The sequence below is a fragment of the Pelodiscus sinensis genome, chromosome 2 (assembly GCF_049634645.1).
Source record: "Pelodiscus sinensis isolate JC-2024 chromosome 2, ASM4963464v1, whole genome shotgun sequence".
Classification (NCBI taxonomy): domain Eukaryota; kingdom Metazoa; phylum Chordata; order Testudines; family Trionychidae; genus Pelodiscus; species Pelodiscus sinensis.
In genome coordinates, this window is record NC_134712.1 from 111,548,998 (window position 1) to 111,621,086 (window position 72,089).

General features: G+C 41.2%; 1 long non-coding RNA gene across 2 annotated transcripts; it reads left to right on the forward strand.

The window, feature by feature from the left end:
- Nucleotides 1-22,018: 22,018 nt before the first annotated feature.
- On the forward strand, nt 22,019-46,809 carry LOC112543996 (uncharacterized). 2 transcript variants are annotated; one of them, XR_003087295.2, is made up of 4 exons: nt 22,019-23,429; nt 24,080-24,219; nt 30,929-31,029; nt 44,028-46,809. It is a non-coding gene; the product is annotated as an uncharacterized LOC112543996 (long non-coding RNA). The 2 variants fall into 2 exon arrangements; XR_012901654.1 differs by lacking the exon at nt 44,028-46,809 and having other exon boundaries at nt 22,024-23,429; nt 30,929-31,753.
- Nucleotides 46,810-72,089: the final 25,280 nt, after the last annotated feature.

Below are 72,089 nucleotides of genomic sequence, written 5' to 3' on the forward strand. Positions count from 1 at the left end.
CTCCAAAAACTATGATCTCATGATGAGCCTTCCCTTCCCCATGTTCCTTCTGCTGCTGCCGCCAACTTGCATCAGGATATCAGTGATGGACATCGGAAGGCATCACAAGTAACTGCTGCATCAGCAGCAGTTTGGTGCTTCTAAGCCACAGAGGGACAAGCCCTGTCTCAGGACATGGAGATGAGGTGGTTTCTGCTCCATCCCAGCCCTCCTTCTGGAAAAACATTTGGTTATTATACTATAGCGTCATGCTCCTCTTCCTACTCATGGGCTTTGTGGCAGTATGGTGACCTTCTTCCAGAAGCACGGCTTCAGAAGAAATCTCCAAATATGACAGCTTCATAGTGTCGTCCTATTTGTGGACCACCTGTGCCATACCCTCTGGATTTACCAGCACATCTGAGAACGATTGTTCCTTATTTAGAATCAGCTATCTGAGATCTTCAAGCAGAACTGAAAGGTCAGCTCTTAAACATTGCACATATATTGTGGATCCCTGTGTCCAACTACAACCACTGGATAATGGTGGCAATTGGGAGAAATGCCTTCTCTTACCTGGATATAGGACTGTTTCTGCTACTGCATTGCAGCTGTTTCTGACCTCTTCATTTGTCAGGAAACAGTCAGAAGCCACAGCAGTACAGAAGCAAGCTTACTCAGAGCAAATTACATACCCCTTTCAGCATAAACTAGCAATAATATATGGGAGGTTTAGATAAAGGAGCAAATACTGGAAAAAAAAGAAGTCAGCTCCCAGGTTATATAAGAAAGGAGATTAAGTAGGGCCATAGTCAAACAGAACCACGATACATCAGAACAAAGTCTCAAGAAGCTACTCCCCTTGCAAAATATGAGGGTACATCTACCCTGCAGCATTTAACCAACTGTTTTTTCAGAAAAATGATACTTGCATCCACACTGCTATTGAGTTATTTTGACAAAAAGTCAAAAGAACGGAGGGATTTTTCTGATGGTGGTAAACCTTTTTCTACGAGAAAGAAGCCTTTTTCCGAAAAAGCTTTTTCTGAAAAAGGCAAATGTGGACATGGAAGAGGGAGTTCTGTCAAAAAAAAGAGGTTTCCAGCAAATAACACAGGTACCCTGGTGGCTGCTCCCTCCAAACTAATCAGAACTCTATAGTTCCTGTCTCCTGCCAGCTCTTAAAGCTGCAGGCACCCAGGACAAGCCTTGTAGCAGGAAACCGGCCCATAGAGCTGCACCTAACCGCGTGTCTCTGACTGCCACCTGAATTTGGACCTATGGCCCAACCACAAGCCCTCCCTAGACGCTCATGACCAACACAGGGAGCATGACCAGGGCTCCCAGGACCCAGGCAGAGGCACAAAAAGGCATGTTTTGTCATGGTCCAGGGTGGAGAGCCTGTCCCTCCAGGAGGTGTGGGGTGAGGAGGAGACCCTGCAGGGTTTCTGCTCCTGGAGGTGCAAATGCTGATATCTATGGCCAGATGGCCGAGGCTCTGGCCGCAAAAGGCCACCACCCTGGACCTTGAAACAAGTGAGGAGCATGGTCAAAGAGCTCCACCAGGGCTACATCAGGGCAAGGGAACACAGCTCTTTCTCCGGGGCAGGACCCCACTCCTTCCCCTACAACCACGAGCTCCACTGAATCCTGGGGGTTGATGCAGCCCCTTCACCAGCCGTGGTGGCGGACACAGGGCTAGACACACCCGTTATCACCCACCCAGGGCCCCCTGGGGAAGGGGAGGAGGAGGAAGATGGGGACAAGCTGCAGGAGGAGAAGGAGATGGCCAGTACAGTCACCCTCACCCTGTAACTGGTACCCCCGGTCCTAGATATCTCCCAGGCATCCTCGGAGGGCCGGGAGGGATCATCAGGTGAGTGCACAGTTTTCCACACATGTAGGGTGGGGGAGGCAGAAGCAGAGGGAATGGGGTACTGTAGCTGGCCGGAGTAAGGTCCAACACTGGGTTTCCAAGGTACAAAATACACCACACAGGTATCTGTCAAACACAAGTAGTTTATTTACCTGACAGCTAACAGCTGTACCCCATAACTGGAAGAACAACATAACAAAGAAGCAGCAAATCTTACATCCCTTCCTGAAAGCCTGGAACCCCGGGTAGGCTGCGGACGAAGTGGGAGGTTGTCTCAGCTTCCCAGGCGCTGGTACCCAAAGCCCGTTGGTGAGGTCCGATTTGCTAGGCTCTGAGGCAGTCTTAAATACAGTTTTCCTGCCTTGTTTGTCAATTTGGAAATTTCCAGGGGTTACTCATTACGTGCTGATGTAGGGCTTAGCTGTTAGTTATTGATCTGGTTCTGTTCTGGATCTACTTGTTCTTTGGCCCTGTTTACGTGATCAGGACGTTAGGGTAAACAGAATTGTTTATGCGTTCTTGCCCTTATCTACAATTCGTTCTTGCTACAATAGCATATGTTCCTAGAGGCTTGCTTCTGGCTCATCAGATATAGGGAAAAGGGGAATGGTAAAGGGGGAAAAGAATGCAGGCCTCATCACCCCTAAACTAGCGCGTACAAACTTCTTCCACAATTGACCAATACAGGTACGATCGTCACTCGGCCTGGACGTCGTGCTGCACTCCGTGCACATGGAAGCACGTGCAGCACCAGTCTGTGCCATGCGGCCTCAGGAAGCAGCCCCAAAGGACCCCTGGGCTCCTGCTCATAGGCTCTGGGGAGGCCACACACATGTCTGCCCCGTAAGGGTATGCCCTCACCACCAGCCACCGCTGGTAGCAGGCTGGGCACAGGGCACATGCGCAGTCCCACACAGACTGAGGAGTGCCACACATGGCACATTGACATGTCTGCATGTGCGAGGCACCATCCACTCCCATGGACAGCACTGCCAAGCGCAGGCCCCATGAAAGGCAAGCTGCTCCAGGCTCCTCTCCCACACACGGGATTCCAGTGGGGCCGGATACTTCCCTTGCCTGTTTGTCCGTGAGACAGTGAGAGGGGGGACAAGGTGGGAAGCATGATCTCCTGGGCACTTTGGGGCCCCTCTGAGGCAGGACCCACTGTGCACGTCACACATGGCCTTGCTCCTGGAACATCCCCGTCCTCTGGCCCAAGTACTGTTGCTCGTAGCTCACAGAGGAGGTCACGGCCTCAGGGACAGTGACTGCATGGGTGACTGACCACCCCTCCATTTTTATTCTCCACAGCTGGACCAGCCGTCTCTGAGAGGCCAGTCAAGTCAGCTCCCACAACCCCGGGGGAGCCACAAGTACAGGAGGATCCAGAAAGACCTCATGGGACAGCATGTGGCTGTCCTCCACAACATGCAGCAAACCCTGGCCCAGAAGGACCAGGATAATGCCCAGTGGCCAACCCAAATGTGGGTGCAACTTGTGCAGCAGGGCAAAAACATGTGTGCCACCACCCATGAAATGATGGCACACCTGGCTCCTGTCCCTGTTCCTGCCCCCCTGCTCCTCCTCTCCCTACCCCCTGCCATGCCTATGCCCCCTCCACCTGCCAAGCCTGCCCCTACTCCAATCCCCCCTCCTAACCACCTCCCTGTTGTCCCAGGCCCCGCCCACCCCCGAAGTCACTGAGGTCCCTGGACCCGAGGTGGTACTTCCAGCCTCTCCATGCATCACTCCCAGTCCTGAGCCTGACTCCTCCCTAACTCTGTCAAGGTTGTGAGCTCCCCTCCTCCCCAATCACTTTTAGTTTGGAAAAAATACAAAGTTCTTGGTTTTCATCTCAAAACTGGTGTCTTTATTAACTCTACAGGGAAGGGGGGGAAGAAAGGGGTTGTTGTGGGAAACGCACAAGGGGGTAAGTCACACATCCCTAGTGGGGAGGCCCTAAAGACAGTTACTGGGGTCCTTCCCTTGGGCCTCCCGGATGTGCACTCCCACTTGACGGGCCTGGCGGATTGCAGCTGTGCATGGCTGCTCAAAGGACCTTCCCTTTCAGCTGGCCTCTGCAATCCACCCTGGTGGGAAGGCCTCCCACTTCCTCTCCACAATGTTGTGGAGAACAAAACAGGCAGAGACCACCTCAGGGATGTTGTACTTCCCCACATCCAGGGAAGGAGGCACCTGAACCATGCCTTAAGGTGCCTGAAGGTGCATTCCACCTGCATTCAGGCCCAGCTGAAGTGGGGCCCGGATGGCCGGTGTACAGCTTCATAAGCTATGGAATGCAGGAGTAGGCCACGTCCCCCATGATGCACTGTGGCATCTGTACGTCCCCAACCGAAAAGTCATGCTGGGGGAAGAATGTGCCAGTCTCCAGCTGCTGGTAGAGGCTAGAATTTCTGCAAATGTGGGCATTGTGCACCCTGCCCAACCACCCGACAAAAATATCCATGAACTGTCCACAGGTCGACCAAAGCCTGCAGCAGCATCAAGAAATAGCCCATGTTGTTTCTGTATTGGGTGGCTCGATGAGGTGGTGTGCCGATGGAAATGTGGGTTCCATTGATGGCCCTTCCACAGTTGGGGAAGCCCAGGGCAGCAAATCTGGTGACAATGGGGTCCAGGTCTCCCAGGCAGATGACCCTGTGCAGCAGGACAGAGTTGATGGCCCTCACCACCTACAGAAACACACAAAACAGATAATCAGAAGAAGCACCTGAGCCCTTGGGAGATGCCCGCCCCCTCCCATTGTCCCCTCAAACAACCCAGGAGCCATCCCCTATGAGTCCCCGCACCCACAGGGATGTGTGAGGGTGGGACGGCAGAACCCCCAGGCTCCCCCACCTCCTTTCTCTTGGGTCCCCCTTTCCAGAACTCCCCCCCCTCCAGGGACTGTAGCCCAAGAGTGCCTTATCTCCATGAGGAGGGCCCCAACGGTGGACTTCCCCACTCCAAACTAGTTGCCCACCAACCAGTAGCTGTCTGGGGTGGTGAGCTTCCAGATAGCGATTGCGACCTGCTTCTCCAGAGGGATGGCGGGCCGCAGGTGGGTGTCGTGTCTCCAGAGGGCAGGGGCGAGCCAGGCACACAGCTCCAAAAAGGTGGCCTTCCGCATGCAGAAGTTTTGGCGCCACTGCTGGTCGCCTCACCGCTCCATGACCAGCCGGTTCTTCCAGTCTGAACTGGTGTCTAGCCTCCAAAACACCTCTCCACTGTGGGTTGCGGTTGCCAGAGTGTAGTTCCTGTATCCGGGGAGAGGGTCCCAAGAATGAGCTTGGGGTTGAGCTCGTGCAGGACCAGGAAGGCAGCTGGCACAAAGTGCTGCAAAAACTGCAGCATGGCCATGTGGGGCCAACCCATGCCCAGGGGCAGCTCCGGCTGCATGGCACCAAGAGAAAAGCTGTGGCATCCAAGAAAGCAGGGCAACTACAGCAGGCACTGTGAGAGCTTCGCTGTCCCTCGAAGGGGTAGGCAAGCACGCAGCAGAAGCAGAGAAATTGCTGTTCGGGGTGTAGTCCTTTAAGTGTGTGTCTCTGCAAGGCTCTGGCACCAGCACTCGGTGACCTAAAGCCCTGTCTGAAGTGGTTCCAGGTGGCCTTTTATGCGGGAGAGCGTCCGATCAGTCTGGATGCTCTCTTTTGAAAAAGCAGTACGGACGCGCTCTTTCACAAGAAGTTTTTTGGGAAGATCTCTTCCGAAAAAAGCTTCTTCCAAAAGAAGCTTGCAGTCTTGACATAGCCTATGTGAAAAAAGGACAAATAAATAGAAAACTTGCTCAGGAACATGAGAAAACCAGAATCCAGCACAGGCTGGGGTTTCAGCAGATACAGAGACATTAATGTTTTCTTGCATCTGGTAAAGTTTGCTTGTATGCGTAATTAAAAAACTGCATTAGTTAAATGCCTACATCTCTAAAGAGTTATGCATCATGCATCAGTAATACTGCATTTTCTTCATTTATAAATTCTTTGTTTTTCAGGTAATCATTTTTCATCTTAGCAAAACGCATAAACCTCACTGGGGACTAATTACATGCTGAACTGATGTAATTTAAAATCCAAATTTTCATTTATAAGAGTGAACAAAATGTAAGAACAGTATGTTTATTTAGAAACCATGTTCTTCGGGCTTCAATAGTTCAAAATGTTTGCATGGCTCTCTGCTTAACTTTAAGGGAGACCACTTATAGGTTGAGAACAATTATGATACATTTCAACCTAAAATATAACTTTGGGGGAAAGTTATGAGCCCCTATATAGAATGAATGTGCCTCTTCATTCATAGCTATAATATTTCACTCTGATCAGATCTGTATGGTTGTGTAATGTGGCTCACCTACTACACATTAATTATGTAGGGGTAAGCCATAGTTAGCAGTAATTGACTTTGAACCACTTACTGTATATTTCATTTCCATAGCCGACAGTTTCATGTTCTATTTTAGATGCACTGTCTCAGACCTGAGGCTTGTTCCTTCTTACAAGTAGTAAATCTATTCAAGGAAGAAAAAAACCCCTGCCCTTAAAAACTAGAACCATTGCACAAGAGTTTGACAAGTATTAAAAAAATGGATAATGCAAACAGGCTGCTCTTTCAGACCAATCCACATCAATCTGAGGTAATGGTTTAAATGTTGTAAATATTCATTTGATACCTTTGCCATAGTATAAACAATTTCTAACCACTCTCTTACACTTCTGAGGTTTCAAAAATACCATAAGGATTTATTTATTTCCTGTAAAACAACAGGAATTCTTAATCCTGTCAACAGATTACAGAACTGTGTTCTCTTTGAAGAAAAAAAAGTAAGTAGAAAGAAAAAAAAAAAACCCTTGTCTTTCAAGTTCTTTGTGAAATGCTGCCATCTATAGTGGTTCACAGGGTAGTGCTTTGCCTGCCAATGTCAAAGAAAACCACAGGACTGATCACTTCACAATGTGGCTAGTTCAGTAAATGAAGCAGTTCTTGGTCAATAAACAGGAATATAAATTATAACCTTGGCTGGAACTGAAATGTTAAAAACATGGGCTTGGCACCAAGTTTCCACCACAAGTATTTCTTAGAAGGTAATGAACAGCACTGTCAATTATCTCCTGCATCATTTGACCAAGCTTTTACTTCTTTGGTGTTCTTTTTTACATGTGCTCCCCTTCCCCCCAAATTTCAGTGCCCTGAGCACAGTCAGTAATTTCCCCCACACACACACATTCTAGGCACATTATTTTCTGTATCTTTTGAATGAGCAAATAAATACAGGAGTAATCAACATTATCTCATTTATAATCACTTCTGTTTTTTGGTTCTCCTTAAAAAATGACAAGCCCTAAAATATGCATGCATTTTCCCAGCTTTCTCTAATCATATTGTAAATATCACAGTTTATTCAACATTTCTGCTCAGAATAATACAGTCAGGTGCTCCCTACAATATAGAATGATGCTAGACACACACTTTCCCTGAGGACCTATACTATGTCATCTTTCAGTGATAATTTTTGATGCAGAATAATTATTTCAAAAGATGCTACTTGGAAGCTTTCCAAACTTTGTTCAGATGCAGGAATGAGACAAAGCCAGTATCACAGTTCTAAATATCCCCATTGCTATTTGACCAAGTGGGCCAGATCTATCCAAGTGATAAATAGAGAGCTATTTTAATAATGAATTATAATGAATAAATAGCAATACTAGCAATTAAAATACAAAGCTAAACAGTTAATTTAGAACAAAAATCCCATCTTGTATCTAGAAACATGGAACAACAGGAGAAATACTGTAGGTAGCATTAAGGAAAGATCTATACTCTTCATAGGAAACACAGCTGCTCAAATCTGCCCTCATGGGCTCTCCCTCTTTTACCTCTAGAGAGAGCAGTTCCCTGTATTGAAATGTCACCTACAGATTTAAAGAAAAAATGCAAAAATATACTCTGCTTTGAGAAACATAGGCCCAATTCTGCTGTTTTTTTACTTGAGTAAATTATGTCAATGGAACTTGCTGATAAGCAAAAAAAAAAAAAAAAAAAAAAAAAAAAAAATGCAAAGTGTATAGCAAAATGCTTACTCCTCTTTCTCATCTTCCACCAAAATGTCTCAGTACCTGTTGATCCTTATTCTAACAGCTAAAAGAACTCTGGGCATTGTAAGGAGGACACTGTAAACTTCTGCTTTCTCAATCTTTAATCAAGAAATCTTACTTTTATGAAAAATTCTCATCCTCACCTACCATATTATCCGTGGATAATAGCATGTGTGTAGCAATAAAGGACAGCAGATAACCTCTTATAACTAATCATAACAGAACCATGTTGCTAAATACTTCCCCTTCTATGTTATGTGCACTGTAGTTTTAGCAATGTCTACAGAAGTTGGTCCAATAAAAGATATTAACTCGTTCACCTTGTTCCCCTCTGTCTGTAGCTTGACAGGAGACTGTTTAATCAGCAGAGTTCCATTAAGAGTGTGAATTATAATAGAAGAAGAAGAGGAAGTTAAACTCCTACAAAGGCATCCATGAAAGGTCAAAGGTTGTGACATTTCTGAAGAATGCCCAAAGGCAGAAGTTGTAATTAAAAATGCAAATATTCCCCTCTATCCACCCTTCTTTTCCCACAGAGAATGAAGGTGACCTAAGGTTTATTAGGGGCAGTAACAAACATTCAAATGTTTTCTTCATTATGCAGCTGGTGAGCCAGCCAGATTTACCTATAGTGCTTAATAAGAAATAGCAGCACAGTTCTACTTGTTTGGCTTTTGGTGATAGAAATTTAAAAAGATGGGCCTTCTGGGTTTTATTTGCCAGTTCACAACAAAATGATGTACAATAATCCTTTATTGCTTTTGGGATGACCATGATTGTGTTTAATTCAAACTCATCTGAACAATGTCTGCTCAGATAACGTTGCTGGAGTTGCAATCAATGCTACATCCGAAAGTTTGGCTGAGGCCCAGGGTGTTGCACATCGCTAAGGAACAGCTTTCTCATTATATTTCAGTGTGGTGGTAATACTAGCGTGTAAGGCTAAGAACTTCATACATGATGAGATTCTGTCAGCCAAACAGCTAGGAATGTAGAAAGAAAGCCTGCTTTCTGAGAATGTTTCTGGGAATGGTACAGGCCCTGAAGATCTGCAATCATCAGAACCTTAGGCCATAGCAAGCTGGAGATTTTGAATACTCTCCAATTGCTATCTGATCTAGTGTTTGCTGAAATGACAGCAAATAGGCTGACCGCGCAAGCCAAAAAAACTGGAAAAAGAAAGAGAGAATAACACAATGCTCTCTTTTATTGGAGACATAATATCAATTTAAAATTAAAGGCAGGTTCATAAGCACAGCTGGTCAAACGCTGCAGAATCAGTACTCACAAATGTTTGATTCAGCCATGACCATGCTATTCATTATTCACTGTTTGAGTAAAATGAAACCCAGTGCAAAGGGCTTTGTGGCATGTAAGTTTCAGAGAGTTAAAGTGGGAATCAGGTGATGCAGACCGTATACTGACCTTCTGCAGGAGGCAGTAAGGTCACTCTTTGTGACCATTCCTATCAATGTACTGTGTTTTGTACAAATGTTGGGAAGGGGCTAGCTGTTTTTTGTGTGAATATTGTATTCACATGTGAATAAAGATATTCCTATATGAACAAGAGCATTCCGCATATATTGTGCACAGTTCATTATCTGTTATTTACCATTCATTATTCTTCTTTTAAAAGATTTTCAGCCACCCGAGCAGGTAGCACAAAAAAAATAAAAAATAAAAATAAAAATAAAAAAACCAAAAATGTGACACAGAAAAATCAATCACATGCAACAAATAATGAATAGCAAACAGTCAAATAAAACAGATGATCAAGAGCACAATAGTAATACAAATAATAATAATAATACTGGTCTAGAAATTGCTCATCCAAAGTATGTGATGAATACTTAAATATAGTGAATCAGAATCATCTCACACGGTGAAAAAAACCCACATTTGTCAGGTAATTAAGTGACAACAGATGATTTGACCAGCTGTCCTCATGACTGTATGCAATGCAGTAAATGCTTCTTTAATTAACTTTATTCTTTGAAACAGCCTACCTTCCCCATATACTATAAAAATCGTACCATGGAACTTTCCAATTTCACTGGAGAAATTTGCATGTACACTTCTACAGGAGTATTTATAACTAACAGTTCAGTTACTGAAGAGATATTTTATTTCCAGACAGAACAAGTAAAGGTCATTGTAGTGTCCACTGTAAACAATGGCTCTAACTCTAGAATTCAGATGTCATATACCTGCCTGCCATTTGACTGCACAATGCACACCTTTTTGTAGTTAGCACAGGTGCCTGAAAGGCTGAACAAGAGATGAATAACCCTTTTCTAACCCATTTTATTGGGCTGTGACCTTTCTACATTGCAGAGGTGCTTCACGTGGTAGAACAGAATAACTAAGAAGAGACAGTATATACTATCACGACGTAGTGTTATTAAGTGTAGAGCACATGAATAAAAAGTGATTACAGTGAGTCAAATAAATTAATATTTTGTCTTGATAGGATTCTTTTTCTTTGGTAACCATAGCTTGGTGCTGATGATATAACACATGCTGACACCAAATATCAATTCTAGGTAAATCCAATTAAGCCCAGAAGCAAAACAGCTGGATTAGCAGTTCACTGCATAAATTATTTGTCTTCCATTTACTTTGTCTTTTTGCAAATGAGCCTTTTAACATGAAAAAATTTAGTTAGCCACTTTCCCATTATTAATCTCAGAAGCCTAAAATGAAGCAAATACATTGAAATACTTTCTCTTTTATGCTAAAAATGTATTTCATATGATTGAGCTTCATTTTTTTATCTACTAAAATTCTAGATGGTTTTCCCTTTTTTGTTTACTGTTCTTAAGGAGTGTATTTATTATACTGTCCTATCAAGTTGCTTACTTTCTTCAAGATAGTGTAATGTTGCATAATTGTGTTAAATTTTTCATGTTTATTCACCTTTTGCAATAGTAAATAAAATAGGCTATAATGTTGTCAAGACAGTAGAGTTAATATTACATTAATCACCACTTGTATTAGGTCAAAACAGCATAAACATACAGGAAACATTTAATTTTATTTGCTTTTTTGGCTATTGCTTTCATTTATTATATGGCTGTTGACATAAAGGGCAATGTAGATCTTGAGAATCAATACATGCTACTCTTGTAAATATTCAGATAATTACAAATTTTAATGATTAATTGATTTATGTTGTTCTGTTAATGACACATTGAATATAAGGGTTTCTAATCTTTGTTACACTAGTATAAACCTAGGAGAGAGATACACTGCCAGAATTTTAATAAAGGAGTCCCTTAAAAATTTTCCATCTCAGTCGATGAAGCATATAACATTATATGGGTGCTCCTGAACAAAAAAAAAATCCATCAATGCCACACTCTTTTCTTCCTCCCTCCACCCCCCCCAAATCAATCCATTCCAGATTCTCTTTCCCCAAAGTCCACATATTCAACCTTCACAAATCTAAAAATTACATACTCTTGGGCCTTAAATCCTTCATTCTCCCATACATAGGTTAAGTTCAGCTCAGCTCCCACTACAGGTCCCAGTGGCTTTCAACCTTGGCAACCGGTTTATATTGTTTTTTCATTTTCAAAGCAATCTCTGCAATTTCTGAGTTTCTCCTTCCCAGAGCCCAGGGGCCATCTCGAACAGTAAAGGGGTCATACTCTTGTACCTGCAAGCCCCCTCCATCTCTAGGAACCAGAGTCATTCAATTCAAATTAAAGGAGGAGTACACACACAGGCAATCAATAGCACAATCTGGACCAAGGAGTGCTAATGAATTCTGTCACATGCAATGAGTACATTTAAATGATTTAATTGTAAACATTTCTGACATCTCTTTATGAGCATTAGGTGTCTTTTAAAATGGTTAAAAATTAAATCATTTTTGTCTGACTTTGGAGGTTAGGACAAAAGGGGTTAATTTCATGTTATCTCTTTACTGTGGATGCAATAATAAGAGGTGTCAAAAGTCTGGATTTTAGAGATAAGGATATATTCTCTATAGGAACAACTGGAGACAGATCTCTTATATTGGTATATTCTCTTTGCTATATCTGTCTATAACCAAATGTTTCCTCTACAAGGTCTAATTCTGCTCCAAGTCTACAAAAATTTTGCTGTTGTAACACTCACAGACTCTGGTTGGTCAGGGAGTAGGATCAAACCAGGGACTTCTGAAGCTTAGTTCATGAGCCTCTACTGCATGAACTAACAGTCACATCATTCTTAGCTATCATTGTGACAAACTCATTAATCTCTAAAGGTCTTGCCACTCAAGATCATCTTATCTAAGGAAGTGGGTTTTTCCCCACGAAAGTTCATGATACTGATAGATAGATAGATAGATAGATAGATAGATAGATAGATAGATAGATAGATAGATAGATAGATGTGCCACAGGACTACTTATTGTTTTTAAAGGTACAGACTAATATAACTACCCCTCTGATACTCAATTTCTAGGGGTATGTCTACACTACAGTGTTATTTCAAAATATCTTATTTCGAAATAGTTAATTCAAAATAACTTATTTCGCAATAACACATCTACACACAAAATTCATTTCAAAATAGCATTCTGCTATTTCGAAATAGCACATCCACACTGAGTGGACGCTGAATCGCATTGAAGGCCAGCAGGAACCAGGTCCGGCAGGGCATCAGGTCAATAGTTTATTTGTGTGGCTGCTGCCTGAGGCTATCTGAGGCTTGTGCTTAAAAGGACTCCCTCTACCACTCCCCAGGGAGCTGGTTCTCAGGTTTCCCTGCTTGCTTGCCTACTTCGATAAGGGACAGCAAAGCATTTGTGTCTCAGCGTGCTCTGGTTGCCCTCACTCAGGACACCACAGCACTCTGCAACATGGAGCTGGAGCTGCCCTTGGGCACTCTGGTGCTTCTCATGATCATGTTGCTGCAAGCCTGGCTGCACTGTCTACAGGCTGCCATCCAGGAGGGCCATCGGGGGGCTGTCAGTATCCAGGAGGCCCTGTGGGAGAGCGTCAACCCTGAGGAGCACTAAGAGTCTCCCTGGTCTGCCCCACTGGGGCCTTGTGCCTCATTCCTCCCTCACGTCCTTCCACTTACCCCACTCCCAATCCCATGTTCCTCATTCTTCATTCCACGAGGAGTAACGGTAGTTCAAATTAGGATCTTTAATTCAAACTACCTACTCCATGCCACGTGTAGCCGCGGGCATGGAGTTTGGACTAAGGGGAATTTAAAATTGGCAGTGCCCGGGAACATGCAAATGAAGCCCGGGATGTTTAAATCCCAGGCTTCATTTGCAACTTCGGTTGCCCTCATTTGCCTACCTAGCTCGAACTAACGAAAGAAAGTGGTGGAGTGTCCTGGTTTCCCTTGGATCTAAAATAAATCGAACCACATGACAATCTTTAAGAAAAATTTCAAGTGACAGTAGAGAACATCCAATGTGGATGATGGTGGCACACAAAGTACTCATGTAGCATGGAATGGAAATTAATTTGATACGCCTTAATTATTGTGCTAGCCCAAGACAAAGGAAAAGCCTCACCTTCAGTCACAAAAATGCTATACATACCAACTTCCACATCTGATTAATCTAAATCAGCCAATAAAAGAGATTGGCATGGGAGAAAAACCATCTCATTAGAAATCATACTGGCAAAAGGTCACTGGTTCTGCACACACACACAAAACGGCATGAAATATTTTTTTAAAGAAAAGAAAAATATTAGGTATTTTTGAAAGTGGAAAACTATTTTAAAATGTGACAATGAGCAATTTCTGCTTGGGGTATATTCTTATCCAGTGCATGATTTTTCCCATAGGGGAAAAATTTCACCTTTGTCACTGTAAAGGACTATTCTTCTTTATGAAAAATGAAATTTCACCCTGGATCAAATATGAATAGTTACAAAAATGTGAGCTGTCAAGCTAAACCAAATTAAATTTACTAGAAAGGAAAGGTAAATTTTCTATTTCCTTGATTAGTAATATAATATTACGTGGGTCCCAAATCCTGTTATCCTACTTCCCCCTCCTTATAAGGGTTGAAGGCCCTAAATGTAGCAGAACCAATGTGCTCCTTCTGCACACGATAGATGATAGAAAGACCACACTATTGTGTCCAGCCCCTGACTCTACAGCTGACTGCATGTGGCTAGGCATGTAGAGTCTTTTGCAGAACCAGGGTCACAGACATATACTCTATTTCCCCTATAGACCAGACAAGTTATCTCTGCATGACAGCTCTCTTGACAGCAGCATGAAAGAGGATTTACTGTGTTTCATGTTTTGTTTTTCTAATGTCCAACTTACCAGAGTTGTTTATTATTGATTCAGATTTCTACTGGAAGAAATTTTGTTTCCATCAAGTCTAATTTCATTAGAACTTTCCTCCAAAAAAGGAATATTAAGATTCCCACATCAAGACAGAGATTTATGAAAATCAGGACTGAGAAATTGGGTCTATAAGCAGGAAGGAGTGGGACAGCACAATTTAACACTTTCATGAAACAGCACATTCTGAATTTCCATGATATAGTCATTATTTAAGCCAGGCACCATCAGAGAAAATAGCATTGTCCATGAAACAGAAGCTTTGATGGTAAAAATGTCAGTTTTCAATATTCCATGATAACAATGTTGACAACTCTTCTACTCTGGTCCCCGTATTCTACAAGATCTTTTTAAATCTCGCTTCATTCTATCAGCTATCCCAAATACTACATCTAATCCATCAGCAAATAATAATTTTTTTTTCCTTTATAGCACAATCTGATGTGTATTCATGCTCAGCTACAGATCTGAAAGTGGACTCTTCAATAAGCACAGTAATAAACCTAGATTTTTTTCATCCATTTTCAAGCCACTTCCCTATGAAATTTTGCTATTGTCTCTATAAAGTGAAACAAAAAACAGGACTATGTAGCACTTTAAAGACTAACAAGATGGCTTATTAGGTGATGAGCTTTTGTGGGCCAGACCCACTTCCTCAGATCAAATGTAGAATAAAATTGGCATGACAATATATATCAAAGGGATACAATCAAAAAAAGTGAACAGATATAAAAAGGACAAATCAAATTTCAGAACAGAGGGTGGATGAGAGGGTGAGCTAATGATATTAGAGGTGATAATTGGGGAAGCTATCTTTGTAATGGGTAAGGTAATTAGCATCTTTGTTGAGACCCAGGCGAAAAGTGTCAAATTTAAGCATGAATGACAGTTCAGAAGTTTCTCTTTCAAGTCTGGTGTTAAAATGTCTTTGAAGCAGGATGCAGGTAATCAAGTCATTGAGACAAAGCCCTTTCTGGTTGAAATGGCAAGAAACTGTTTTTTCTTTGTGATACTGCCTGATATCTGTTTTGTGTACATTGATTCTTTGGTGAAGTGTCTGAGACGTTTGTCCAATGTACATAGCAGACGGACACTGTTGGCACATGATGGCATAAATTATATTTCTAGATGAGCAGGAATATGTGTTCTTGATCTTATAACTGAATTGGTTAGGTCCAATAATGGTGTCAGCAGAGTAAATATGTGGACAAAGCTGGCAACAGGTTTTGTTGCAAGGGAAAGTTCCAGGGTTGGTATTAGTGTGGTATATCCTGAGGTTGTTGGTAGGAATCATCTTGAGGTTAGGTGGTGGTCTATAGGAGACTATGGGTCTGTCTCCCAGAGCCATAAATCCAATGAGGCCACTCAATTTTCTGGCAATAGAATTTACCTTTCAACAGAAAGAAATGCAACCAGAAACAGTAACTAATGACACTCTGTATTACATATTCATAACTTTCAAAATCAGATGGAAAAAGGAGAAACATCACATTTCAACAATTATGCTAAAACCTCTAATTTTCCATTCTTTCTTCCAAGACCAAGTTCGCTTTGCACCCTTAGGTTCCTTCTGCTATAATCAGTAAAGGAATGAAAATAACCCTAGTCAGACTTTTCCCATCTCAAGCCACTGCCTTGTCTATCCACAGCCTTTTAGCTTGGAATGATGCATTCCAAACTCCTCTCCTGTATTAAGTTCCACTTGACTTCACGTCATATTGAATAGCTGCCAGGAATGTCAGAGTTGATAACAACTCTTTAGGTTTCTATGATAGCACTATCAGCCAGCAAAGAAACTGCCATGTTTACTGGGTTCCTCTGATACTATGATCACCCATTGTGACTAACTCATTAACTAGGTGAAGTTACATCTCAACCTTCACTGCAGTCCAGACCATTATATACTCTATAAGGTATGTTGGGACTATATATATCAAATTGCTTCTAATAAAAAGGATAGGAGCCTACTTAGCATGGATGATTGTGAATTGCAGCAACTCCAATCCTTCAGCAAATTTCTTCGTTTATATTTATTAATCATGCTACATATTTTCCCCAGATAATGGTAAGAAAGAGATTAAATACTACCTATTGTGAATAAACAGAAATGAGAAGGTTTTTGACACATTAGGTGAAATACCTAAAAAATGACCAGTAAATATAGGTGATACTTATGTAACTTCATTTTTACAATATTTGTAAGCCTTAGTTTATCTTTATGTGTTTTTATGTGTGAATGTTAATGAACAACCTTAGTGATAATTTTACACTATTTCTTTAAACAGAGAAATATGGAATTAAGTTGAACCTCCTGATTTTTTAGTGTGTTAAAGTGCAGTTGTAATGCTCACAAAATAACCTCTGAGCTCAATAATTCCCCTGCAAAGATTTAATAGCTGAATACAGTAGTGAAAACTTATATCAATGAGTCATCATACAAAACATATTATAGGATATTTACTAATGTACAATGATGTATTCTCACAAATAATTTAAACAAACCCTAATCTAAGGCACCTGTAAATGCCAGCACTGTGGCATCTTAAGAATAAACTTGTAAAAATGAATGACAAATAAATGTTAGGTTTGTAACACTTATCTTGCATATGAATAAAGTTTTTGAGTCCTCCATCAACTACGTGAATTAGTGAGGATCTACTCTATGAATTGAGTCATGTTATATGTTATTCATAGCACAAATATTGAAAAATTAAGAATTAATAACATTTAATGTTTGTTAATATTCTAAAATGGGTGTACAATGAATAGAAATAAATAGAAACATTAGAAGAGCCAGAGTCTCTCACTCCTAAGTCACACAGCAATATCTTTCTTCGTGAATGGTCCCTTTTGCCTATTGATTTCAGTGGGATACTGAAGAAAGATAATGTTCGGTATAAGTAGAGGTATCAGAATCTTGATGTGGCTTAAAAAGGTCAAAAGAATCTATTTGTCTCCTTTGACAAATGTTTCTGTTTTCCTGGAAATTAGTTGCCTACATTATACAACTGCCTGACTGTCCTTCAAAAAACTTCATGATAAATGCAACCAGAAGAAATGACTTAACTAAAACCAGGTTTGGGTTTCTCTAAGAACTTTTCAAACACAATGTATAAGAAAGTTCTTTATGGAAAAATCAAAACTTCATGTCTTTTTTTTATTAATAATAATATAGTAATAATAAAATAATAACAATATTATTATATTAATAATAATAATCTGGACTCGATGTCTAAGATTTCACTGCTTCATTTAAAACTTTTATTTATCAATACATATATTATTTTTCAAGTCTCAATGCCAAGAAATCTGGTTAGTAAAAATGCCAGATTCTTTTATTTGATTTCATTAGGGACCATCAGCCTAGCTGCTTAAGTGCCCAACTACTGTTTGCAGTTAAACATTCATTAGGGAATCCCCAGTGGGTTCATTTGTTTCACTGAGGTCCAATTACAATGCCACAAAAGCAGTTTTTTCAGCAATTAGCTGATTTTTCCTGTTTATGTTCTGTCTCTTTAGGAAGAGGACTATTTTGTGGAGGTCAGATTTTTAATTAGGTACAATTTAGGGCCAATAAGAAAACTGATAATTGAGTAAATGGCTGTGGTGGACTTAACTGCTCAGAGCAGAGGTAAATAACACAACAGGGACACCAGGAATATGCTCTCCCAGTGTGCATAGCTCAGAGCCCTTTAATGTACGGAATAGATTATGTGTTAAATGGCTGTCATGGGCTACACTGTGTTGCATAGAGCACCAACAAGATGATCTCAAGGGACATATTATTTACATAGAGAGATTCCATTTTGATTTTGCACCTTGAAACAAGTGGATGCAAATTGGTGATAAGATTATCATTCGTAAAGATTTTTAGTTAACTTTCTTCTCATGCTGCTACATATTAAGCTAATATCAAAGTGTTTCTTGTGATGTACTGACACCTATTGTATGTTAGTACAATGATAAGACTGCTTCATGTGTCCTCCTATTGCTTTGTGGGCCTATGTTTTTCACAATTAAACTAGAAATTGCATTTTCCGAACCATAAATTGAACTGTCATGTGGGTAAGTGGCTACATATCTTGGGGACCCAAGTGGAACTGTAGTAGAAATCAAAGAGTCAACATCTATTCTAGAGGAAGTAGCTTTTCAGTCTTACAATTTTCAAATATATCCTTGGAGGGTAAGCAGAATTGTTACCTTCGAATTTTCTCATTTGAAGCCTGATTCTGGAGTTACCGACATGAAATCACAACAAACATTTCTGAAGAGACCCGCAGCTGGATGAAATGTTGTTCTCTTACAGGAAATGGATAAGAAAGGCCAGAAGGTCACTGCATTTTTTCTGCCAACCTTTGACCCAGAACTCAATTGCAGAGTCATAGCCAGACATAGTAAAGAAATAGGATCAGCTGGCAGCATAACATATGAACCCTTCAGTTCTGCTGCCAGTTTCCATTTTTGGAGGGATGTATAGGGACATGCTATGGAAAAAACTCTTCTACACACTAGTGCGAAGTCCTACTTAAGTCATATGCTTACACAGAGGGCAGCCACTGCATCTGAGGACATGCTCAAGGAACACGGGAGCAACTAGTTGCTTGTTTTAAAAAAACATCTTGAGCAGAACACATTGGATGGAGTGAGAAAGCAAAAGTCCTGGAGCTAATATCTGAATTTAAAATAATTTAGTTAAAATGTAAAATTTCAGATATATTTAAAAGTTTTGCTGGGAAATATTCATAATATGAAATTCAATTGGACACTCTGCTTAGAGATCCAGACCAACTGTGCCAAATATAGATTAACTAGATTTGATTGTATATACAAACAGAGTGAAAAGAAGTTTAGGCAAATGACTCAGTTTGCAGTGTTGCCGTAGCTGCGTTGACCTCAGGACTAGCAAGACAAGCTTGGTGAAATAATATCTTTTACCAAACTAACTTCTGTTGGTGAAAGAGATAAGCTTTCCAGCTACACATGCTCTTCTTCAGATCTGTATATCTGAAAAGGGTGTTTCTTTCATCAACAGTAGCTGGTCCAATAAAAGCAATCATCTCACCCACCTTGTCTCTGAGTTTCCTAGAAAAGTCAACTAGACCAAGAAGAGATCAAGATAGATTACAGAAATCAGTTTTTGAAATACCTGGAAATTGCAGATTTTGGGCACCTACGGTTGGTGAACTGAGTGTCTCTTTTTTACCAATTGTAGAAGGAAACTGTTTTGCAGGTTGGTGTAAAGTTTATAGTTTCTCTGTTCTAAATTATCTTTTACAATGTAAAATGTATTCTTACAATGCAAATTCTGCTCAGACTTGCAGCTTATTTACTGTCTGAGACCTTCTGTCAAATAAAGTCATGGTCTGAAGAGAGTCTCATTACAGTTTGTTGCTTTTATTCTCTTAATCTAATCAAGAATATGTGACCATTGCTCTGGTTTTTAAATCTAAATTATGATTTCCAAACAATTTCCACAATGTCCGAGGAAATTATTAAGCAAATGAGCAACACTGTCAGGGTGCAGCTGCCTTTGCACAAAAACTTGCCAGCTGTCTACACTGACCGCTTGAATTTGCGCAAGAGCACTGACTTTGTAATGTACAAAATCAGTGCTTCTTGCACAAATACTTTCTCACTCCTGCTCAGGAAAAAGCCCTCTTGCTCAAGAATACTTGTGCAAGAGAGCCAGTGTAGACAGGGAAGAACTGTTTTGCACAAAAAAGCCCCAATGGCTAAAATGGCGATCGGGGCTTTCTTGCGCAAAATCGCGTCTAGACTGGCCACGGATGCTTTTGTGCAAAAGCACTTTTTGCGCAAAAGCATCCATACCAATCTAGACGTGCTTTTGCAGAAATACTTTTAACAGAAAAACTTTTCCGTTAAAAGTATTTCCTCAAAAACATGCCAGTCTAGACACAGCCTCTGTGTTGATGTAACAACAAGAGAAATAGCCACAGTACAAAGAGCAACATCTATAGTATCATTAACTACTAATTGCTTTGGAAACTAAATTTCATTTGGAGTCTACCGTGACTTGCAATGTATTCAGGATGGTAATTAATAATCATCCTTGATATAACTCTATATAATGTTCAGTAGCAAGTTTTCAAAAGGGCCAACAAAAACATTGTTTAGAATGCACTTAGTCAATAACAAATAAAATAAAAAATATAAAGCTACTTAAAGTGAATTTTCTGCTTTTTTTTTTTTTTTTTTTTCTTAATTCTTCACCTTAACTAGATGACCCTCCTTTAACCCAAAGACTCAGGTTATGGTCTCTTGTATAATCATAAATAACTTGTCTATGCATAAATTCACTTAAATAACAAGGTGATGTGCAGGGCTCCTTGGCACAGTGTGGGAGGATGCCTCTGTGCTCCCAGAAGGGTGGAACAAATAGGGCTGGGAATAACCAGCCCTCAGCACTGCCCAGAGTGTGCCTCACCATGCTCCCCCCTTCCCCCCCGGAAATGCTCAGAGCCACCCAGAGCATGCTGCACAGTGCTCCAGTGGCAATTTAAAGTGTCCAAGGCTCCAGCCACCACTGCTACAATCATGGTTGCCAAAAGCCCCAGCCCATTTGAATTCCCACCTTTGTTTCCCCCCTCCCCCCAAACCAACTCCATTGGTGGGCCTGGTGATGTGGCAATAGGTATATATAGAGCAGATAGATAGATAGATAGATAGATAGATCTGAACCTTTTAGGGCAGTTGGGGACATTGCAGTGTTTTTAAGAGGGCCAGCAGGACTTCAGAAAAATGTGAAAGAATACGACGGATATAGCCATCCAGTGGAATTTCAGAGTGTTTTCAGATTGTATTTTCTTCATCTGAAAGAATACTTTTAAGTTCCCCACACTCTGTAATGTCCTCCATTTACTAATGGAGGTGTCCAGATGACTTGTTTAGTATGAACTAAATTCAAACATAAGGCCTGATCCTTTAAGTTTGAAGCATCAATTTCAACAGGAGTTGATGGTGCCAGCATGTCAGTGGAGATGTTCTGACAAACCATTTGGTGTCTAATCTCAAATTCAACTGCCTGGGTTGGATGATTTCATGTTCATGAGAATTAGAGCTAAAATAGACTTGTTTGACCATTTACTACATCAACCTATTATAAGCTAAAGGGTGAACCAATTCAGATAAAATAAAACTAATATCCAAACTCCATCTGAACCTCTTTCACAACTCAAGATATTTTATTAATTTGTTTAGACACCTCTCTCCTTCTCAGTTCCCAATCAAAAACACAAATACAGAGGTTCAACAACAGCAAAAAATCCACACAACGTGTTTGTTTTAACCAGAAGCACGAGATACTGGCTCTCTCACAGGAGAAGCTGCTGTTAGGATATTTGTAGCCTCAAAATGTTAGAATGGTCCAATCAATACTTATGGAAGTGCTTCCCTGGATTTCAACTCTTTTTTGTCTCCTCCCACTTTCATCTCTTAACAAACATTAATCAGAATGAATTGACAAGAAGCTTATGAAAACTGCCCAAATAAAAATGCATAAGCATTTCTGCTTCCAATTCTCCTTCTACTGAAGCCACTAGAAAACTGCCATTGATTTCAGCTAGAGCAGGGACTAGTCCTGGAAAGCATAACTGAAATAATAACATGAACAAATAATTAATACTGAGAATTTTTTGCAAGTATCTTTTGTAAGTTCTCAAAATCAGCATGAGAACCCCAAACTATAAGGATGCTGCTGATGCCTCCTGCAATTTTGGTCTAGCCAGTATTTTTCCTGGGACAGAATTTTAGTCCTAGAAATTTTATCTCTGAGTAGATAACATTATAGTCTGTAGTCTTATAACAAATTCTTTAGACAAATAGTTAAGCAAACTTAAAATTATACTTGGCAGGCTATTAGACTAGAATACTGGCCACGGTCATTTGATATATAAAAACCAAATAAAAAAAGGCACACTATTCACAGTTGTTTCAAAACTGATTGCTTAGCATATGCACACAGCTGTTTTTCCCCCCACAAGAGAGTATTTCAATGCATATCTGTTTTAAAACCTTAACATCCTCTTACAGAAATAAAAAAGGAAACAAATACAAAACCACTGTTAAAATGCAAGTCTTTAAGTTTCTTATGACAGAGCTAAGACTGAAAAATCTGACCACATGCCAACCTATTATGTTGAGTTAATAGTAATATATTATAGAAAAAGTGTGTGTCTTGTAGTATTTGTGGGTGGGTGGGTATGTCCACACTGTAGTGATTTTTGGAAAAACAGGCATTTTTCCAGAAAATTTCACTTACGTTCACACTGCTATTGCGTTCTTTCAACAGAAAGTCGAAAGAATGGTGGGGTTTTTCCGATGGTGATAAACCTCTTTCTACAAGGAAGAAGACTTTTTCCGAAAGAGCTCTTTCAGAAAATGGGACGTGTGGACGCGGAAGAGGGTTTTTGGGGGGGGAGGGGTTCGAAACAAGAGGCTTCCAGGAAATAGCACAGGTGCCCCAGTGGCCACTCAGTCCCAAGTAATCAGAACTCTATAGTTCCTGTCTCCTGCCAGCTCTTAAAGCTGCAGACACCCTGGGCAAACTTTGTGGCAGGAAGCCGGCCCTGTAAGCAGCACCTTACTGCATGGCTCTCCCTGCCACAGCCATTCATACCCATGGCACAGCCACAAGCCCCCCGAGACCCTCCTGGCCCTCGCAGGGAGCACCACCAGGGTTTACAGGACCCTGCCAGGGGTAGCAAGTGGCGTGCACCCTTCTGGTCTGGAACAGAGATCCTGTCCCTCCTCTAGCTATGAGGGGAGGAGGCAACCCTGGAGGATCTATAGGCACACAGCCAAGGCCCTGGAAAAGCAGGGACACTCAGTCCGGACCAGTTCTTAGTAAAGGAGCTCTGCCAGGGCTACGCCTGGGCCAGGGAGCACAGCTTGCGCTCTGGAGTAAGATCCCACTCCTGCCCCTACTACCAGGAGCTCCATCAGATCATGGGGAATGGGGAAGCCCTTTCCCCACTTGTGGTGGTGGACTCGGGGCTCAAAACACCCGTTGTCACCCGCCCAGAGCTCTCTGAGGACGAGGAGGAGGAGGGACAGTGGAGGCAGAATGAGGAAGACACGGCCAGTATAGTGATGCTGACCCTGGAGCCGGTACCCCTGGGCCTGGACATCCTCTAATGGTGGGGAGGGATTATCAGGTGAGTGCTCTCAGTTTTCCACACACACACAGGGTAAGGGAGGCGGGTGCAGAGGGGATGGGGTGCAATCATTGCTCGGTCATCTTGGCCTGGACATCGTGCTGCAGTCAGTGCACATGGAAGCACGTGTAGTGCCAGTCTGCGCCACACGGCCTCAGGAGGCAGCCCTGGAGCACCCCTGGGATCCTGCTCACAGGCTCAGAGGAGGCCCCACACATGTCTGACCCCCATGGGGGACACCCTCCCACTACCAGCCACTGCTGGAGGCAGGCTGGGTACACGGGCACACACATGACTCCATACACACTGAGGAGTGCTGCACACAGCACACGGGCATGCCTGCCAGCACGAGGCATAACCTGTTCCCATGGACAGCGCAGCCAGGTGCAGGTGTGTGTGCAGGTCCCATGGAGGGCCAGGCTGCTCCAGTCCCCTCTCCATGGGAGGAAGAAGCAGGCATCATGGTCCCCTGGGCACCGCGGGGCCCCTGTGAGGCAAGGCTTGTGTGCAGGCCACACATGGCCTTGTTCCCAGGACTTCCCCGTTCTCTGGCCCAAAGACTGTTGCTCGCTGCTCACAGAGGAGGGCATGGCCTCAGGGACAGTATCTGCATGGATGACTGAACAACTTTTCCTCTTTGTTCTCCACAGTCGGACCAGCCGTGGCTGAAGGGTGATCCATGCCACCCAAGGTAGCCACGCTGACCTCTATGTCAGAGAAAAATCCTGTGGCGTCCAAAAGCTGGGCAACTAGAACACACATTGCTAAAGCTTTGCTGCCCCTCAAAGAGGTAAGCAAGCATGCAGCAGAAGCAGAGGAACGGCTGTCCAGGGGGGTCCTTTTAAGCACCTCTCTCAGCTAGGCTTAGGCAACAGCACTCAGAAGTAACTGATGACATAATGCCCTTCCTGAACTAGCTCCAGGTGGACTTTTATGCGAGATAGCGTTCACTTTTGCTGCGTGGACACTCTTTTTCAAAAGAAGTTTTTCCAGAAGATCTCTTCTGGAAAAGCTTCTTTCGACAGGAGCTTGCAGTCTAGATGTAGCCTGTGTGTCTGTGTACACGCACATGCATACTGCACTGGTAGATTTATGGCTAATATTTTCAAATTTGTGTGCCTAAATTTAGAAACCTAAATTCACAGACTCCTAAATAAGTAGATTGCTTTTTATTGAGCTGAGTGGCTGCAGCTCCCATTTACTGCCAAGGTGTTTGTTGGATTCCTGCAAAACCAAATCATTTACCTGTTTTACACGGTTTCTGCTGCAGTTTTTTTTTTAAGGCAAAACAATCAACTTCTTCCCTCTGCCTCCCTCCAATTCTGATATGTATGGAAACCATCAAGCTCTTAATACTACTATGTACCTGTAAAAAATTATGTGCAAAATATCTGTGTATGCTCTAGTGGGTGTGTCTACACAGCAAAGTTATTTCAGAATAATGGCCATTATTCCAAAATAAATAAGCGAGTGTCTACACAACAATTCCGTTATTTTGAAATAATTTCAAAATAATGGACGGCTTATTCCAACTTCTGTAAACCTCATTCTACAAAGAATGGTGCCTATTCAAAAATACAGTAGACTTCCGATAATCTGGAACCTACGGGACCTAGGTGATGCCGGATTATCAAATATGCCGGACTATCAGGAGGTACTATAACCTGGTTATATATATACTGTATACATTATATACTGTATATAAAGTGTTCTTAACCCTTTTTATTGTACATACTGTATACAGAATACTGTAATGTTTTAGTTTTTTTAAGCCTTTTTTACCCTTTTTGCTCAGTTCAGCTGCTGCTGCTGTTACCTTGTGACTTATTTTTTGCCAAAGCTCACTCACTAGGCTCTTGCCATTTTGATGCCGGACTCTCAGGAGTGCCGGAGTATTGGATGCCGGACTATTGGAGTTTTACTGTAGCTATTTCAAAATAAAGCATGTGTAGATGCTCCACTTCTGCTGTTTTGAAATAGCCTCTCACCAGGGCCATTCTAAGTTATTCTTCCTTGGGCTCTAAATCGAGATAGCACATCTACGTTAGGAAAGCCTACCGCGGACTAATTTTGAGGCTTCCCTGCAGTGTAGATGTGCTATTTCGAAATAAGCTTTTCCAGAATAACTATTCTGGAATAGCTTATTCTGAAATAACTGTGCAGAATAGATGTAACCTTTGTAAATGATTCATTTGTCTATTCCAATTTTAAAAATTCTCAAATGACCTTAGCCATCACTGACTAAGAGTGTGTAAAAATCCATTTTCTGTAAGATGACAAACTAATGAAGGTATAGCTACACTTGGAGCTCGGGGTGTGATTCCCAGCTCTCATCAAGCTAGCTTGCTAAGACTAGAGTACAACTATGAGTGGCAGGATGGACTACTCACCCAGAAAATATGTCTGTTAGACACTTTTAGCCATGAACTCAGAGCAACTAGCCCCTTGCATTGCTGCAACTGCACTCTATTTTAGCACTCTAGTTCGGTCAGAGCTAAAACGGGTTTTTCTCTTCAATCTAGGAGCCCACAGACACACCCACAAACAAATCTTTAAGAAAATTAACAGCTAAACTGATTTGCTAAATTTAGAAACAGAGTAAAATATAAAGAACATGTGTGCTAAATTGCAATCCAGAGTAATAGTGTTACCCCTAAATCATAAAACCCAAGCTCTGAAAACTACATTCTGTGTCAAGCTACATGCCATGGAACCATGCTGAAGTTATTCTGACTGCATAACTAAAATTTTGTTTATGAGATGGAAGCAAGTAGGTCCATAACCACAACAAGTGATAGTTTCTCAAGTTGATAGTCAGTCATTTAACAGAAATGATAGCACGTGACGTAGGTGAATAATCACACACTTTGACTATGGCAAATTCTGAAGGTGTGAAAGAATATTCACAGTGACTGGGGTTACCAGTTTTGAACTTTCAAAAAAGAGGACCCATTTGAGAGGGAGTGTATCTGTATCAGTTTCTCCCAACTCATGTTGTATTAATGTGTATTCCATCTGCTAAGCAAACACCCTTGTGCAATATTCAGCAAACTTTTGTGCTACAGCTCCACTATAGACATTGTGGCTGGTAAGGGAGGTTCCAAATTGACCCATTTTTGAATGCAGGACATATTTCAAGTGGGTTTTAGATTCAATGCAAATTTCACACACCTTAACTTAATGCTATAGCAGCTGCCTTTCTGCAAAGCTACTGAGACCCAGTACAGACCAAAAGTTTTTTAAACAAACAAAAATCAGCCATTGTGAATAGTTCATGAACAATCCAAAAGGATGCAAAATGCAATCTTTGTAATTGTTTGTCCTGACAGTCTACAAGCAGCATTTCCAAACACCACCTTCTATTCAGGTTATACTCAGCGAGTGCTGTTGAAAATGGTCTCGAAATAGTGCCACAGCACCTGACAAGGCAAACTGCTTCAATGCTTTATTATTTCAATACAAGATATTTGTTTTTCCTGGAACAACCATATGGATTTATCATGAGAGCTACTAGCTACATCTTTATTTTATTTATTTAAAACAAATCTCAATGACATCCCTATACTCCATAATCCATATCCTCCCTCACGTGTTCCAGATTGAGTTTTCAGACTATTTCTGGGACAGTTGCCAAAAAGCACTAAGGCAAATAAACCAGGGAAGGGGAATTTGATTTTATCTTTCCTGGAAAATCCTTAGATAATGCTGAGAACAACATGGCTGTCAGAGAGGAACTAGTTTTTACTACACTGTCTACTACTATATAAATATTCTAGAAATGCGGGATGCCATGCCACTTGAGAATGCAACGGAGGCCTCTGCTGGTCTGTATTGGGTCTCAGTAGCTTTGCAGAAAGGCAGCTGCTATAACATTAAGTCAAGCTGTGTGAAATATCTCTATTGAACCTAAAGCCCACTTGAAATGTGTCCTGCATTCAAAAATGGGTAAGTTTGGAACCTTCCCCCACCACACACAATAAAGTGTACACCAGACACAATGGCTACGTCAAAGTTTTTCCGTTAAAAGCATTTGCTGAAAAGAGCATCTAGATTGGCATGGAAGCTTTTGCGCAAAAGCACTTTTTGTGGAAAAGTGTCCGTTCCAATCTCGATGTGGTTTTGCGCAAGAAAGCCCCGATCGCCGTTTTCGCCATTGGGGCTTTTTTGCGCAAAACAGTTTTTAGCTGTCTACACTGGCCCTCTTGCGCAAAAGCATTTGCGCAAGAGGGCTTTTTCCTGAGCGGGAGCAGCATAGTATTTGTGGAAGAACACTGACAATCTTACATTAGATCGTCAGTGTTCTTGTGCAAATTCAAGCGGCCAGTGTAGACAGCTGGCAAGTTTTTCCGCAAAAGCAGCCACTTTGTGGAAAAACTTGCCAGTCTAGACAGAGCCGTGATGTTTCCCACAAAGATTAATTAAAAAGTAAAGGGACATACATTTTCCTTTTACTGGATTATTAGTGCAAATCTTTGTATCCGGTAAAGCATTAAGCATGCTGCCAGCTAGTATACAAAATTTACAAAGTCACAGAAGGTCCAGGAAAAGGGAGCAACCATACTATTTCTCCACCTTCCAAAAAGTCAGCTTTCTTCTCTACAAACAGTTTGTGCTTCTTATGTGCTGCATACACAGGCTTATCTTAGAACAGGTTATTTAGATAGGAAAATAACAATGTTTAGATGAACATGAAGCAATAGCAATTTCAACATTTCATGTATATGGCGATACTTCCATTCTTGCTCCTCAGATCGTGTATTTCATTAGAATGCTCTGTTCAGCCACTAGTGTGAGGAGTGCCTCAATGACCTTTCATTGCCAGTAAATATCATTTCAGGAAAGGACAAGTCTTGGATCAGAGGACAAATGGTTAACAATGAAAAACATTTCACAAGTGTGTTACAATACATTCTAAAAACTGAAATTATTTCAGTTTGAAAGGGCCTTTAGAATGGTTAGGAGATCATGGATCAGTATCATTGAGGTAGTTGCATTTATTAATAAGTTGTTCATTGGAAAAACCCTCCATGGGGAGAATGAACACTGGATCAGCTGTCAGATGGAAAGAATTCTTGGAACCAGAGTGGCTGAAGGCTTGTGAGTATTTGTGTGTATGCATCTGCGCGTACGTGCAGCTTTTGGCTGGAGTCCAAGGAGGCAGCCTGGGGAACGGGGAGTGCTTGCAGGTACCTTCTTCTGAAGTGTTTGTTTTTCTTTCTCCCTGGTTTCAAATATGCCTCACATATCAGTGAAGGAAGAAGTAAACACTGCGCTGTCTCAGATTACATCTGTTCCCCAGGCCATCTCCAAAGCAAACATTGGTCACCCAATGAAAAATACAAGCATTACCCATTATTGGACATTCTCTGCCCCTGCGTGACCACTACATACAGTTAATGAATCTGCTCATTTCTAATAAAAATAAACCAGATAGAGGAAGTGGTCAACAAAAGCTGAACTTGAAGACAAGAAGAAAAGGGGATTTAATAAAAAAATACTCAGGGCTGACATTTCCTTTTTATTTGAAACATGCTTTTCTTGGGAATGACACGGCCGTGTAGATACTATTAGTAATTCACATGCTGGTACCGGGTTTTAAGATTCTTACCCATATGACTTAATTTGGGAAGCAATAAAAAGCACAAGGGAAATTCCTATAATCTAAAGCTGTACATACAGAAAAAGGCATAGTTGTGGTCTGAATGGCTTTTATGTAAATTAAAGAAAGCCAAAGAAAAAAGAACAAACGTAAAATATCTGAGAAGGCACAGTGCCTACAATCTACTCTGTAGTAGCAGGCATCTTGATCTGAAATTTATCTCCAAATCAGAGGACTTCAGACAAGCCCCTGATAAATGTAAAGATGCAACACATAAAAGTAAGATTCATAATAATAATATATTTAAATATGCCAGTATGTTTGAGCATACACCTTTTTACACTTATGTTCCTGAGGGCGTAGGTCAGGGGTGGGCAATAAGATGGTGGAGATCTGCCAGAGTTAGCTCTGGAGGGCTGCCTCCACTATATTTGCCTGCACTGCCACAGGTACTCGTAGCTCCCATTGACTGCAGATTGCCATTCCTGGACAATGGTAGCTGTAGAAAGTGGCGTGGACTAGGACACGGCTTCCCACAGTTCCCATTGGCTAGGAAAGATGATCTATGGCCAATGGAAGCTGCAACTGTCCCTACCGGGGGAGGGGCAGATAAATACAGTGGCAGCAACCCACCAGAGATTAACCCTGGTAAACCTTTGAAAAGTGCAGACATTTAATTCGGTTTGAATAAAACAGTTGCATGTCTGGATGATTGTTATATTTCTTCTCTTAAGACTGAAAAATTGGGCCAAATCCATACTACTGTCTTATTCTGAAAAAATGTCAATTGAAATCAGTGGACATTTGCCTTAATAAGCATGTGATTATTTGGACAGTGGGCTGGAAATCTCACTAATGGGCTTTCAGGATTTCCTGAACTTTCCTGCTTTTGTTCAGCCAAGAAATATGGAAAAGCAAGCATCTCTTGTGATATTTTAGTACTGCTGAACAGAACCCAAAAGTTCACAATAACAAAAAGAATTAACTAAGCTCTTTTGCAACCTTTCTGGTCTGAGTTTTAAGCAAAGGATTATGGGGATGATTTGCCACATTTTAGCCAAACTATTTTGACAGTTGCTACTATTTCTTTCTACAGTTTCCAACTGATTTATTTGAAAAATTCTCCTGGTGCCTCATCACTGTGTAGCCAAATGCTGTTACATACTGTTGATCAGTTCTGGCACAATTGACACCACCTAAGAATATGGCTCTGTTTTGTTAATAAAATCTAACTATTGATTTTTTTAAAAACTCATCCATCTCCTGTTCTCTACCTACATATCGAGAAAAACATTTTCGAAATTCAAGATTTTAAAAAGCTCACTCTAATTGTGTCATTTAAAAAAATTAAACATTTCAGCTGAAGTCAAAGCTTGTCTTAGACATCAGACCATTGTTACATGCTGATAATGCTTTCTGCTGGAGCTAGTCTAGGTTTTGAAACAGGCCGGAAAGACCACACTTAGTAAAAAAAAAAAAAAATGCCTTTGCCTACAAAGAATTGTTATTACCCCTCTGCCTTGAACAATGGAAGTGTTGAATCTCAGCTAATTAGGATGCAGGGATTTCTGAAAAGTCTGCGAATGGGGGTTGCTTTGTCTTTACAATTTCCTTTTCTTCTGTCACAAATAAGCACCTGTCCGTCCTGCAAAATAAGGTCTGTCCACAGTGGCTGATGTGGGCCTTAAGTGTACATACAAATTATTATTTTCACAATAGATGAACAACGCGACACCCTCACTACAGCTCACCATTTGCATAGCATGCATTTACCCTTTCAGCCTGCTGTTGTGTCTCTAGCTAGGTGCGGCAGCCTGGAATCTATGTTTGCAAGAGGTACTAAGATACTACTGGTTTCTCACGCATGCATTCTAATTTCTCTCTCTCTCTCTCTGCCCAGAAATGGATACATACTGACCTATCTGCAACAGGAATCTACTGATGCTTCATCCATTACTTCACCTAAAGGGCAGGCTTATTTCTGAACCCTGGTTGCCAAAGGTAGAAAGGTTAATCCAATTGAGGGAAACTGTCTCCCCCTCCCCTTTTTCTTGGTCGCTAATTCCAGTAATGTCTTTTAATGAAAAGACCTCAAGAAACACAATACATGAGAGCATTTTGTGCTCACAGTGACAATGGCCATGCAGGCAATTTGAAATAAATAGCCAGCCTTATCTCTGGCAGAAAAGGAAAAAAGAGAAAACATGCTTGACTTGTTCAAGTATGTGACTTTGTTCTGGAAGCTGAGGGGAAAAGAGGCTCCCCAAGTATATTTTGTTGAGCCACAGTGACCTACAGTTAAAAAAACATAATAGTGAGGAATAGCGAGAACTAGAGGGTAAGGCACTGGCCTCAGAGTCAAGAGACCTCCCAGCTCTACCAGGAATAAATTGACCATAAGGAAATCACTTTGCCTCTCTGTGCTTCTGTTTCCCCTCTCGCTCAGTCTGGTTTACCTATTTACTTTGAGGTGGAGACTATCATATGTTTGTACCGTGCCTAACACAATGGAATCCTGATCTTGGTTGGGTGCTTCTCTAGTACATTTTCTTTTAAAAAGGATCTGCATTGAGAACTGAAATTTTTGGTGAGAGTTAATATTTTCACATATCCCTGTTTAGGCAAGCAACTCTCTTTCACTAATCTCCGTACAGGACCTAACACAAAGATCATAAACAATCATTATTTTACAACTTAAATTCCAATCTCTTCTCCTTCCACCCCTTACCCCCTCTTGGTAATGTCATATAAACTGACTCAAGTAGAATTGAAGCGTTTTTTAAACCAATTACTAATGCATTTCTGCACAAAGGGTTAATGTGCCTAATACATTAACAATTGGTTAAAAAAAGCCTACAATTCTACTTGAGTCAGTTTATATGGAGTTACCAAGTAGCGGTGAGGGAGAGAAGAGATTGGAATTTAAGTCATAAAATAATGATTGTTTATAATCTTTGGCCTGTAACTGAACAATAATAGTTTTAATTTGCATTCAAATAAAGTCAGTCTCTCAGAGTAAAAGACTTCTTTTTATAGTTCCAATAAACCAAAAAGAAATTAAACTGTAGGCAGTGTAAAGAGGAAGGGAGATAAATCAACTAGACAAATAAGATGATAAAAACCTACTTTACAAATCTTTACTTAGTTATTTACACAAATTCTGGGTCCCACATAAAAAGTATCTTCACTAGCTGCAGGCGAGGGCATCAGCTTTCAGTCAGTTGGTAAAGTCCTTACCTGTGAATACTGGACATAGAGGCCTTAGATAGAACACTGATTTCTGGGACTTGTAAAGTTCTGAGTGCTGGCTGAGAGTTGCTGAGCAGCCTCTGCATCTTGGCTCCAGTCTTCAAAAGCCTCCTAGTCTTAGGTACCCGTATTTCAGATAATCTATCATGAAGCAGCATGGCCTAATGCCAACTGGATGTCCAGAAAGTCTGGAAAAATGAAGCCCCCTGTATATAAAAAAGCCACCTCAAAAGTCAAGTGCCCCAAAGTCATAGGGTATGTCTACACTACCCCACTAGTTCGAACTAGCGGGGTAATGTAGGCATACCGCACTTGCAAATGAAGCCTGGGATTTGAATTTCCCAGGCTTCATTTGCATAAGCCGGCCGGCGCCATTTTTAAATGCCGGCTGGTTCGAACCCCGTGCCGCGCGGCTACACGCGGCACGGGCTAGATAGTTCGAACTAGCAATCCATTCCGCCTCGTTCCACTATCTGTAAGTAGGAATAAGAGATCCTCCGGAATAGGGCTTTATTCCGGAGGATCGCGTCAGTCTAGCCGCTTTTTTCTGGCTTTTCCCCAAGCCGGAAAAAAAGCGGCGGCCATGTTTATTTAAATCCCGTGTGGGATATTTAAATCCCCCGCGGATTTCCCTATTCTAAAGTTCTAAATTAGCATGCCTCTTCCGGAGAAGGGGCCAGTGTAGACGTAGCCAGAGGGTTTCTGACATTGATAAACCTCTTTCTACGAGGAAGAAGCCTTTTTCCGAAAGAGCTCTTTCGAAAAAAGGTGTGTGTGGATGGGGAAGAGGGAGTTCTTTCGAAAGAAGAAGAAAGAGGAAAAAATACAGGTGACCTGGTGGCCACTCCATCCATAGTAATCACAGCTGAAATTCAAGATAGCATCTACTCAGTGTGGACGCTGTCTTTCAAAAAAGCAGATCACTTTCTCAATGCGTTTTTGCAGTGTGAACGCTCTCTTTCAGAAGTTGTTTTTCCAGAAGATCTCTTCCGGAAAACCTACTTCTGAAAGAAGCCTGCAGTCTAGACATAGCCATAGAGACAGCAGGAGAGAACAGGTGTTATGTCCTGTAATAATGAAGGGACTGCTTCCATAGGAAGCTTTTGCACTTCCATAAAAGTAGGGAAGATTTCTTATTTCTTCCTTTATCTCACACAAGGGCTGATCACAACCTGAGATTTTGTACATATCAGCTCCCCCGCTCCCCCCAAGTAGCCTGAGAAAGGATCTTTGTAGGTTTCTTGTGTCCATGGATTTGTATTGTCCTTGCACTCAGTTAAAGGCATGACGGTCCATGTTTTCCCCTCCTTCACACTGGCACAGTTATGCAACAGACAGCAGAAAATGCAACAGGAAATGTCTCTCATATCTTGGATCTGTGAGTGGGCAGAGAACTATGGCATAGGTGTTAGGTTTCTAAAATTTATAACCTGTAGTCAAAAACTCTAAAGTGGGATTATACACAATAAGGTTTACTTCACTATGCTACAATTCAATATTTCTGATATTTCATCCAGCACTTTTTAAGGACTAAAACAAATAAAAAACAAAACAAGAGGGGGAAATGTTCCACAACCATGAATAAAAAAAAATTGACCACATTTTTACTCTTAGAATCTCTACACTTTTGTTCAGCCTATAACTTGACTAGAGATTACTAAAATGAGGTTCCAGGCAGAAAATGTGCATCTCAGAGATCAATAATAAGCACTTTTTAAAACCAAGTAATTCTATTAAAATAATTTTAAAATGTGTATGTTATTTTAAGCCTACCCAATGACTGGTCAATGTCAGAATTCCATTTGCTATTACATTATCTTAACATGCAACAATCTGTATATTAGAGAATTGATTCATAAAACCATATTTTATGTAAAATAAGTTGCAATAATGCAAGAATTATTGATTTGGTATGACTTTCAAAGGAAATTTATATGTGAATAATGAAATTCAGCTGCATTTTAAAAAGAAGCTATTAAGGTAGATCTGTGCCATGGACTGTTCATCAAACTGGGATATGTACTTGGCATGAACATCCCATAATGGCTAATATCCTCAGCTAGTGTAAATCTGATTAAATGGAATGGCACTGATTTTTACCAGATAAGGCTATGGCATTCCTGTCTTCACTGTATTGTGCTTGCCTCAGAACAGTCACCATCTGAAATGACAATTCAGTCTGAAAAAGTTTAAGCATCAAAGACAATTTTTGTCCTCAAATACATATCCACAAGTCTCCCATGAAATCAAAAGGAGGTGCAGGTATATATCTGAAGACTGAACGTGGCCCAACATTGTGAAGATATCACATATAAATATCAAATCTCAAGAGAAGAGACTTCTGGAAATTGAATCTTCTCCCATGTCTATCAAACTGATTAAAAACCAAGGCAAAAATAAAGGAAAATTGAATCTTTTAGTAGTTGGGTTGAGTTGACTATAACAAAAGGGCATGTTATAGACTGATTAATAAAACACATTCTGATGTAAAGGTTAGAGAGCTTGATGAACGTGTCTTAAAAACTGATATAATTAGAAACTGGGTTTCTTATAAATTAAAATAGCAATAGCTAGGCCGATTTGTGATATTTTAGTCAATAGTAAACTGATAAGAGGCAGCAAGTTTTATGAAAGCATATTAATCTAATGTTCCTACATCTCCTCAAATGACCAATATTTCTTTATAAGAAAAAAAGAGTATTTTGTCATTAAAAACAGTAACAATATTTTATCTAGTTTTATCATAGAAAGATGCCAAAGTGATTTTGAAATTACTTTTAAAACTTGTCATTATTAAATATAAATACAATAGGACTCCTGAATACTGCCTATTTGTGATAGATTAGTTTTCTGGAGTCAAAACCCTGTATTGGAAAACTAACTTGATGGGTTTAGCAACTGAAAATTCACTTGACACAACTGCAATTTTTAAATGCCCACAGAACCAGAAGAGGAGTGTGAGATGAGTAATACATTACAAATTAAAATGACAGGAAGGTTTTTTTTTTTTTTTTTTAAAGCTTCATATATGGTTACCCTTTTGGGTACTATTATTTCAGGTGAGGGTGTCTTATGCTTTCATTACAGGGAATTGTGATAAAAAGCCTTTGAACAACAATGGTGTGTCCATACATGGGAAAGCAAGGGGCTAGGTATAGAGCTCTCACTCGCAAACACCAATAGGCAGTCTATTTGGGAGTGGAAGGAGACCTCCTTTAAGGACAAGGGTCCTTTGGCTTTAATAGGGCTGGCATCCAGTACAATCTTTTCCAAAAAGTCATCAGTCCTTTAGGTTATTTTCTTCAAAGACAAGGTTCCTAAAACACATACAAAATCCCAAACAAGTTAAATACATGTGGTGATCTTCCCTCTCTCTTTTTCCTTCTGGATGGCACATCATCTGCCACTAGTAACTGTCTCCAGCCATCTTCCTTTATGCCCCTTGAATACATGAGAAAACCGTTTCTAGATTCCCAGTTTCTCCATTTGTGAGAAACTGAGTAATCTGAGAATCAAGGGCTAGATCCTGAAAAGAATTTAAGCACCTATTTCAATTGAAATCTATAGAAATTGGGTGCCTAAATCCCTTTGAGGTTTTAGTCTTTAAATTCTGCCTTAAATGCTGCTGCCTACTAGATGTCCTATACAGTCCCCAAACCCAATTTATCTTTAAAAATGTTTCAATGATTCAGAATTGACCACTGTCAAGGGGTACGCCCCCGTCCAGGGGCTCGGCCCCCTCCGACCGGGCCTATACGGTACTCCAGAGTCCCTAGGCCCAGGCCCCGGCCCTTCTATTAGGGTATGCACGGTAGCAGAGTCTCAACCCGAAAGTCTCGGCCCTTCTATCAGGGCATATATGGTAACAAAGTCCCAACACAAAAGTCTCGGCCCTTCTACCAGGGCATATACGGTAGCACAGTCCCACCACAAAAGTCTCGGCCCTTCTATCAGGGCATATACGGTAGCCGAGGCCTAGTTGCTCTGCGAGGCCTCCCCTGGCCCGGGGTTTGTTTGTCCAGGGAAGGGGAAAACGGGTGGTAGGGGGACCCGGGCCCTCCCTCTCCACCGGGTCCCAGCCCAGGGCCCTTTAGGCAGGGTCTATGGCTCCTGCCGGCTCGGCGGGGGATCCGGCCGATACACGCCGAGCCAAACTTTGTATCCCTTGCCCTGGGCTGCTTCCTACCACGCCCTGGTTCCCCCCGGGCCCCTTCGCCTCTCAGGCAGTACCTGTCGGGGCACTCTGGGCCGGCGGCTGCTTTCTCCGTGTCCCGGTTCAGCGCGGGCGACGACTCTGGACCCAGCAACTGCAAGAACTCCGGTCCGGCCTGGTCTCCTCCTTCTCCCTGGGGCCTCCCCGCCTGCTGGGCTCCTCCTGCCTTTATACCTGGCCGCTGTTGGGAGCATGCCCAGCAGGGTCGGAGGGGCGGGGCCTTCTCTGCCAGCTGGGCCTGAGCTATCTCCTGCTCGTTAGTGCGGGGCCTGTCCGCCCCGTCACAACCACTAAATACTTTTCTGAACTAAGGACAATAACATTTTAGGACTCCATTTATCATTGCAACCCAATCAAGCTTTTTCAGTGTTTGTGCAATGACAAAGGGCTATATTCACCACTGGCATCAGTGTAGCTGTGTCATAGAATCATAGGACTGGAAGGGACCTCGATAGGTCATCGAGTCCAGCCCCCCGCCCTCAAGGCAGGACCAAGCTCTGTCTGCACCATCCCTGACAGATGTCTATCTAACCTGTTCTTAAATATCTTCAGAGAGGGAGATTCCACCACCTCCCTTGGCAATTTATTCCAATATTTACCATCATATGCCAGTAGAATATTAGTCTTAGAAAGGTTTCAAAGAACAATGTTTTAGAAAATACATCAGAATCTGCTGATGAGTCTTAAAAATATTTGGACTAGAAACCTTTGAGAGAACAGAATTGATGAAGTTCCTCGGTAGCCTTTTACAATAGCTGCTATAGCATCTGGATTACTTGATACTGGTTTCATTGTCTACCTTCTAAACTGTGGTGTATTAGAGCTTTGTGTGTTCATGATAAAATGGCAGTGAAAGACTGCCTTTAACAGAAATAGAGGATAAAGACATTTGAGTCTGAGATACATTACTGGTTTACTCCTTCTATCTGTGAAGCATTACTAGTATAGCGCCTATCCGGAGATTTTGCCTTCAAAGAAAACCCTCAAAGTATTTTTGTATACAAGTTACACTAAAACTATTTATAGACAAATATAAGCACAGTGCCAAAATAAACTATACTGAAAAGTGCATTCAAATAAATTATTTAGTTGACTGACAAAACGAGTAGAAAAAGGACACTTAAAACAAGTACTAATTGCAGTTTTCTTCCAGTTCTGTACCCCCACTCCCACCCCCCAGGGAAAAGTAATCTGAAAGAAATATAACCTTGTTATTCATATTATTATAGTCTGGGAAAAGGTAATGACCAGGAGATACACATTCTACTACTCTTGACAGTCATGTCAAAATCTTGGACAAAGGCACTCAGGACTATGGGCAGGAGCTTGGGATGCTAGAACTGAAATCAGGGGTCAGAGCGGTTACTAGGGTCAGAGTCAAGCTGAAAGTCAAGCCTCAGTCAGAGCTGGAAACAGAGTCAGGAATCAGGCCAATGGTCAATACCATGTTTCCAGGAGTAAGCTGAAGTTCTAGGAGTCCAATGGGAGTCAGAATTCAGGTCAGTACCAGAGTTCAGAAGCAGGGCAGGCATAACAATAAACTGGGAACCCATATTGTTGTCTATGAGCAATAAAGTGGAAGCAGTTTGCAGAGGTTAGCCCCTGGTGGGCCATTGCTGCTCTATTTACTTGTGCTTCCACAAGTATGGGCGATAGCAGCTCCTGTTGGCCAGGAACCACAGTTCCTGGCCAATGGGAGCTGCAGGGAGTGATGTCCCAATCTGTGACACTTCTCTCAGCTCCTACTGGAAATCAATAGGAGCTGCAATCGCGTACTTCCAGAGGCACAGAATAAATACAACAGTGGTGGCGCACCAAGGGCTAACCCTGGTGGACCAGATCTGCCCCGTGGGCCAGTAGTTGCCTAACCCTAGTCTAAACACTTTCTGGCAGGCTTTGTGGGTTTCTTTAGGGTCAAGGAATCAATCAGTTGCTAATACCTCTGTCAGTCAGATGACTGATAGGAGAACTTCCTGTCTTATTCAATTACTGCAGACTGTGGGTCACCAAGAGAAGCCCCTATTATAGCTGTTGATAAACAGCAGTGTGGAGATGTTAGTAACCCAGAAGTAATACATCCCTGTTTTCAAGTCCCACAGATCTTTACATTGTGGAGTTTGTTGTATTGTTTTATTTATCTTACAGCAGTGTTTCTCAAAGTGGACCGTGGGCCACTCCGGTTTGTTAATTTATGGCTCCATAGCCACAAAGCCTTGGGGCTCCCATTGGCTGCGGTTTGCCCTTTGCAACCAAGAGGAGCTGCAAGAAGGAAGCTGTGGGAAATAGTGCAGGAAGCCTGCGGACCACTTTGAAAAACACCGCCTTACAGTAATCAAAGAGAGAAGGTCATTTATATTATACATCTGATGCTACTGTGATGTTTACCTATATGGAAGGACCTTGATATTTTGGCTAAATCCTTCTAATCTTAAATCCATTTTCATTTTCTTCAATGGATATTGAAGCATGCTCCTCATTTGCGCAAGAATGTAACCTATTTTAAGACACTTATTTTCAAAGACATCTAAGTGTTGTTATGATAATATTTTACCCTTTACAGTGACTTTCCTCTGAAAAATTCAATGAACTTTATGAATCTATCATCCCCCCATATCTTAAAAGTACTATGTGACATTCCTGCTTTCTTCAGCTGTATCAGTAATTAATTTAGTTGAGAATTCTAGACAGCTCAGTTGTCTCTTAAAATGTATCTGTGTAATCATAACCACCACAAAATTATGTTATCCTGGGACCCTCCCTTTTTTCAATGAACCAGCAAATTGCAATCACAGCAAGACCAGAGCAGTGTATAAGATTAGGTGAAACCATGAATAATCCTGCATAAAACATCTAATTTAAATATATAAACTTACATTTAAGATAATATCACTAGAAAAATATTTATTATATTAATCTATGGAAATTTGGAAATTTTCCAACCTTTCTCTACAGTAGATTCTATTCAGCTTTTCTTTAATATCACCGTTTCTTTTAAGTGCGTTCTTTCTCACGGGTAGTTGAAAAGGGTTACAAGTCACATATGCAAATACATTATGGCTGTGTCTAAACTACATCCCTTTCTCGAAAATGGGATGAAAATTAGACACTTCAAAATTGCAAATGAAGCCCGGATTTAAATTTCCTGCGCTTCATTTGGATAATGGCAGCCACGGGTTTTTTTCAAAAAGGGGCTTTTCGAAAGAAAAATGGCTGTTTAGACGGGGATCGTTCGAAAGAAAAACCCTTTTCTGAGATATCCTGTGCTCCTCTAGGGGTTTTATTTTTGAACAATCCCGTCTAAACAGCTGTTTGTCTTTTGAAAAGCCCCTTTTCAAAAAAAAAACCACGGCTGCCATTATGCAAATGAAGCACGGGAAATTTAAATCCCGGCTTCATTTGCAATTTCGAAGTGTCTAATTTACATCCCTTTTTCGAGAAAAGAGATGTAATCTTGACATACCCTATGAGAAATGTTTGCATTGTAACTATGATTTTTAACAGCCTTCTAATTTTCTTGAATAATTATTTTTCCACACCGCTTCTCAAAAATAGTCACTACTAATAGAGAACATTTTGGAAAAATCTGAGATTAACAGGACAAGATGTTTGAATTAGAGTATATATAAAATTGTGGTATTTAATTGTTTACAATTTTTCTACCTTTTTGTCAATTTATAGTCAGCATATAATCATAAAACTCTAAGATGGAAGAAAATTCAAGATCCCATCTAGCCCATCCTCCTGAGATAATACCTACCCTATCCCTGACAGGTGTTTGTCTAACTTGCTCTTAAAAACCTCCAAGACAAAGATTCCACAACCTTCCTGGGCAGCCTTTCCACTGCTTAGCCCCTAGAACAGGAGTGGTGAAATACCAGCCTGCAGGCCAGATCCAGTCTCTCAGGGTTAGCCCCTGGCAGACCACCAGTGTTGTATTTACCTGTGCCTCCACAGGGATGGACAATTTCAGCTCCTGTTGGCTGTGGATCACTGTGCAGCCAACAGGAGCTGCAATTGCCAGTACCTGCAGAAGTGCAGGTAAATAGAACAGTAGTGGCCCATCAGGGACTAACCCTCACAAACTGCCCCCTTTTTATTGTGCATCTCTGCCATAGAACTAGCTTTGGCATTTTATTTTACTTAGGAGTAATAGAACCTAAAGGCCTATAAAATGTTAGCTTAAGCAATTAGCATGTGGCATAAATTAACATAAGCCTTTGAGACCTATAATTTTTGGCGTAGAAAAATGGCCTGAAAGTTACCCTGAGTTTGGGATAACTGGGAATTGCACACTTATGAGTGAAGTTTGTAGATAATAATGCAGGGTAACCATAGGGATATTGAACTGATACTGAGCTTGGATATTTTAAGGCAGCTGTGTAACTATGAACTTACTTTAACAAATTGACATATACAGCAACAGGTTAAATCATTAACATGCTAATAACTAAGATCAAAGGGCATACCAATATTATTAGAGTGAGGTAATTAGGGTGAAGTAATTAAATAGAGACAAGGGAGGCTGGGCATTCAAATGAATATTTATGGCAAGGGTCAACAACCTTCAGCATGCAGCACACAAGGGTAATCCACTAGTGGACCATGAGACATTTTGTTTACATTGACCATCCACAGGCATGGCCTCCACTAGCTCCCAGAAGCCATGGGTCACCATTCCTGCACAATGGGAGCTGTGGGAAGTGGCGCAAGGCTATGCTGATCTTGGTCTTCCTCCACTGGCGCAGACTCTGTAGTGGTGTGGGGAGGTTGGGGGGGAACCCAGGACCACCCACTACTCTGGGTTTCGGCCCAGGGACCCTAAGGCAGCGGCAACTGGAAGCCTTTCCTTGGGCCACTTCTCTAAATGCTCCACCCACTACCTTCTCCCTGGTACCTCAGCAAGTCTCTCCTGCTCCCCTTCAGCACACTTCCCTCTTTGCAGCCCTCAGCTCTCTCACCACAGACTTCTTACTCCCAACACTTAGCTTTTTTCCTCTCCCCTGCCTTTCCTGAAGGGAAGCCTTTTAAACTAGCCCCAACAGAGCTTAATGGGCTGCAGGTGCCCTGATTAGCCTGCTGCTTCAGGCAAGCTCTTAATAGGCCCCAGGTGCCTGCCTGCCTTGATTACATGGTAGCAGAGCCTGGACAGTTTACTCACGGAACAGAAAACTATTTACCCAGTTCCCTGTAGATTAGCCCTCCACCAAACTATTGTAGCCAGCTGCCCTGAGTCTGTCACAGTATATATGCAAGAATGGTACAAGAGATAACAATAGTACAAAGTAAATGTTATCTTTTTATGTAATCTGCAGCTTTTGGCTACGTCTACACTGGCCCCTTTTCCGAAAGGGGCATGGTAATTTCACAGGTCGTAATAGGGCAATCCGCGGGGGATTTAAATATCCCCCGCGGCATTTAAATAAAAATGTCCGCCGCTTTTTTCCAGCTTTTAGAAAAGCCGGAAAAGAGCGTCTACACTGGCCCCGATCCTCCGGAAAAAAAGCCCTTTTCCGGAGGATCTTATTCCTACTTTTCTAAAAGCCGGAAAAAAGCGGCGGACATTTTTATTTAAATGCCACGGGGGATATTTAAATCCCCCGCGGATTTCCCTATTATGACCTGTGAAATTAACATGCCCCTTTCAGAAAAGGGGCCAGTGTAGATGAGCCCTTTGTGTCTTTATTGTGTTAAGAAAAGTGGTGAAAGCCTTGCTTTAGCCACAGTGTCTCATCATTGTGCACAACACGGTTCCCAGCCAGATACTGAAATCGATAACTTCATTCTGTTGTGCCTGATTCTGGGACTAGAACCCTACAATCCTCCTTACTCTTTAATTTAGTATTAATTGGAAGTCAGTAACCACCCAAAACCACTAAAAAAACTGGGCTACAATAGTTCAAAAGCTCTTCCTAATAGATAATCTAAAACTTGTTTGCTTCAAACTAAGTGGATTACGCCTTGTCCTACTCTTGATAGAAATGGAGAACAATTGATAACCACTCTCTTCATAAGAACCTTTCACCTGTCTGAAGACTGTTATCAGGTCCTGTCCCCCCCCTCAGCCTTCTCTTCTTTAAATTAACCAGGCCTAATTCTTTCAACTTTCTACAGGTCAGATTTGCTAAATCGCTTATCTTTTTTTTTATTCCTCTCTTGTGGACTCTCCCCAATCTGTTCACATCTTTCTTAAATCATCATGCCCAAGTTGAACACAGTACTCTAGCTGAGGCCTCACCAGTGTAAGAATTACAATACACACGAGTAAACACACAAAACTATTTTGGAATATTAACGCCTTACGCTGCAAGATGGTCTCCATAAGTAATACAACTCCATAAGTAATACAAGAGGTTTAGCAAATGTTACAAGTGTCATGCCAATTAATCAAAACTTTAACTAAGAAAGGTTTCTAGTCCTTTCATTTAGTGAATAAAGCCTTCAAAGCATAGTGATACAGTAATTCCTCCTAAAAAAATCACAAGAATGCCTAGGAAAAACCACAACCCTACCAACTGTACTTTTTCCTTTTCTCTTCTCCACTACCAGACATTAAGACATTAAGCAATGCGTTCTCTCTCTTGCTTCCCCTCCTGCCCCCCCACCACAAGGGGACAAGTAACAAAAAAATCTTCACCCCCTGGCACATCTTCCTTGGATCCCTGATTTCTTCATCAGCAGCTCCTCCTCAGCAATAATGAGAATCTGGAGGCATGCACCTGTATCTGAACTATCACTTTCTTTCCCTGAAGGTCTCATAAATAAACATGCCTTCTAATGTTCATTATTAAGGCTGCATCCACACTGCAGGGCTTAACTCGAAATAAGCTACGCAAACTGAGCTACTGAGCATACAATGAGGGTTACAGGAATTGGAAGAAGTAGTCCTGCAGCTTGACAGTATTTTGACACTATTTCAAAATAACTGCCTGCTGTGTAGACATGGACTAAGTTATTTCAAAATAGCGCTAATTATTTCAAAATAGTGTTGCAGTGTAGACGTACCCTAAGTGCATTAATGGGTTGCATATGTGTCAAAGCCAACTGGCAGGTTTCGTTTACAAGGATATTTGCAAATAGTTTGCTGTATTAAACTCTTCCCTTATTACTTTTTTAAAGTTTCTAAGTATAAATTCTCCTCTGCTTCTAATACAATATTCTCAAATAGCTTCCAAGCTCCTTCAATGGTTTCAGCTTTGTACCTTATCCTTCTGCCTGCTCTTTACCAATTTCTTCACAGCTTTTAAAATCTGCCCTTTCAAAGTTCACCACTGCTGTGCTAGTTTTTTGTAAAAACCAGAGTCTTTGTGTTTTTCTTAATAACCTCAGTCAAATCTTCAAGCTGGTATATCTGGCTCCATTGCCTGCAATAGAGCAAGGCGTATTTATACTAGCAGAGAAATTGGCCCTATATTTTTATATTTCATTGCAGCATTTCCTAGATTAATAGCTAATGAATGGAAATCTTCTTGAGTTTCAATAATGGCTTCAAAGTTCCTTCCTAATCTTACTCTACTCTACTTTTTCTTTCTTTTGGCAGGCATCAATTGATGTAAGTCCTCTACTCAAGAGTTTGACGCATGGAGACAGGAACTTGCTCTGCATGAGGTAATGCTGCTATTCCAGGATACAGCTTCAGAGCCTTAATTCTGACAGCAAGGAACAGAGCACATTAGGAGTGTATCTCACTGCTCCTGCTTTCCTTTTTGGCAAGAGTTTGCTCCTCCAAGCCAGCAGGTGGCTAATGCTATTAAGTTTACAGGTAATGGAAATGGTTGAATTTTAAAACACCTGGGTAACATAAATGATCAGAACCCCTTTTTCAGTCTAGAGCTGTATAGTGATTTTGGAATCTGCAGAAAAACGTTAGTAGCCTGGACAAAAACATGTTTATTTCTGAATATGTTCCCATGTGCTGTGGCATATCATGAATTTTCTTATGCTTGTGACTACAAGCCCCACAGCTTATGAATTGGGAAATACCAGGAAAGTCTTCAGAGGCCAAATATCTCCAGCATTCAGCATGCAATTGGTTCCATGTGGATCACACAGGTTGTCATATGGAAAAGTAATTTATTTTTCACATGGTTGCTACGACCCGTCATGTCTGTTTCTGCACAGATTGCTCTTGGGAACAACATCAGATCTAAGGAGCTACACGGTGGCTAGGAAGAAATCATAAACTTGCAGAGTTCATTATAAACTTGGCTTTCACAAGAATGGACCAGTTACATGCAATAAGTTAGAAAGATGTTTCATGCTTCAGTGCGGGTGATATTTTCTAATTTGAGTTTGTTAATCAGGTGCCCACATAAAAGTAGCTGGATGAGTATCCATAGATCCATGGAAATCAAAATGGAAGGTATTAATGTCAATGGCAGCTGCAGGTGTTGGACCCCTCTGAAAATCAGGACACTAATCCAGGCACCTAGCTTTTGGTACCCAAGTTGGGAAAATTTCACCATTATTCTTAAATGAGTTTTCCGCTATTTTTTTAAATTAACAGATAAGAACTCACTGATCACAGACCCACAGCTCTTCTGCATAAGGCACAGTGTGAGCCCTATTCTCTTTAGCACACTCCAGGGTTGGTATATTAGGTGTGGGGTTCTTTTCTCTTCTAAAGATAATGTCACAATTTTGTTTGTATTACAGTAGTGTTAAAAGTCCCCAAGTAAGAGTGAGATCCCACTGTGCTTGGCACTGTCTGTATACATAGTAAGATACAGCCCTGTGAAAATCTTAAAACAGGGCTACTCAACTTTGGAAGTCCTGGGGGCCACAATGATTCTTTCAGCCCATGCAGAGGGCCGCTACTTAAGTGTGGTTGCACATACATGCAAATATATGCAAATAGCTTCTTTCATGCTGACAGGCATGAATACAAAGATTAAGGCAAGACTACACAACACACAGGCCCCATTTAAGTCAGTTCCACTGATATTAATAAAATGCAACATTTACCTGATTTCCACCCATAAGACAGCACTTTTAATGAGCAATGACAGTCCAGGAATTTAACTACTAAAACGTATATCAACAGAAGACCATTATATTGATTCATTGTGGAGCGTGTTCCCAGTGATGGTCATGTTGAAAAGGATCCCACCCACGGGCTGCATGTTGAGCTCCGCATAAACCGAAATAGAAACAAAACAGGAAAAAAGGCCTAAGGGAAACAGGCACAGATGAAATGATCTGCCCAGCCCACTCTCCTCTCCACTACAACTATACCATGTTGTTTCCCTATTGTTCCCAATGACTATTTCTCCTGTATCTTTCTCTTCTTCCATCAAGATTTGCAAAATCAGGATATGATTATTTCTGTGAAGAATCTATAATTAGTACATTTACCACATGGAACAAAATACTGCGGTGCCGTTATCCATGTGACTATTAGTCATAATCATCAATGGGGGGGACAGAGGATTTTGAGAAACAGAAATGCTTTTTCATAAATTCTTTGAGGAGCAGTTATTTTGAGTATTACTAAATTAAAACAATTTATGTAAATTAAAAATAAATCATCCCATTGCAGGTGTTCCAAAATGTCTTTACAAAGCTATGTGTGATAAGGTATCTGCCCTGCATTAGCCCTTTAAGGGTAAAACCCAATCTGGGGAGAGGACTGAGAGCAAAGCCCATAGCTGAGGTAGATACTGCCAATTAGGGCCCAGCTGGGAGCTGTATAAATAAGGGCCCTGGGAGGGAGGTGAAAGGAGAGACACTCTTGCTCTAGCTGTGGAGCAGGAGGGACCTGGCTATCAGGGAAGCTGGAGGCTTCCTGAGACAAAGAAGGGCTGGGTAAAGTCAGGCAAGGCTTAGGAGCTCTGGCCTGACTTCATTTCCAGGCTGCAGGGCCTGAGGCAAGGTCTGAGGATACTGGGGCTACAGGGAGCCAGCCAGGCTAGAAAGAGGCCACAGGTCCACACCCCCTTGCTAATAATGAGTGGCTATTTCAGACTGCAGTTTGCCCATGGGGCAGGTGCTAGATGAAGACTGGAAGTGTGTCACTGAGGCAAGGTGGGGACAAGGGAATTGGGGGTTCCCTGGGAGGGGAGGATCCCAGAGTGCAGAGACACAGGACTGCTGATAACCTCCCCCCCAGAAGGATAACAAAAAACAATTGTAGTGGGCACTGCCAGAGGACAGTGTCCTAAAGAGGACACAATGGTCTGGAATTATGCGGCACTGGAATGGAGAGCATGGAGTGAGGACACTAGGAAACACCATCCAGAGGGAGGTGTCCTATGGGCTGATAAAAGCTAATTCCCAGTGCGACCGGCAGGAGGCGCCATGGCAGTGAGTTGTGTCTTGTGACACTGAGGGTATGTCTAGACTACATGCCTCTGTTGCCAGAGGCATATAAATTAGACTACCTGACATAGTCAATGAAGCCAGGATTTAAATATCCCCGGCTTCATTAAAATAAAAATGGCCGCCACGCTGTGCCAGCTCAGCAGATCATCGGCACAGTGCATCAGACAAGATGCAGATCGGTCAACAGGGAATGCCTTTGTCGACCGCTCCTGTAAACCTCATTTCACAAGGCATAAGGGAGTAGTCAACAAAGGCGTTCGCTATCAACCGATCCGCGTCTTGACTGCCACGCTGTGCCGATGATCAGCTGAGCCGGCACAGCGTGGCGGCCATTTTTTTTAATGAAGTCAGGGATATTTAAATCCCAGCTTCATTGACTAAGTCGGGTAGCCTATTTCACATGCCTCTGGCGACAGAGGCATGTAGTCTAGACATACCCTAAGATAGCAAGGAGGTAGGGGAAATCATGTTTCCATTAGCCCTAAGTTACAGTTACAACTGCAGTTACAACTGAAGTATTTTCTCAGTAGAGATGGAACTGAACTAACACCCTACAACTGAACATTACGAGTTTTGGTGAAGTTTGGAAGTGGATCCAAACTTGGCATCTTGCCCCTACCTTTACCATAGATCGAATTTCTTTAGAAAAAATTAGTCTTGACTAACTTTCCTAAACACAGCTGTTTCATGAAGATGGACTATGAAGTCTTCAGTACCAGGGACCATGAAACACATGTCATTCTCTGCCAAGGGAGACAGTAAAACAAAAATATAATTAGAAGCCTGATTCAGTACTCCATATTTGGGCAAAGACTCCATTAATGCTATGGGGAGCTGTGTCCAAGTAGAATGCTTCAGGATTGGGACTCTGAGCATTACACCTTGAGCAATCCCTATCATGTCACAGACATGATTTAATTTCCCTATAGAAAGGCTACAGCTTTTCAGTACCAGTTATGCCCGAGATCCTCAGACACCTAAGGGATTTGGATCAACTGCTGTTATCTATGATTTGGGCTGGTCTTTTCCGTCAAAACTTTGATTCAGTGGAAAACTGGGTTTTAAACAAAATGAAAATATAGACAGTAACTCATAGACTCATAGACTTTAAGGTCAGAAAGGACTATTTTGATCATCTAGTCTGACCCCCTGCACAATGCAGGCCATAGAATCTCACCCACCACTGCTAGAATAATCCTCTCACCTATATCTCAGATATTGAAGTCCTTGAAATGATGGTTCAAAGACCCCCAAGATGCAGAGAATCCTCCCGCTAGTGACCCGTGCCCCATGCTACAGAGGAAGGTGAAAAACTTCCAAGGCCTCTGCCGATCTACCCTGGAGGAAAATTCCTTCCCAACCCCAAATATGGTGATCAGCTGAATCCTGAGCATGTGGGCAAGACTCACAAGCCTGTTTTCACAACAAAAGAATTCCAAGCATCCAAAACGTTTACCACTGAAAACTGAAACATTTGCAATTTATTTCAACAAAAAGTCAAAAATTTCCATGAGGAAAAACAAAGAAACAAAAAACACATTTTCCAGCCAGCTCTACCTATGAGTCGAATATGAAATAATCTTTTTTTCCCACTGATTTCCAAAGAGACTAATTTGAGAGTTTGTCTTCATCAATAGTTCTTGCAGCCAATGGTTAATACCTGATGCTAAATCAGCAGTCGGCAACCTTTTCAAATCAAAGAGCCAAACTACTTCAAAATTCAGAACAAGTGGTCAACAAAGAGCCAGCATAAAAAAGCCCATTTTCATGAATGAAAAGATACAACTTAATATTACTAATAATTGACATCATGATTAATATCATAAATGAAACATTGTACACAAGGACTTTATTTAATGGGACTTCTGCTGCTGCATCTTTTCACACATTTCGTCAAAGCTTCCATCATAACTGGTCAAATTCAGCTTCATGCACGCTTTCAGACTGTCTTGTCAGTCTTGAGCACAAATTACCTTTCTTGTGATTCAAATGAGAGAAAGCCTATTCACCAATATAGGTGGAGCCAAACATTACAAGTAAGGCCAAGCTGACATTCTGCATGGTGTTATATATGACAGGAAGTTCTTTCCAAGTTTGCAGAATCAGATTATCATCGTGTTCCAATTTGTTCATGTCTGTCCATTTGTGCAGTTTTGCCAATTCTGCACATTGTTGAGCAAGGCATTCTAAATCAGAATTCAGCTTGATAAATTTTTCCACCCCAATATCAGACTCCGAGAAATCTGATATTTCCAAATTGCTGATTGAGATGCTTGTAATGACTGTCAAATCCAGTTCTTCAACAGACCCCAAATCATAAACTTAAACAGCACTGTGTTTGCAAAAGTCAACAAAATGAGACTTGAATGCCATCACGAGCTCAGAAACAAACCCGGCAAGCTGCTGCAAATCAAGACTGTTATTTGGATTCTCTCTCTGATACAAATAACAAAACATTCATAATCTTTCAAAATGTGCCAGCCTGCCTGTGTCAATATCTTCAATGAAGATAGTCAATTTTAACACAAATCCAAACACTGCCTGCTCCCGACTCAAGACTGTATTTCCTTGCCCTTATAGCTTTAAGGTTCAACTTAGCCTGTGAGCGGGAGGGGGGAATGGGATGTCTTGGCTTCTTTCTGTGTCCCGCACATGCCAGGTCTAGCACAGGTGGCATCCTTCAGAGAGAGAACTTTTATCCCTGCCTGCTGGGGAGGAGGAGGGCTTCGGGGAGGCGAGAGTGGTATATGCCATTTGCCAGAGAGAGTGCTACTGGGATCCTTCCCCGCCTTCTTCCCCCGGCAGGTTCCCATACACAAGATCAGTCTCCTCTGCATCACCGCGCTTGACCGTGGGCCATGTGCTGCATTGCTGTGTGGTTCCATGAACCCAGACTACTTAGTAGTGGCTTGTCATGGGACGGTGTCCCACTACAGAGGCTGGAGTAAGGCAAGTCTCTCTAGGAACCTGGTGAGATGGACTAAAGGGTTCCTGTGTGTGACCATCATGGAACTGAGTGCTCTGGACTGGCACACCATTTGCACCACATGCACAGGTTGTTGTGTGCCCCCCCCTTCCCCGCCAGGACAAGTAGGCCAAGACAGGAGCGCACAGTCCCTCATAGCCCATCACATGCTCATGCATGTAGATAGGGAAAGTTATAGAACTCACCTGAAGTGCTCTTCTGGGGTTCCTTCAAAGCCTGGGATATGTCCTGGATAGGGGGACTAACTCCAGAGTGAGGACCAGCTCCTGGCTGGCTTCCTCCTCCTCCTCGGCCTCTGCCACCTCACCTTCCTACAGACTGATGCCGGGCACATCCTGGATGGACTTGACATCGATGGCAGGGAAGGTGACTGGTCCCCTCCCCAGGATGTCATCCAGCTGGTCATAATAGCATTAGGTTTGTGATGCTGCCCCAGAGCATCTGCCATGAGGCACGGCACAAGGCCCGTGAACATGGCACTGCTTTGCAGCAGCTCTGGGTCCATGGTGTGGGTGCTGTGGTGTCCGAAAGGACAAAAAGAGCACAAGACAACATGTGCCCACTGCATCCCTTTTGTGTCCCCCGAGGGGAGAGGCAGTGGAGGAGTGGCATGTGAGATGTGGCCATGGAAAGCATGCATTGCAGCTTGCCGGACCAAGCAGCCACAGGAAGTATCTGCCCTCCAGTTACCCTCCCCAGAGTGCTAAGTCAGACAGACAGGCTCCGTTCAATGTGGACACGCTATTTCAAAATAATTCAAACTAATTTAGATGTTTCCATGTAGTAGGGACATGTTATTTTGATGTTGTTAAATCAGGAGTTATTACGTCAATTTTTGTAATTTAGAAATAGTTTTCTAGTGTAGACATAGCCTCAAAGAATAAAGGAGAAATAGCCAGGCCAGGGAACACTGACCACAGTGTCAGAAGAAACCAGGAAATACAAACCACATGAACCACCACAGTGGCTCAGGTGTCTGCCAATCAACATCAACCAGAAATTAAATGTTTCAATTTTCTGGACAGAAATTCTGCCAAAATTGATTTTTCCCCATCAAAAAAATTCAATGTTGACAAAACCTCATTTTCCAACTGGAAAGTATCAATTGTTTAGTAATCAGTTCTAACTGTGAATGCTTCAAGGAAGGGACTGCCTTTGTTTATACAGTGCCTATAACAGGGCCCTAATCTCTGTTTGGATGTCCTGGGCATTGCTTTTAATATAATTTATTAATTTATTAGTTGTGATTAGCATGTTTGTCGTAGGTCTGGATCTCTTATCTGTGTTTTCAGACATGCAGGTATGAGTTGCATGGACCCCTGGAAAGCTGCATAAGCATTCAAAATGTATAATAATAATAACATGGGGGAGGGGGCAAAATACTGCTGCTGACATACTCCCCATATTCCTACCTTGCACAGTTAATTATATTGTTCTTTGAAGCCAGATGCAGTGGAATGTACAGATATGCATTTATCACAACAATGGAAAGTGAATTTCTGCTTCTTTTCCTTTTTCCTTTGTGCAAAGTCATTACCAAACACATTGACTTGGAACCCCGGGGATTTGAAAGCTGCCATATTTGGAACAAGAATAAAAACACCAGGATTTTTCACTTATAAAAAGTGAACTTGAGATGCTAGAAAAAAAAAAGTCAAAAGCAGAGATTGAGAACTTTATATTTGTAAAGAATGAATATTGTACAATTTATTTGGAAGATTTTTAAAGAATCCCTTAAAATGCTAAAATGTGGATCTCCTTGCATATGAAAAAGTGTCCAAGGAAGCCCAATATACCATTCACTACAGTAAGATCCATAACTCCTATTTACTTCTAGGGCTGGATATTGTAGTGGGATATAAGCAAGGGGGTGAGGGGCAGAGAAGAGACGAAAAAACAGACACAGAATTATTAAAACATTTTAACCACAAACATTTGACTGATCACAGATATTTTGCAAAGCTAATTGTAAGAATGTAATATACTTTCACTCCTATGGGCATTATAGTAGTTGTTAACAGTACCTTGGTCCCTACTGCTAATGGTCAAAACATAGGGTACGTCTAGACTACAGGCTTTTGTCAACAGAGGCTTTGTCAACAGTATCTGTTGACAAAGAGTGTCTCGACTACATCCAGTTCTGTCGACAAAGCAAGCCGAAGGACAGTGTAGATGCAACAACGCCTTCTGTCGACAGAACTCTGTTGACAAAAGATGTTATTCCTCATAGAATGAGGTTTACCGCCGTCGACAAAACTGCCGAGTTCTGTCGATGTTATGTCAACAGAACTTGGCGGTAGTGTAGATGCAGGTATAGTTTTGTCGACAAAAGTCCATTTTTGTCGACAAAACCCTGTAGTCTAGACACACGCATAGTGTGTATCTTTCTCTTTTTCTGACGGCTTCCTTATTTGTAGACCAGGAAGAGTTGATGACTGTTTTAACTCACAAGTCAGGATTGATCACAGTTCATACTTTCAGTAACATAACGCCTCCAGAGTGATACCCACTTCTCACTCTTCAAAATATTGAAATGAAAGCTGGAAATATCAGCAATTATTTTTTTAGTGATTCCCTACCCAGTAATCTCCTTAACAAAACACATGTGGGACCCACTTATTTTGATGATGCTAGATAGCTATTTAGTTGCATTTCAAGTACCATTCAAATGTTTCATAATCAGCTCTTTCAGCTCATAGCAGATACAAAATTCAATCAAATGCAGGCTTGTGTGGGGAGAAGCTATGTTTAAACATCATTCCATGCCTGCCTGTAGAGTATAATACTTTTTAGAAGCTCTTTGACACTTAGAAATACATTTCACTACCAATAAACACAGTTGCTGTATGTATAAGAGAACAGGTAAATTAAACTATCTAAATGAAATGCACTGAACAACAGGAATGAAAGACAATTGAATTTAAATCAGTAAAAATTGAGGTTCTTTATATCAAATGTTGTTTTTAAAAAACCCCAAACCTCTGAAATATTTATGTTCAGAAAACTTGCCAGAAAAGTCATAATTCTTGACTGTGGCAGTTGCTGCTGTAATAATGATCTGGGCACGTTCTGACACCTTACTGCCCGCCCCCGATTGATCTCATTGCAGAGACAGAACCCAACATGTTCACTCAGCTCCTAAACAGCATGGCTGCTACAACTGGACCCAGGTTCTCTGAAGCATCTATCTTATTGTATAGATAGGGTGACCAACCATCCCGTTTTTACTGGGACAGCCCTATATTTAAGATGTCTTCCAGGTGTCCTGACTTTTTTTTTTTTTAAGGGGCAAAAGGTCCTGTATTTGCAAGCCTCCTGCTGGTCCTGGAGCTCTCCAGTCAGCGTAGCCACAGCAGCCTCCTCTTTGTGGTTGGCAGTAAGGCAGGCACCAGCATTTGGTGTCTGGAGTCAGGCAGGGTGCTGAGGGAGGAACATAGAAAAAAACCCAGGCAGGAGTGACTTCCCTCCCTGTGCACCCTATGGAAGGGAGGGAAGTCTGCTAGACTTTCCACAGCATGGAGCTGAAGCCCCGACTGCTGGCACCCCACCCCCTACACAGAAAACCCTTTCTCTCTTACCCCCAATGCTGGCAGCAGCCCTGTTCCTGGATGGCCGAGCCATGGAGCACATCCGTTCCTGGGCCACCTCGGCCCCAGAGCTCAAGCCCTGTTCCAGGGTACCTCCGACATGGGGCTGAAGCCCTGTTCCTGGGCAGCTCCAGCCACGGTGCTCAGCCCTGTTCCCAGGTAGTCCCCACTGCAGGACTCTGCTCCTGCCTCTCCCATTTCCTCCCGCTCTCCACTGTGGGGCTGGAGCTCTGACCACCAGCAGCTCTCTCCCCTTCCCCACCCACCCCTGCTGCAGGGCGGAAGCCCTGAACACCAGAAGCTGCCCCCCTTAGTGCCTCTTTATTAGGCATAGGGGAAATATGGTCACCTTATTCATAGAAAGCCACATCATATCAATTTACTTGCTTTAGGCTGCATTCCAGTATGTTCATGTCAATGTAACTATCAAGACCCAACACATTAAATTTGTTTTATGTTGTGTATTTATTTCAATCAGGATTTTTTCCCTACTTTTATATTTCAGCATTCAGTGAACCAAGAAGTTACAGTGGGTATCCTAAAATATCCCATGTGTTACTAGAGTTGTGAAAATTGGAAATACCTGACTTACTGAAATTATTTCCAAATACGGTAATTCTCTATGCATTTCTGCTATAAATGGAAAAAAGTGAAACAATCATTAAAAGAAAACCTGTTTGGTTTGTTTGAAGTGTGAAGGTCTTGTATTTTGTAGTTAGAAATTATACTTCCTTACATGTTTCTTAATCTGATGCAAATTTCTCCCCTTGCTTTTAATTTGACATGCCAGTCAAAATTAACATTAGGAAAAACAGCAAGCATAAACCTTGTAATTTGTATGCCTTCACATTATACACCATAATAGCTCTCATCTTGGCAAAAGTTAGCAGGTTGTTCTTTGCTCTCTGGAGAAAATATGATTCATTTTGGGTTTTAATGGAGTTTGGGGGTTATAGTATCTCAAATTAAACTAAATCATGATTAATTATTCCTGAATTGCATGTTGTAGTTATTCTTTATTTTTTTTATAAGTTGATTTATTACTGTGAATTTCAGAAAGTGACAACTAGAAACCTGTATGTTGAATAAATGCTTGATGTACACAATTTACGTAGGAACTAGAAATTCTCTCTATGGGAGAGTCTACACCGCACCCTTATCTCAAAATAAGCTATGCAATTTGCACTTATAATTTGCAATTGCATAGCTTCTTTCGAGGTAATTTCTAAATAGCTTATTTTGAAATTTGGCATAGTCTAAACAGCAGCAAATTTTGAAATAAAGACTATTCCAACAAATCCCTTAATCCACGAGGGTTACAGGGACTCTGGAATAGCACACCCGTTATTTCAAAATATATTTCAAAATAACGGGTGTGTTTAAAGACGCAGAATTGCTATTTTGGGATACTTCTGGCATCCCCAAATATCCCCGGCGGTCCAGATGTAGCTTATCTGTGCATGGATGAGTGTATAATAGTAGGAAAATGCTCTAAAACAAATAGGCTGTGGGACTGAATGCTCTTCTGATTACCCATGTTATGTAACATGGGTAATCATGTTCATGTTATGTATAAAAGCTTTTACCAAGAAGGACCTGGGCGGCGGGACCACGGCGCGTCTGGGCGGTCCCCCGCCCGGGTCCTCCGCGGCTTTGCTCCGCGTCTCCCTGGTCTGCTGGGGAGGTCCCCCAGCAGACCAGGGAGACACAGAGGACCCGGGTGGCAGGACCGTGGCACGTCTCGGTCCCACCGCCGACGTCTCCCTGGTCTGCTGGGGGGGGGACACAGCTAGTGCGCCCCCCCTCCCCTCCCCTTCCCTCCCCCAGCAGACCAGGATTTTCTCGGGACGCCTGTGGTAGAGCAGCTGTGGCACTGCCGATTGGTCCCGCAGCGCCGCTCTCGGTGCTACTGGACCAACCCGGCAGCACCCTAGCTGCTCTGCCCCAGGCGTCCTGATTCAGCCACTGCTGGTCAGTTTAAGCAGCGGCTGAATCAGGATGCCTGGGGCAGAGCAGCTGGGGTGCTGCTGGGTTGGTCCAGTAGCGCCGAAGAGCGGCGCTACTGGAGCAACCCAGCAGCACCCCAGCTGCTCTGTCCCAGGCGTCCCCAAGTCAGCCGCTGCTGAAACTGACCAGCGGCTGACTACAGGAAGCCCGAGGCAGAGTTGCTCTGCCCCTGGCTTCCTGGAATCAGCCGCTGATCAGTTTCAGCAGCAGTTGACTTGGGGACGCCTGGGGTTCTTAAGTTGAATCTGTATGTAAGTCGGAACTGGCATCCAGATTCAGCCGCTGTTGAAACTGATCAGCGGCTGATTCCAGGAAGCCCGGGGCAGAGCAACTCTGCCTCGGGCTTCCTTTAGTCAGCCACTGGTCAGTTTCAGCAGCGGCTGAATCTAGACGCCAGTTCCGACTTACATACAGATTCAACTTAAGAACAAACCTACAGTCCCTATCTTGTACATAACCCGGGGAATGCCTGTATATTATATTGCTATCCCTACTGTAACTAGATAAAGAGAAGTAATTAAGTGCTACAATAGACATTTCTAACAAGTTACATATATTAGTAGCTTCTTATCCACCTGATGTAGACCTCCTCATATATCTAGCAAGTTATATGCAGATAAGGAGGGAAACATGTGAGTGCACAAACATACGCATACACTAAAAAACTTCCATTTATATTAGCTTCCAATCAAGAGCACAAGTTTTTATACAAACAATTCACTCACACAAATAGACCCCCAGAAGATCAGCAGTTAGCTATAGGTAAATAAAATCCCCCTGCCATGGCAAGCCAACAAATAGAAAGATGTATCGGTGCCTCATTGCTTAAGTCACTCCCATTGTACTGTAATAGAGGAACTAGCTGTAGGCTGGAATCACTTGCCCAGTTGCACAATTACCACAATCAGTGCAATTTGTGAAACAAATCTATGAGTGTAACTTTGCCAAAAAAAAAAAAAAAAGTTTTGCTCCCTGGAAGGCTCAGGCATAATTACAGAGCTATAATGTGCTTCTGTGTTGCAGCATATTGTGATTGGGCCAGGCTGCCTGACATTTGCAAGGTGTTGTTGCTATTATAAAGAACGTTATCCAGAGGAAAGTGAGGCGACATGGCAAAATTTAATTGCTACCAAGCTCTAACAAAGCAAAATAAATTAAAACAGGGTAGACTTACACTTTGTTTTCATCTAGCTGGTTTCAAAGAAGAAACCGTTTTCAGAGCAGTCAGAAGGGCACACATACATGCAGCAACACAAAGAGGAATAAAGCAACCAAACCTCATTGTTTTCAGCCTTCCCTTTCATGCCTCTTCCCCACTCCATTCAGACTTCAGTGGCGAGCCAGGATTCCCTAACCCAGGTTCCTCCACTGTACCCTCCCCCACTTCATGAAGTTTTGTGCCTGACTCCAGTCCCCTGAGCTCAGCTCCCCCCCCTTTCCCCCACCCCGCCTTTTACTGGATTCCTTCCCCCCACCCCAATTACCCACATGAAGAGAAAGTCTCAGAGGGGTAGCCATGATAGTCTGTAACAACAAGCAGTCCTGAGGCACCTTAGAGACTAACCAAATATATATATATATAGTATCATAAACATTTAAACATTCATGGGCAAAACCCACTTTATCAGATGGCCCTTCAGGGCCCCTAATCCTGCTGGAGACTGAGCAGGACAGGCAGGGATGGACTTTGCTCTGCTCTGCTGCCAGATCACCAGGGCACCAGTCATGGTCTGCGCCACTCCCACTGCCTGCAAGAGGACCGGGGTGGAGCCAGAGCCCTCAATCAGCCAGCTGACGAGTGTGAAAGTGGAGGGAAGGCCATGGGGCTAGGGAGAAGCCTAAAGGGAAAGGCTGAAGAGGAGGAGAGGGGTCTGTGGTGCAGCCAAGTAAAGTCCCACTGCAGCCAGCAAGGGGAAGCCTGAGCCCCTTGCACAACTCCCCTGGCTACAGCACTCTGGGCTCCCTTTCTGTTCCTGTTTGCAAGCCCTCTTTCATGCCACTTCTCAAAATGCCCTTTTTCGAGGAAGCCTATCTACCCCACTATACTTCTAACGTAAAGTAGGAAAACTGTGATAGGCATCTGCTGTTTCAGGCTCTGGAATCCCCTCCTGCACATAGATTCATAAAGGGCCATCCTCTTGCCTAAACAGCTGCATAAATTCTCTAGGGGAGATTGTGTGAACTAACACGTCAGTAATGCCAAGATGAATGCTAGCTCTACAACAGATGCAAACCCTATCTGCTCCCAGCTCCCTACCGTCTTAGACGAGAACAGCATCAGAGAGAAGGACAGTTAGCTGAAAATGAACCCAGGAAACACTGATACAATGCTTGTGGGTAGAGGAAAGCACTCTGAAAAACATGTGTTACACAAAACACAAACAACCGTGGTCTGCCTTCAGGTGGTTAATATAATCTACCACTTTAGCATTTACCTGGATTCTTCACTGTTTTTGAATGTCCCAATAACCATGGCTGGAAAAAATGACACTCTCCCCTCTCCCCCACCAGCTGTCAGAATTAGACTTAGCCACAGTAAGCTATGTGTCCATAATCTTCCGATTGATTACTGTAAGGCACTGCATCGAGGAATGAAACCAACAGCCCTTAACCATCCAAGTGGGTTTAGAACATTTTCCTGGATACACAGGATGCTATGAACATATCACCCAAGTGGTCAGCTCTGTTTACTGCCTTCTCATCAAATTGAAGACCCCCATGGTCATCTTGAAAGTCTCCGAAAAAAACCCATCCTGCTCACCTACCCATCCAAAAATGAAGAATGGTAAAGGCAGTGAGTAGAAAGAAACAGAAGCACACTGATCTTTTTCTGCTCTCTTTTAAAAAATGTCTTGAGGCACTCACAAATCATGGTATCTGTGGGCACAATGTAAGCAGGGAGACAGGTTTTGTAAGTAACAGTAAACAACTCACTGAATTACCAGGAACAAACAGAAAATGAAATAATTAAACCAAGTGAATGCTTGTTACCTAATAATACGCTAAAAGCCCTGATGCTCTGACTTTGGAGGGCCACCCAGGGAAGAGAACTACAAAGATAAAGGCCCTTATTTTTCTCCTGAAGAGTATAATTGCAGGAACAATCAGCAAGAATATCCAAAGTGATCTTACTTGTAGTGATAAGGTATAAGCAAATGTGAATTTTCTGTGGCACCCGGGACCTGAATATATGGGAAACCAATATACATTCTTCACAGTTGCCTATGGACTACATAAAGATCAGCATTTACAGCCCAAGTAACTGGGGGTTTCCTGGTTGCATTAAACTGGATTTCTCAGGTAATCCCCCAACAAGCCTAGGCATCTAAAATGAAGCAATAATCTACATTACATTTATTCTGCACACAGAGGGGGGAAAGGGAGACTTGGAGGATGGAGAAATGTCAAAAGAAAAAATTAAAAACTACTAGTTGTGGTGATTTAAACCCCAGTGGAAAATATACGCTTATTGGGAAGAATTCTCAGCAGTCATGCTGGAAATCTAACGTTTTCTAGTTCAATTATAACACCTGATCTTAGATATTGGTAAGAGGCTTGTTTCCCAGAAGTTTGATACTGAATCAATATCATGCTAACTTGTGATGCATTAGTAGGAATAGTGCAGAAAGTGTCCTATTGTTATTAATAAATTGTTTCATAGCCTTCCAATATATTCTTTCCAACATATTTAGTCATTGTTTAAATTACTGTTTTATTGGAATAAAAACAAGCAAGTTATGGGCTTACATGAAGCTATACTTTGAGTGGTAGCCAAGAGAATTCCAGCAATTCTAGCTGTACATCTGTGCTATTTCTATATTCACATTTGTGGTACTCCAGGCAGAGAGAAGCAGGCTCATCTTGCATCTTGACTACTTATAAACACTTAGAACAAAGGCAACATGAAACATTGAACTAAATTCATCCCTCTTCTGAATCCATTTACATTTAGCCCAATTTGTTTAATTTTCCTTTTTAAATATGTCTTAAACATGTAGTACAAACTCTCTAATCTGCAAAATTTAGAACTCATGTAAAAATATCAGGGTTTTCACCCCAATTCTCAGTGAAGATTTCAGAAACAAATTAAAATATGCTATTATTTTCACAAAGTAATCTACACCATATTTATTTGTAAATGATGATGTATCATAAAATGTGATTGTCAAAATTAAATGAGGAAAGGATACTTTTTGAGGTGCAGCAACCTTTTATTCATCAATTACTTGGTGATTTGCAAAAATCAGTTTGTAGTTGGTATGTTTTTACAGCAAATAGTGAGATTCCACTTTAAATATTAAATATTCCACTTTGATCATATGCTGATCTGGTACCTAGTTTGGTATTAAAATTAGTTTGGGCCTGTCTACACATCGAATGGGACTCATGCTGTGATTAAGTACACACTTACCTGCTATTTTCAGTTGGGAGCTAAATGAGCAATATTGGAAAAAGTCCTGGATGAAGTTTGCATCCTGATTTCAGTTTCCTCAGTGCCTACGGGTATTTTGTGCCAGTGTTTTGAATCAGGTTCATCTCCAGCTAACATAGAATTGTGGAGAAATCCCTGAGATATTATATTTTGTATTAAGATCTTGTCCTTTTAGATATATCTTTGTTAAGTGTTCTTATAGAATCTCTGTAACATTTCTCCTATAACTTTGTATTAAGATATCTAGATCGTGTAAGAAAAAAATGTCTTTTGAGCTCTCCCCTTTCCTTGATTGCCCTGTTGAAATGAATGAGGTGTGAATGGAGAATGAAAGGGGAGCACCTCCAGCAGCAGTTGCAAGGGTGGAGAAGGTCTGGGAGCCAGACCCAAGACAATACCTGCAAAGTGAGCTCATTAAGAAGACTGGACATACAGAGGCCTTGGAGTCAAGCAGCAAGTGCTTGCCCTTGGAAGAACTCTCTTTGAAGCAGCATTAAGAAAGGCCAGTTGATGACTAATTGGCTGCATGAGAGGGATAAATAGGACGCATCTTGCAGAGGGACCCCGGGTTTTCGTCTTGTCAACATGGGAGCATCGATCCAGATCGGCAGAAGCTCAGCTCCACCCCTCCCCCATCTAACTCACCTGGCCAGTGCAGTTAGGGGGAGCAACTTTTGGTAACAACAAGATGGAGTGTGCTTGTGTGTGTGAGAGAGTGCATGAGTGTGATATATCATATGCATATGATAAGTATTGATTATTCTTTTGTGATCAATAAATGTGGTGTGTTGCCTTATCCCTCTGAAAAAGATCCCGAGTACTTCTTTTAAGTACAACAGAATCATAGAAAAATAGGTAGGGCTGGAAGGCACTTCAAGACGTGAAGTCTGGCTCCTTTGGACCCAATCTTACTCCAGTTAATTGAAATTAATGGGAACTGTGTCATTTATTTAATGGGAATAAGATCAAGGTCTTTATTTACTTAATTATTATTAGCTACATAGTGCCATTATTAAATAGGCCAAATAGCTCAAAATGGTTTATGGGCAGCACATACAGTGCGGTTCCTTACAGCTGGTCCCAAAAAGGGACGGTATAGACTAGTCTCTGCTTCTGGACATTGCAGATATGCATGTGCAGAGACAACCCAAGACAGGCACCTGCTGAGTTTAATGCTGAGTTTAATGCTGGCCGGTATTCTTGAGTAGCAGTTTCCTGCTTAGTATACTCAGAAAAGAGAAGGCTGAATTTAATCCAATTTATTTATGGTTTCCCTTAACTACTTGCCTCTGTGCTTATTTCTTTGTGTCTTCCCTCCTTCCCCTCCCATTATTTTTTTATTCAAATGTAATTCTCATGAAAAGTGTAGGAATGAAAATCACAGAGACTGACATTTTCTTTTTATCCACTGCAGAGGTACAAATGCAGTGCAAGTTTTCCCACTCTGCCCAATGTGTCTCATCCTGACTTCAAGGGACCACATCTTAAGTTAAAAGAGCACCACATTTTCAAGACATTTGATTGCAATGGGAGTTAGACAGCTAGAAGCTTCTGAATATCCCACTAACCACCCATCTGCATCTTTAGGCACCTAAATACTTTTTAAAATCTGACCCTTAATTTCCAGGCGTAGTCAAATGTTTGCTGAGCCAGCAATGTTGCACATTAGCATCAGTTACAGCAGTGCACCTCTGTTTAGTTTCTTGAAATATAATTGATTCTCAATTTGGGACTCAGGACCTCAGCCCTAGAATCCTCCTAATGGAAAAGGTCAGAACCGAAGTGCTGATGTAACTCGGGTCCAAGTTCTCTCATTTTGCAGAGTGGATGGAGCTCAAGCCACAAATCTGAGTCAGAAGGTCCATGTAGCACATTAGCACAGCTATGAGAGCCATGTCCAGCAATTGTAAATCCAGGTTTGCAATGCAGTGTGAACATTCAAGTGTGGGTGTGGAAACACTGATACCACAAGCCTAGGTCCCAGAAACTCAGATTTAGAGACAGGGCTGGCCTTACCATGAGGTGAACTAAGGCGGCCACCTCAGATACCAGACTGTGGGGGATGCCACTAGGACCCAGAAAATTGAGACCTTTCAAAGTTTTGGCCCAAGCGAGGGGACATGGGGTCGTCATTTGAGCTGCCCGCCTCAGGTCCCAAAATGTTGTGGGCCGGCCCTGTTTAGAGAGCAGTGCAGATATAGTGCTAGCTATGAAAAGTTCCATATTCTCCATTGCCTATCTCTTATTGGTATTTGGAGTTTGGATGATTGCAAGAACTATGAAACACTCGAGTGCACAGGATGACATTTCTTTGGGGGGAAAAGATGTCACAGTATTTGACCAGTTAAATGACTCAAAGAGAGTGTTTTGTAATGAGAAAAGCAGACAATGGATCCAAACTGAAGATATACATTTTAAGGATGCAGAAATAATATATTCTTCATGGTGATCAGCTGAAGGGGCAGAAGTAGAGGAAACAACTAATTAGCCATTTTAATGCTCTCCTAAGAGTATGGGAGGTGATTGTTCCATCCTTTCTTTAGGGCTATTATTGATGGAACTACACAACCTGTTAGTGGTTTCATAAATTATATTCCAGTTTGAGGTAAATTTACCACATTCCGTGATGGCTAGGAGACTCAAAATTTCCTCCCACCCTCCTTAATCCTTGGATTTTACCTACAGTCTGCATGCAACCGATGCACATTAGTCAATTAATAGGCTGTTAAATGACAACAGTTCCGGGCAATTTAATTACTGTTGGTAAAATAAGAAATGAATTATTGCATGTCAGTAACTAATTTCAATTTCTTTCCTTGGAACAGATTAACTCTGAACATGATGGTTTATTTGGAAAAAACTGATTGCTTCCATGTGAATACAAATTGCTGAGTCATTTATTGTAGAAATTTAAACCTTTCGCTCCGTGTCAGGCAAGGAGTCCCTTGAAAATATTTTTTAAAATATTTTAAAAATACTGCAATTAATATATGCAAAAATATGAACATAAATATAATTTAAAAACCCATAAGGAACCTGAAAAATTCAGAATATTCTTCATACCACCATAACATGTCTGTAAAAATATATTAAAGAGAATGAACTAACACCATAAATTAAAATACATAGTTTTGTAATTAAATTTATTTATTTTCTGTAGAAGGTAGCATTACAAGGTTATTTGTGCAAGAACTAACAATGACACTAATGTTAAAACTCTAGATTTTTTTAAAGCACCAATAAACCATTTATCAAGAATAATTATGGCAAGTAGGGTAATTTATAATCCCAAATTTGAATCAATTTTATATAATATAACAGGGGCGGGTAAATACCAGCCCACGAGCTGGATCCAGTCTACCAGGATTAGTTCCTGCTAACAGATACCAGTGACTGAAGCTCCCGTTGGCCACGGATCACCATTCCTGGTCAATGGGAGTAGCAGGAAGCAGTGTTCAGGTCTGCGCTTCTTCTTGCCACTCCCATGGGAACAGCAATCTGCAGCCAAAAAAAGCTGTGATCACCAGAACCAGTATCTGTGCAGGTTAATATAGTGGCAGAAGCTCACCAGGAGCTAATCTTGGTGAACTGTCGCCATGTTATTACCCACCACTGCAGTAGAAAGATATGGTATTTCATTATCTGCCCCATCTTCAAAGATACCATCATCACCCAGAACCTGATTCTGCATGCCTTATTTAGGAAAACCTCCCACTGATTTCAACCTATCACACTAGAATCAAGACAATAGCCAAATATGCCTACATCACCACCTCTCCAATATCCACTCCATCCAATGTATGGATGAAAATGACTTTATTGTTACCTTATGATTGTAGGACATCCTTCTCCAAAAGTTTATTCCACAGCTTTTTAATATGCTTTGTACAGAAGAGTAAGTAATTATGAACTTAAAGAAAGCTGAGGTGCTTTCATTTTTTTACCAGCACACGGATATGGACCATTGAACAAATTATTAACAGATTCTAGAATGGATGCCTGGAAGGAAAAAGTAATTGCTGGAAACATTGTTTTGGTCCACAGCCCAAGTTTAGACTTTTTTCCCCATAGGACTTCTTCCCCCATGTGACTAAGGACTCACCCACACAAAGGAAGCATTGCTGCTAGGCTTTACATAAGCACACACCAATGTAGGGATGTTTGCATACACAAAACAATGTAAAGTATTATCATTAGGCACCTCCATCTTTCTTGTATTCCAAGAAAATGTGGCTAATGAAGAATGCACTCAGTTTAAAATAAGTAAAAAATAATAAATATAAAAATAAAACATTTCTTATAGTGAAAAGTGTAAACTAGAGATGCTCAAAAATGTTGCCCCCAAAATTAAATGAAAATGTAGACAGCCATTCTGATGATGGTCTCAATACCATTTCTGATTTTAAAAAATCCAACTATTTTTTTAAACTGCAAAAAGTTTGGGGAAAATGGATGTTTCCAATGGTGCAAAATTAAACAAATTCATCATTTCAAATTTTTTCATGGGGGTTTTCTTTTAATTTCCAATGCCTCATAGCTTAGAAATTGAGAAGTGAGTTATGATGAACTGGAACATACAGTTCCCTTATCTACCTTGTTTAATCTACCTCTAGTGTGTAATCCCAACTTCTCTTCAGCACTACTGTCTGCATTACTGAAAAAGATCTGATTAGATTTGTTTTAAGTTAAACAGCTGCTTACTGGATATGCATTGCTACTGAAAAACACAGTGGATCTCATCCTTTTTTCATTTGCAGATTCCTAAAAAAAATTCCAAATGGAGGTGTTGAAATCCTCTTTGTATATCTTAAAGATAGTCTGCAAACCTCCTGAACACCATTGGTATAATAGATCATAAAAACTTTAGTGGAGGTGGAGTGCAAGCCACCCATCTGAAAATACATGTTAAAATTGTCCAAAGATAAATTCAAAATGTTCATCCAACTAAACTACAGACCTCCAAAATGCAACGATTACATAAAGTAGCTATGGGTGATGCTATGTGAAATGATGTAGATTTTAATATTCTGGAAGAGGTGAGCATCAAAACTAATATCATTGATAAAATAGATCAAAACATCATCCCTACATGTTCCACCTTCAGTTTTTTATAATTGATCTCTGGGCCTGCCAGCTCAGCTGGGCAAATCCTGGATCTGCCTGAAAGACTGGGACATAGATGCAAGGCAGACAAGAAATACCACTTTACCCTGAAAAAACCACCGACCTCCCCAAACTAAATCCAGACATCCTGATCACTATGCAATAGAAAACAATCATGAACCCCATCCAATCCCCAAACATCCTGTGCCCCCATTATAATATAGCAGCCATAGTGAAGTATCATAACCACTAATTAATCACAGATATTGACACTTAGACACTAGTTTCTCCATAGCCTTCCTGTGCCTTTTGTTTGCTGCTTGTAAAGAAATCTGTGATCTTAGGCAAAAGAATCAGGAAGAAAAGTTGACTTCTGATTGCTAAAAATATGAGAATATGTAAACAAGCTTCATCACAAAGTATTGAAAATTTATTTCTTTCCTGGAAAACAGCAACAAAGACACCTCAGAGAGCTAAGAAGTTAGCTGTGCTGAATCTAGACACGTACTTCTCTTACCTACCTGATTGACTTGTCTACCTCAAGATCATAAACAGTCTATAGTGAAACCATGGGCCAAATCCAGACTGCCAGATGCTTTTGACTAGACCACAAAATCTATTTGCTTATTATCATTATTGTTATTATTGCATGAAAAAGGTGTGTTCTTCCTTTCTCTCTACCCATAATACCCAACACCAGAAAGGAGCATTGGACTGGGGATAGTGTCATGGCTGAAAGGCATCCAACTCGTAAGACTACAAAATCATAACATAAGAGAGACATTTCACTTTGAATTGAATTCTCTTTCTAAAGTTACTCGTTATTTGCATTTTGTCTTTTATTTTCTTGTAACCGAATTTGACTTTTGTGCCTCATTACTTGTAGTCACTTAAAATCTATACTTCTGTAATTAATCAACTTGTTTCATTGTTTTATCTGAATCATTGTGTTTGGACTGAAGTATTTGGGAAGCTCCATTTGAGATAACAAGATTTGTACATATCATGTTCTATCAATGTTGTAACAGACTTTCTATGAACTTGTATTGGCCAGGAGGGTGATGAGCAGTAAAAGATGCAAATGTACAGGGACAAGTTTGGGAATGGGAATTTGCTGGAGTCACTCTGTAATACTTTTCATGGCTGGCTAGCTAGCTGAACAGCTTTAGCACTCATGCACTATAGATGGAGTTCACTTATATGCTGGAGGCTATGTGTGAGCAGGCCATGAGTGGTAGCTCTCACAGTGAAGCAGTGCAAAAGACACCACAGGTTTCAGAACTGAGGGGATACACCTGTTCAGTAGTCCAGATTGTACCCTGGATAATGGCACAACAACCTTTTCATGTATTATTAATAAGTAATAACAATAGCAGCAGGCCTTCCTGGGAGAACACAGTGTTCCATTTTGGAGCAGAATCTAACAGTGCTTTGGAAGACATTGCAACCCATACACTATCCTGCTTCAAAGAGTTGAAATCTCTCTACCTTCCCTCATCCCCTTGGAGTTTATCACGGATATTAACTGCCCACTCTACACCAGGAGGTATGGAGTCATCAGGGGTATTTAAAGGTGCAGTGTATGAGTGCAGAAGGGACTGAAGGCCAGATTTTTAAAAAGTATTTAGATTTCCAAAGATTCAAATAGGTGCCTAGAAAGATTTTCAAAAGTAGTAAAGCACCTAATTCCCACTACACTTTGAAAATCCCACTATATACATATTTAGGTATATTAAGATAGACTCCAAATAATTTTTTAGAAGTCCAGTACTGAAATAGTTCTAATGAAATCATTACTTACTATTGTTACTGGAGAAAGCACTAAGGGGCAGATTTTTTTAAAGGCATTAAGCATTTAATAATGTAAATATGCCTTGCCAGACTTACTGAGTGAATGAATCTGGGAATTATTCTCCTTTCATCCTATGAACGCTCATCTTCCAGAGCCTCTGGCACATCTACCATTTTCCTTATGAATTAGCTATTAATGTAGCAGGCTTTCAGAAATGCTTTCCAAGGAAACTTTCACGTTCAGTTGCCCACTTGTAACGAAGATTTACAATTTAGTTATCTATTATGAATAATTAGTCTCCCAGAAATTGCTTTGGTAACATTTAAGGTGACATAGGTTCTCTGTTCTGCTCTCATTCAATAATTCATTGTTTTATATTGTAGCTCCCTTTTGACAAAGCCTATTAACCAAACCTTCCAGGCCTTACTGAAAATGTCAGGCTACAGAAAACAGATAAGGATTGTCATTCCGCAGTGCCAGCAGATGATTGCTGACTCAAACCTGGCAGTGCTTTACTTGGGCCATAATTCATGAGGTAAGAGAAGCAGCAGAATCAATTGTCGGGACAATGGGAAAGTGAACACAGCAAGATGTTTTACAGTTTGCTGTGTTCTATAGCTCAAAGCTATTTTCACGTTTTCTTCAAGTTTATGGAAAATAAAGTCATTGCACAGGGCAAGGAAGGGTTAACCAAGACTAGAGAAAGGTGTGCCCTATAAGACAACCACATATTTTAAAATGCACTTGGTTACAGTCATTGGCCACAACTATAGATTGCTGCCTATAGCTCTCAGAGTCTTTATATCTGGAAGTTACAGGTAAGAATGTTACCTCTCCACCTACCCCATTCTCTCCACTAATACTAGTAATTACTGAGGAGAAGCATTATATTTAGTTGGTATCTAAATATTTCCAATTTTCCAGTCATTTTGAAAGGCTAAACCACAGCAAGATGTCTGTAAAATGAAAGTTCATGTCTCTCTGAAAAAACAAATAAGATACTCTATTGGCCCAGAGGCAGACTCAGCATATAATGTTCATGTCATTTGTTACATACCATATCTGCCAAGAAGAGTGGTCTGCTAAACAGAAATGGGGATAAGAATGAAAACCTCTCCCCTTAGGTTCTATTCTTTTTTCAGACAATAGCTTATACTGCAAACTTTGACAAATGACTTGTGCCAATGTTTTAAAAAATGCCCTCCCATTTTGGATTCCCAAGATGAGACAATTTGAGACAGATTTTCAAAAGACAACATGATCACTATTATTTATATTTCAGCAGCAACCAAAATGTCTCAGGGACTTTCTAGACACAGAGGACAACATGCAGCCAGATTTGTGCCTACAGGGGCCCATTGGGATTTTCAAAAGCACAGAAGTAGGATGGGCACTGAGTTTGCATTGATTTCAATGGCACTTATATGCCTAAACTGTTTGGGTATTTCATCTCCACCATATAAACCCTACATTTCCTCACAGTTGTCCCCATCTTCAATTTCAGTGCTCTAATGCCCTTCTCTGCAAGTCTGAAAGGGTTAGGAAAGATTTGATTAATGGATACTTAAACCCCATACAAAACCCTGAAACTGCAGTTCCATTGGCCATGAGAGGATTAAGTGATATATGCAGCCAGATCAATTATTTTTATAGGATAATGTTGTCATAGGCATCTTTGCCTATTTTCTTTCTCCAGTTGCTGGCAGGTATCTACATTAACCATTGTTACAGGGAACTTTTAAAAAATCTATTCTGAATTTTCCAAGGCTTATTATTTTATGTTGCATACAAAGGGTTAATTCCTTCTCTCAGGTACACTGATGTAAACTTGGATTGACATAATTGAAGTAAATTGAGTTAATATGCCTTTTACACTACTGTAACTGGGAGTGAATTTGGCCCCCTAGCAACTATTAAATACACTGTTTTCTCACTCAAAATGTGTACTTTTAAAAAACAGTTACCATAACAGGAAACCTACACAGTTATTTAGAAATATATGGATTTGTGTGCATGTTTCCTTTAAAATACTAAATTTCCAGAGAAGTTTATTGTCTGTCTTTATTCTGCAAATGGGTGCACAAAGTGGCCCATAGCATCTAAGAATCCACTGGGGTGTAAATTTAAAAAAATCAAATGAACATCCAGTTCAATTTGAACTGAAACCATTTTTTCCAAAAATGTTAATGAAATAAAAAATTTGAAACACTTTGCTTCAAATCATCCAAAATATTTCAGTTTAAAATTCATACAAAAGAGCTTCAGTTTTTCTATTTGTTCCAAGCTGCTTGATTCAAGACAATTGTTTTTAAGTTTTCATGTAGACTATTTTTAACCTGTGTTCCTGTTGTTGTTTAAGTTGGCCCACATTTGAAAATGAAATGATGTTTCAAAGTTAAAGTCAAAATGAGATGTATCGACACAAAACATTTCAAAATGATTAAAATTAAACTCTGATTTTTTCCTATCATAAAATTAGTATTTTTCAAGCAAAAACTATTTGTTGCATTTGGACCACATTCACCAATAGTTTCTGAAAAAAATGCATTTTTGGTTAAATGTCTGTTTGCCAAAACATTTTCACCTAGCTTTACATAGGAGTGTGTTTTCCTTAGGATTTATATATTCCCCAGTTCAGGAAAGCACTTAAGCAGCTGGTTAACTTTAGGAATGTAACATTAGCCATATGGGTAAATGCTTTCCTGAACTGGGGTTTTGTTCACTATCAGGAATCCCTACTAATAGTTCAGTGCATAATGGTTCCGTTCATCCTATCAAGTTGGGAATAATAACTCAAAAGGTAGTTAAGGATTAGTAGTATCTTTCTAAAGACGAGAAGAGGGCAAAAAAGTAAACTACCTGCCACAAAAGCCAATTTATACAGCATCTAGCACAATACTTGATGGCATCACTGAGACAGGCCTATTGACCAAAACAAAATTCCCAATTTGCCTAAAGGCAAATTCAGTAGTTATGTTTCACAGTGATTCCTGCTGCCCATTGCTTCCATGATAGTGATTATAGACAGATACTTCTGCTTCCTTTTAATCAGCTACTTAATCAGCTTGCTTAGAATGAACTGGTTTGACTCAGACAGTGTCAAAACACATCAAACCCAAGCAGAGTAATAAAAAAAGTACTAATAAATCATGGGAAAGTGATAGCGCTATTCTTTTTATTTACCCTTTTGTTTCTATCAAAGCAAGTTAAGCTCAGTTTTTCTCATTCATCTTTTGTTGTTATTGCTGGGAAATTCACTATTTAGCTCAAGATGTTTCGCATGATGAATTATTAAAAATCTTTAACTGCTGGACAACCTTCTTGAGGTATAAGATTTTTTTCTAAAAAATTATCCCTTGTTTTGCTGTGAGGGGAGACAGCTAATGAAAAATGGTCCAGAATTATTGTGAAACAATTGTCTGTAGTGTAATCAAGTCTGTTTCTGCCCTCCAACTACTCTAGGATATAATGATATATGTATCATTAAGCAGCTGCTATGGATGCCTGAGGAAACTGGTAGAAATTTGTACCTATTGTTTTCCTTTCTCCCTTCTTCATCTCCTCTGTTACTCTCCCTACATGCACTTTCCATTTCACTTTTAAATAGCTCTTTGCAGACAGACGCTTGTATATATTTTGGGCCAGATTCTGACTGATTAGACTGGCGTAACACTGGAGTCAACTATGCTCTCTATGTAAAATAATACTATCGCATTCCTGCTCTAACTTGATGTTTAATTATAGAATCTTTAAAGTAAGCTCTTTTAGGATCACAACTTTTAACACAAACATAGAGGGCAACGGAGAGTGTGTGACTAATGTTTAATTAGAAAACATTTGAAATAAAACAATCCCCTGTTTAATGGTTGCTAAATACTATGTAGTAGAAGAGCTCTGATTCTGGTTTGTTGGGGATTTTTCCACATGTATAGTCTTGGGTTATCAAGCTATCATGTATCTGGCTTGAGGCATTTCTTCTACAACAAACTTCTTATTGGAAACCAAAAATCACTTTGTGGTAACTGCATCTTCCTCAGGGATCTGTTCAGTGCTGAGCGCATTATCAGAACTTAAATAATAACAATGCTTAACAACTACTGCACCTCTATGGACAATTAAACCACAGCATTCTCAGGCTATGTTAGTATCCTTGCTGTAAGGTGGGGGTCGCGTTTTATGTAAGCGAGAGGACAGACACAAAGTATTTTCTATTAACTTATTTAAATTATTCAAATGTATTTTTGAGAAGTTATTCAAAACTAATGTCACTAGTAAATCTTCTTCATGACTAACTAGGAATACATTTTCAGCACATAGTTTGAAGTAATAACCTTTTAATCAGCACTGAAGATGTCAGTATTGTAGTGCCAGATACATAGATTATCTGCTATCACCTGAATCAATAATTTGTATACCTACTTTTGCAGGGTAAAAATAACGATATAAGGTCCACTCCACTACACAAATAAATTAATGGAGAGCCCCCTGCTGACTTGAGATTTGGATCAAGGCCATAAAGAAGAGATCACATGCAACTTGGATGTGCGTCTGATCTTCTGCTATCCGCCACCCCTTCACAGTTCCATAATGACCCTAAAGACACTGCAAACATGTGTTAACCAGACATGGACATGACTTTGATGACAGAATTGCACTACAACTTTATTCTTCTCAGAAAAGAAAATGTTAAGCTGTTATCAGTTAAATCCCTGCACCCAGGGAACAACAGTGTATAGTCAAGACAGCTGACAGCCTCACCAGACTGGGCAAGGTTGTGTGTGTGTGTGTGGGGGGGGGGGGGGATGCATCAGTTTGGCACTCCTGGATGGGCAGAGACTAAAGCAGAAGAGGTATGGCTCAGGACAACTGGCCCTCAATGCTGCCCAGACTATGGTGTGCCCCCCATCTCCAGCCCTCAGCACTCCCTGGAGTGTGGCACTCCTGCCACCCTAAGCAACCCTAAGAGTCACCTAAAGCATGCAACAGTGGCAGTTGGAAATCACCGTGCCCCAGGGAGATGCCCCCTTCTCTCCTCTCCCCCATCAGCAGGCCTGTATATTGCAGAGCTGTGTGACATGTTCATAAAATCTGAAACAATCTGAAAAATCAAATCCAACATTAATTAAAGGTTCAACAAAGCACAGAAATAATTTCAGGGCAGGTGATTTGCACCAGATTTCAGCTTTCTTTTGGGACCAACCAGGCATAACTACTATCCCTTATCAAATAGGCAGGAAGTAGACAAAACCATAGTTTCGCCCCTACTATTAATTTTTAAAGGGAGAGGGCCGGTGTTGAACAGTGCACTACTGAAAATTCCACTTTTCCTTCCTCTTCTGCAGCAAAAGGTGAGCAGGACAGGACCTTTGAATCAC